General features: G+C 40.6%; 1 protein-coding gene across 3 annotated transcripts; it reads left to right on the forward strand.

Moving 5' to 3' along the window:
* Window positions 1-4,530: 4,530 nt before the first annotated feature.
* On the forward strand, window positions 4,531-32,601 carry IRS2 (insulin receptor substrate 2). Of its 3 annotated transcripts, none has more exons than XM_050333214.1 (2): window positions 4,531-8,404; window positions 10,449-21,155. In XM_050333214.1, the coding sequence occupies exons 1-2, from the start codon at window positions 4,900-4,902 to the stop codon at window positions 10,550-10,552; spliced, it is 3,609 nt and encodes a 1,202-aa protein (XP_050189171.1). In that variant the 5' UTR covers window positions 4,531-4,899; the 3' UTR covers window positions 10,553-21,155. The 3 variants fall into 3 exon arrangements, with proteins under 3 accessions (XP_050189171.1, XP_050189172.1, XP_050189173.1); XM_050333215.1 differs by having other exon boundaries at window positions 4,533-8,404; window positions 9,721-21,155; XM_050333216.1 differs by lacking the exon at window positions 10,449-21,155 and adding an exon at window positions 30,124-32,601 and having other exon boundaries at window positions 4,534-8,404.
* Window positions 32,602-72,089: the final 39,488 nt, after the last annotated feature.

Here is a 72,089-nt window from a genome sequence, read left to right on the forward strand (position 1 = left end):
TTATGTAGAAGCTCAAGGACATCAAAATATAAATCACTCTGTTTTGTTGGAACAGATAACTGTACTCTTGATAGTATAAGAAAGTGTTGCTGACGCACATAGTCTTTCTCTGCGCTTTTTTCCCATGGCTTCACTACCATCAGCTCTGTGATCCTGGCAACAGGTAGAAGGCAACAGCCAAGCCAAACATCAAACACATCCCTTTCAACTGTTACTTCTTATCCTGAAAGTGAAAGATATTTAAAAATGAGATTTAGACTAAGAACAAACAAAAACATATTTTTAAAGGATGTCACAAATTTTGAAATTCAACCTACTCATGCATCCAGTCTCTCAGAAAGTGTTTTTTGAGTAACTAGGTATCTTTGGGCAGTATTTAAATATAGCTACATATTTATAGGGCCTCGTGTTTCAATCCCCTAATGTAGAGGGCCATGTGTGGAACATACAACAAAAAACCCCAACTGGATCCTGTGTATGTTGGGCTTGTAGAATCAAGCTTCTACACGTAACTAAATCCAGCTGCATGCTCCTAGAAGTAATAAACTCAGTCATTTAACTATTATTCAAATAGCCTTCCCAAGCAAAATTCACTAATGGCTTGAGAAGTTCATTGTTTGAAAAACAGCATTGCAGGCCACTCTTTAGCATCCATCCATACAGTTCAGTAAGGAAAACATGAAGTTTGAATATATTTATACATAAATGCATAAATGTCATTATCACACTTCTTTTTTTTTTTTTTAATTATTATTATTTTTTTTAAAGTAGCTAAGGAACACCGAGTGCCTTGTGAAATGTGCAATCAGTAGGGCTCTGTGCCGGTAAAACTGTATTTGCTATATCTAAACTATGTCAAAACAAGGTTGATAATTTTCTAGGCATGCCTCTGCCAGTTTAGGGTGGACAGAAGTAACGTTTTATGACTGACATAGCTGATGCCCCTCACATAGATAGTATATTTTGATAAATCTGACCATTGCCCAGCACAGTTTATTTTTCTTGGAGGAAAAAGTAGATGGCTGAAGCATGGTATGCTGGCAAAGGCATAGTTTAGCAGGCAGGAAAGATGCTAATATTAGCACTATTTGGTTGGTCTACTTTCCGGATTAGCAAAGTATTCCCAGCTGAGACCTCAAACTAAAGGATAAATGTAGTGAAATAGATGGGGAAGGGTGGTATGACAAAAGAAAAGGAATGGGATGGTAAAACAGGATCATTTTTTCTTTCAATGTGATGGAATTATTCTAGAGGGTAAATTAAGCAAACATCCTCTGGCAGATCTGTTGCAGTTACTGGAGATGCTGCTGCCTCTATCTGTCCACCTCTGTGTTCTGCCTGAAGTTGCTTGGTGGAATAAGGATGCATATGTTATGCTCAACCATGCCAATTCACAGCCCTCTGTATCTCTGAAAAGCCACTTATTCAGAAAAATAAAGCTAACATCCTACACGACACTTACGAACAGCTGAATCATAAGACATGGCAGCTGTAGAACCTCTCACCTGTAGCTGAGAGCAGGGATGGACAAGTGGTGTTAATGCATTTCTTGTAATTAAATGCCCCTGTAATTACAATGAAATGACTGCAAAAATTTTTCAGAAGGGATATAGTGTTGAAGAGCATTTCAGAGGAGTTCAGAGAAAACTCTAAGACAGATCATCTATGTAAACTGGGGTCATTCATTCCAGAGTGTTGGTCATGAAGCAATAGGACTTTTTAACCTGAATTTTACATACACCTGAGTCACATTTCCTGTGTTCTGTACCCTGGTTATGCATTAAGAACCAAACTCCAAACATAATTATGGAAGAAATAATACTTGTTATGAATTGGCCACTGCTAAAAATGAGCTACTAAAGATGTTTCTTATATCAAAGCCAATACAGAAATAAGAAGTATAAACTGCAACCTTGGATTCTAGTCTATCCTAATGCCTTTGTCATATATATTGTTTGCAAACCTAGTTCTGCTGCTACAGCCAGTATATCAAATGTATATTGTACACATTGTCAAGAATAACAGATATAAAAATATCACATAGGTGAATTAATTTTTTTTTTTTTTTTTTTTTTACATTTCAGACCTAAGGATGCTTGCCCAAGGTCACCAATCATATTTCACAAATATCTGGGAAAATCCTTCCATATTCCCAAGGCGTTTACAGACAAAAGTTTGTGTTTATGGGCCCAGATCACTCAGAGTGACAAGAAATTGTTCAGATAACTAATTTCCTTATAACTTCAGTAGTGTGAGTACAGGAGATAGTCTGGACCGCTACAGCCACAGCCAGAAAATCAACTATTCCCCAGTTTTCATATGAAAGTGTCCTCACTGAGATCTGTTATGCAATCATTACACATAATCTAAATTTACAATTACTAATTTTATGCATTTGTCCAGACATGGAAATCAAAGAACATTACCAGGACAGTAAAGATTGTTAGCATCATTTTCTGTGATGAATCATACAGGTAGATAGAGGTCACAGGTATCTTACCCAAGGTTACACTCTTTTCTTGCTCCTGCGGAGAGGTCAATGCCTCAGATCTCAAATTACTTCTCTAACTCCGCCCCCATTCACTTAAAAAAAAAAAATTATAAACGCAGGTAACTGCTGCCTCGTATGTATGTAAATGTTTTCCCGTAAGAGGAAGGGAGAGGTCTATCTTCAAAAGCTGCTTTATTGCGACGTACTGGTATTTACAGTGAGGTGGTCTTTTCCAATCACACTCCTCCCTCCCAGTTAACAGATGTTGATTTCTAAATGGGTTATTCTGACCCAAACCGCGGAGAATTTCGGGCAGGAGGGAGCAGAGCGGCGGCAGCGGTGCGGGCTGGGGGCGGCCCCGCCGCCTGCTCCGCCGGGAGCACGGGGAGCGCTCGGCCGCGGCCCCGCACAACGACAGCCGCAGGCGCCGCATCACTTTCCTATTTTTTTTGCTTGTTTGTTTGTTTGAGTTGTTGTGTTGTTTGTTTTTTCCCTCGGCTTTACACGCAAACCCGGTTGCTTCAGCTTCGTCGCAGGACGACAAATGAAAGCGTGTCCCGACGGCACTGAGCGGGGGGACGGGAAATCGCGGATAGATGTTCGCGTGACCCCAGCCTCGGTTTTCCTCCTGGGCATGTGCAAAGAGACGCTTTCCCCCGCCGTTCCCGAGGCGGCCGGGGATGCGGCTGCGTTAGGAACCGGCTGGATGGTTTCAGTACAGCCTCTTCCCTTCATCCCCCGACTTTCCTATCGCTGCCCTCCCCGCATCACGCTGCGCGCTTCGTGAGGCGCCGCGAACGCCCTCCCCGTGGGGCGACAGGCCGGCATCCCCGCCCGCAGTCCCCCTCCCGGGCCCCTGCGCTCCCCCTTCCTTCCCCCGATCCCGCCGCACAGAGAAAAATGCGGACTAGGGAGACCCCCGCCCCTCCTGCCGCCCACCCCGGCCAGGGCCCCTCCGCCGTTCACCTCCCCCCCACATCGGGGAGAGAAAGGCTCCCATTGATGCCGGGGCGCGGCCCGCCTGGTGACGAGCGTGCGGGCCCGCGGTAAACAAGCGAGGCACCTCCGCCCCCCGCGGAGCCCCTGCGCGCCCGGTGAAGGCGCGGGAGCGGCGGCAGGGGGAGGAGGCAGGGGAAGCAGGGAGAGAAAGGAGGAGAGGGGAGCGGGGAAGAACGGGGAGCAAGGAAGAGGGGGGACCGGAGGCTGCTTTGCCCCCGCCGCCGCTCGCTCCGTGATCGCCGGTCCGCGCTCCCCCAGGGGGGCCGGGATCGTTTCCAGAGGAAACGCGGATGCTGCCCTTATTCACCGCTACGGCGAAACGCCCGGATAAATTAATGTTGTTTGATTAAAACCGGCTGAAGAGCGGCACACGCTGCCCGCGCCCTCCCTCGGTGGCATTTCCCCGCCGCGCGGGGCCCCGCGGGGAGCGCTGCGGGAGCGGGGGGGCGCGTGGGCGCGGGTGACACAGCGCGCGGGGGAGCGCGCGCGCGGAGCGGCCGTGCGTGTGCGGGGCGGGTGACGCACACGCGCGTGTGTGCGGGGGTGGGGGGTGGGTGTGCAGGGGGCGCCCGCCGCGCACACGCGCGCCCGGAAGCTCCAGCGGGCGGGTCCGCAGCACCTGACGGCCGCGGAGAGCCACGCCGGCGCCCCGCCGCGTCCCGGTGGGCGGCGATGGGCAGCACCCGGGCTTTGTCGGGTGTACCGGTGTCCCACCCGTGCCCGCGCCCCCCACACGCTCTGCGCTGTGTGCGCTGAGGGCACCGGCGGGAGGGGCGCGGGAGGCGGGACCTGCTGGCCCGGGGAGGACCGGGGTGTGGGCGGGAGCGCGGGGGGGCGGGCAGGGGGTGGGGGGCGAGGCTGCCGTCGACCAATGATGTTGCGTCGCCTCGCACCCGAGAGCCCGCCCTGCAGTCCCATTGGCGGGCCGAGCCGTCCCTCTTGCGGCGTGGCGGCCAATGCGGGTCCGTGCCGGCGCCGCTGTTGCCCCGCCCCGTCTCGGTGTGTGAGCGCTCGGTGAGGCGGCGGTCACGTGTTGTTTTGCTCTTTAGTTGGGGCACTCGCAGCGCGATGTGTTACTTACGGCGAAACTCCCGCCGGCGCCGGCAGCACCAGCGGCAGCGGCGGCCCGGGAGCGGCAGCGGCGCTGCCGGTACCCGAGCCGGGAAGGACGCCGGGCGGCCGTCGGCAACACCCGCTGCCTAGAGGCGACAGCGGAGGACCCCGCTGCGGCTCCGGGCAGCCGTGTTCTTCTACGGAGGAATAACTTTATTTTACCCGCTTCTCTCCATTCTTTCTTTATTTTTTCTTTTTCTTCTTTTTTGTCCCCGCGGCGCTCGGTTCCCGGATCCGTTCGGCGTCGGCGGCAGCAGCGAGAGGAGCCGGGCGGTGCTCCCGGCGCGGGGCTGGGGATGGCGAGCCCCGCCGTGCTGGGGCTGCTGCCCCCCCTGAGCTCCCCGCCCGGCCCCAACCTGAACAACAACAACAACAACAACCAGGGCGTGAGGAAGTGCGGGTACCTGCGCAAGCAGAAGCACGGCCACAAGCGCTTCTTCGTGCTGCGCGGCCCGGGCGGCGGCGGCGGGGAGGAGGCGGGGGGCGCCCGGCTGGAGTACTACGAGAGCGAGAAGAAATGGAGGAACAAGTCTGGGGCACCCAAGCGGGTGATCGCCCTGGACTCCTGCCTCAACATCAACAAGCGGGCGGACGCCAAGCACAAGTACCTCATCGCCCTCTACACCAAGGACGAGTACTTCGCCGTGGCTGCCGAGAACGAGCAGGAGCAGGAGGGCTGGTACCGGGCTCTCACCGATCTGCTCAACGAGGGCAAGGCGGCCTGCCAGGGGTCCCCCCACCGCCACCTCGCCTCCCCCTTCTCCGCCTCCTGCGGCGCGGCCGCCGCCTCTCTGGCCGCCGCCGGGGAAGACCTCAACTACGGGCTCATCGCGCCGGCAACCGCTGCCTACCGGGAGGTCTGGCAGGTGACGCTGAAGCCCAAGGGCTTAGGGCAGAGTAAAAACCTCACTGGCGTCCACCGGCTCTGCCTCTCGGCTCGCACCATTGGGTTCGTGCGTCTCAACTGCGAGCTGCCCTCGGTCACGCTGCAGCTGATGAACATCCGCCGCTGCGGCCACTCCGACAGCTTTTTCTTCATCGAGGTGGGGCGCTCAGCCGCCACCGGCCCCGGCGAGCTCTGGATGCAGGCGGACGACTCGGTGGTGGCCCAGAACATCCACGAGACCATCCTCGAGGCCATGAAGGCGCTGAAGGAGCTGTCCGAGTTCCGGCCTCGAAGCAAGAGCCAGTCGTCCTCCTCGTCTTCCTCCGGGGGGGCCGGCGGGCTCGGCGGCAGTAGCGCCTCCGCCACCCACCCCATCACCGTCCCCGGTCGCCGGCACCACCACCTGGTCAACCTGCCTCCCAGCCAGACCGGCCTCCTCCGCCGCTCTCGCACCGATAGCCTCGCCGCCGGCGCCGGCACCAAGTGCACGCCGTGCAGGGTGAGGACGGCCAGCGAGGGTGACGGCTGCCGGGTGGGTTCGGCAGCCGGTAGCCCTATGAGCCCGGGCCCCGTGCGGACTCCCCTGAGCCGCTCGCACACGCTCAGCAGCGGCGGAGGCCGGCAGGCGGGGAAGCTGCTGCCGGTGCTGGCCGGCGGCGGGCTGCAGAGCAGCCGCTCCATGTCCATGCCCGCCTCCCACTCGCCCCCCTCCGCCACCAGCCCCATCAGCCTGTCCTCCAGCAGCGGCCTCGGCTCCGAGACTGTCCACCCGCATCACCCTCAGCGCCCGTCCAGCGGCAGCGCCTCTGTCTCCGGCTCCCCCAGCGACGCCGGCTTCATGTCCTTCGACGAGTACGGCTCCAGCCCGGGCGGCGACCTGCGGCCCTTCTCCTCCTCCTCCACCGCCAGCAACCGCAGCAACACCCCCGAGTCGGTGGCCGAGACACCCCCGGTGCGGGACCCAGGGGGCGGCACCGATCTCTACGGCTACATGGCGATGGAGCGGCCCCCGAGCGGCCGCCTCTGCTACCGGCCCTGCCCCGACGCCGCCGGCGACAGGTGCCATCGAAAGCGGACCTATTCCTTGACCACGCCGTGCCGGCAGCGACCCGCCCCGCCGCAAGTCTCCTCGGCCTCCCTCGACGAGTACACGCTGATGCGCGCCACCTTCGCCGGCAGTGCCGGCCGCCTCTTCCCCTCCTGCCAAGCTGGGGCTTCCCCTAAAGTGACCTACACCCCGTACCCCGAGGACTATGGGGACATCGAGATCGGCTCCCACCGCAGCTCCGGCAGCAGCAGCACAAATCTGGGGCCGCCGCCAGCGGGTGGTGGTGGGGGAGATGATGATGGCTACATGCCCATGACCCCCGGTGTGGCCGCAGCCTTAGGGCAGGGAAGCCGGGGCAGTGATGATTACATGCCCATGAGCCCCACCAGCGTGTCTGCCCCCAAGCAGATCCTGCAGCCCCGGGCAGGGGTGGGGAGTGGGTCCCCTGGGAACGGGAGCAGCTACAAGACCAGCTCACCTGGGGAGAGTTCCCCTGATGATAGTGGGTACATGCGGATGTGGTGTGGCTCCAAGCTATCTGTGGAGAGCTCAGATGGAAGGCTGAGTAATGGTGACTATATCAATATGTCCCCTCGGGACCCCCAGCATGTGCCCCAGGTTCCCTCCCTTACCCCCCCAGACTTCTTTTTCACCCCATCAGGGCATGGGTCCAGCGAGCCCTCAAAGCCCGGCTGCTATTCATACAGCTCCTTACCCCGCTCCTACAAGAGCCAGGGATTGGCGAAGGACAGTGACCAGTATGTCTTCATGAACTCCCCAGGGAGGATGATCCCAGAGGAGGTGGGGTGCGGAGTGGGCCAGTCGCCTGCCAGCACCTTCACCCCATCCAGCCACACGGTGCCTTCACCTCTGCGGCACAGCCGGACCGAGAGCTTTCTGAGCCAGCGGTGCCAGCGGGCAGCCCGACCCAGCCGCCTCTCTTTGGAGACCTTGCGGACGGTGCTGCCCAGCATGAATGAGCACCCTCTGCCGCCTGAGCCCAAGAGCCCTGGCGAATACATCAACATTGACTTTGGGGATGCTGCTGTCTATTCTTCCCCCTCACTGCCTGCTGACAGCCCAGCCTCCTCCCTGGGCTCAGGCACAGGGCAGAGGCGCTCCCCGCTCTCTGACTACATGAACATGGACTTTGGGTTACAGTCGCCCTCCCAGTCAGGCGTGGTCTCAGTGGGCTCTTTGGAAGCTCTCTCACCCAGCTCTTCTTCCAGCACCAGCCAGCCCAACGGGCGCTACCTGAAGGCGGCTGTGGGGGTGGCTTGTTCATCCAGCCCGTCAGATGGTGGGGATTACACTGAGATGACCTTTGGCATGGCCACCACGCCACCCCAACCCATTTTTCAGAAGCCAGAAAGTGCCCGGGTCGCCAGCCCCACAGCTGGGGTGAAGAGGCTCACTCTCTCTGGGGTGGAGGCTTTCATTCTCTCCAGCCCTCCCCCAGACCCCAACCGGGGGGCCAAAGTCATCCGGGCAGATCCTCAGGGGCGGAGGAGACACAGCTCAGAAACTTTCTCCTCCACCACCACTGTGACCCCAGTGTCCCCTTCCTTCGCACACAACCCCAAACGACACAACTCGGCCTCAGTGGAGAATGTGTCCCTCAGGAAAAGCGAAGGCCTGGAGGAGGAGCAGGGTAGCAGTCCCATGTGCCGGGAGACCTCAGCTGGCTTCCAGAATGGCCTCAACTACATCGCCATTGATGTGGTGGACGGGTCCCTGGCAAACTGTGACAAATCCAGGTTGAAAGCCAGGCACCTCCTAAATGGGGGCATCAATGGAGTAGAGATGAGCGCCTATGCCAGCATAGACTTTCTGTCTCACAACCTGAAAGAAGCAAGTGCTGTGAAAGGTGAGTAGCTACGTCTGACAGTGCTTGCTATGTCTGTTTCTGCCTACTGTTTGCCATCACCGTGTTGTGTGTTTGTGGTGTACAGCACTATCCCTCCTTGCTTCCTTAAAAATCACTCTTATCCCCCTTGTACACATCCTGTAATAAGAAGTTTTGGAGGAATTTGGTAGCTCTTTGTATGAAAAAAAAGGTTTAATTTTGGGATATTTCTTCATGTTTCAGTTCTACTGTGCCATTATTATGAGTGTATACTTCTGGGTATCCCAAAAGAAGCTTATGTTTACACAGTTACTATGTTTGGTTTGTCCTTCAGTTTTCTTGCATAAAATTTTGGAAAGTGTTTGGAAAATGTGACCAAAATACTTCATGTTAATGCAGTTTCTAAATACTGCTTAAAAATGTGAAATTGTTGACTTAAAAACAGGATTGTTTGAGGACATCAGATTACAAAAACAATCCTTGGCTCTCTAGCTGAGAAGATCTATAATATGAAAATGAGAAAGATAAATTTAATATGGTTTTGAAGTACCTTATCTCTTGCAAAAGTTTAACAATAAATCATGGTAAGCATGGGATGTGAATTGAAAAAACTGTAATAATTCTTTCCAGAAGTCACTATATGCTTGAGATGTTACACGTTGTATCACATATTTCACTTAAGGGCCCACCCTGTGGGGGTGTGTAACTATGTTCCAGCTGACTGCTCAGTCCCAGCATGGATAACCAGTTGGTTGGCTTGCTTTTATATGGATTGTAAATGTTGGGTGTTCAAAGATAAAAGCAAATTGAAGAAATTTGAAATTTTATCTGAGAGAGAATTTAGGTTTTAAGTATGTAGCTGTTCCTTTATTGGGGTGCTAGTTATGCTGTTGAAAGAAAAAAATAAATAACGAAACAAATACCTTCCCTTCTCCCCAAAATAGCAACCCACCTCCCTCAGTGAGTGAGGGTTTGTACACAACTGGGGGGCTGGTTGAGGAGGGCACAAAATAGCCAATCTGTCAAGGAGAAGATATTAATGATAAGACACCATAAGGATTCCCTCGGCTCTTGAATTTGTGTAAGACATGGTAGCTTAAAGCTCTATGCATATATAGCTGTTATACATGTTTATGGGTCTAGCTGGTTGAAATGACGTATGAAAAAGTAGTTGCTTGGAGGGGGTAAGTATTGCTTCTCTATTCACGGTGCTATAGAGGCGTCAATAACAGGTGAACAACAACAGCTTGTAAAAGCCACTTGCAGGTTTTTTTTTTCCTTGTGTTTTCTTAGTAGCTAGTTGATTTTGAAGAAGAAAATATTTTCTCTTTTGATAGGAAGTACAGGAAGATGGAAAAGATGAGAGATCCACCGTTTGCAGAGCAAGCTTTGAACCTAATTAAGACGAGAGGATTGTTGAATGCAATGTCAGAGTTTGAAAGGATGAAGGCTTATTCTGAATGACTGGAAGGGTTGAGGGCAGAGCCTTATTTCTGTCTTGCTTTTAGTTTTCTGGGGTCGTTTTTAGGATCCCTGTGGCTTGCCCGAGCCCGGTGTGGATGCTGCAGCCCCCGCTCTCCTTGCCCGGCCTTGGGATGGCGTTCCCGGGCGCCAGCAGACGATCACGCCCCTTTGCTTTGCAAACGGATTTTTCACAAAAACGAGGAGCTTTTCTTGAGCCACCTACAGCCCCAACTGCAAACCAAGCCCGGTGTTGGGAAAGAGCTATTTCCACAGCATTCCCCAAACTGCTGACCCTAAGGCGGGAGGAGGGGGCGGGGGAGGGCGGGCACCGGTTACCGGGAAAACCCGGCGCGGGAGCGCGGCTGGCATCCCGGCGACACGCGGGAATGGGAGAGGCCGCCGGTCAGATAAGGAGGGGGGAACGACCGCTGTCCTTCCCATCCAGTAAACAAGAGGATAATGCAGCCGTGTTAATGTGGTACTCGGCGTACAGCGGAGAGGGCTCAGTGCTGCTGCGTGTGTTTGTCCAAGGATGGTTACAGGCTTGCCTTATTTTAATATTTAATCTGCATGCGTGTTTGTTTTTCCTCTTTCCCGTAAGCTTCTAAACGCAGGTCACCTGGAGAAGTGGTGCGGGGAGGCTCGTTGGGATTGACCGGCTCTGTAGGAGGTGGGCGGAGAATCTCCAGCACCTCGTTCCCCTGAGAGGGGTGCCAGCCTGAGGGGTGCACTCAGGGGTGCAGGGATAAATGAATGTAACAGAGTCAGGCTAAAGGTGGTAAGGAAGAACCAATGGTGTGCAGGGTTGGGTACCAAAATTGAGACATCAAGTTAATTGCACTTGTGGTAGTCGAACTGGGAAAGTCATAGCATGGGGAAAGAGAAATACATCACAAAGGACTTTATTGGTTTAACTTGAATCAAAGCATAAACTTTTGCAAATGTCCTAGTTTCCCTTTTGGTTTTCATTGGGATTTCACACCAGAGTTTGTTTAGAGAAGGACTCCTGCCACCGTTTAAAAAGGTCAACCAATATTGTGCTGATGTACTTGAATTTCAAACATTGTGATTTGGGAGGCTACTAAGAATTTCACGTTTTATAGAGAAACACATTCAATTTAAAGAAAACAGTATTTTGCATATAAGCAAGATTATTTTAACAGTAGTAATGCAGGTGAGAGTTAAGAAAATCTAATTCTGTAAAAATGGTTTGCAAAAGAGAGAGCTTATATAATCAGTGTTGTTTGTTTAGTTGTTTGCACTTTTCAGATTTTGTTTTTAACTGCATTAGAAAAGCGAGAAGCTTTACTTCTTTGAAAAACAAGTATAGTTCCTAGTAATTTTAAAACAATGAAGAATCTACATATTTTTAATATTTAGAACAGGAGACTCTGAGATACAGAGTATACAAACAAGCTCCTTAGTAAATTAATTAACATTTTGATTTGTGCAAAATACATGTAAAAAACCAGTTTGAATTGTTCCTTAAGGTTTGTAGCAGTAGTTGTGTTTTCATGTGGATAAATGTTTTGAGGGAAACTATATCATTTAAAGATGGCTGGCTTTCACGTGTAGCTTGTCTCTCTACAATCAGTAACTTGCCTCTGCTGCAGGGAGTGCTGTGCTTTTGGAAATCTCTGTCTATATTATCCTGTCGTGGTAGAAGCAAGGAGTGCATCCACAGCTGCTGTCAAAACAGAACAATTAAGAGGTTGCTTGAAATGATAGTTTCATTTAGTTTTACTGTGTTCTGAAAATGTGAAAATATTTAATAATTGGAGAAACAATTGCCTTCATCTGATATGTAAATAAAATAATACTGTTACTGGTTGATTAAAGCTTGTTACTTGCTAATAATTAGCCTTTGTTCTTGAATTATGACTGGTTTTTTGCTTAAAAACATATGAACAGTGTATGGATTTAATTATTTATGGAGATGTTTACACTCTTTTTTTCATATAGTGCAAATTATTTATTCCAGTATATTTATGACAGATTATACCCAATAATGATGTGACTTTTTATGGTGGATCTTAGTTCTCTTGAAGTCAAATGGTAGTTTTGTCTCTGTCTTAATGGGGATTTTACCCTTTGTGTGTAATCCTGAAATTCTTAAGTAAGATTCCCATTAAATTTAGTGGGTGTATAGTAGGGAATTTTGCTTAATTGAAACCACCAGAATTGGGTGGTTAATCTTTAGTTATGTTTTCTTTTCCATTCACAGAGTGCTCTGTAGCTTTAACTTGTAAATGTTTCTAGAAGTTGGTCAAGTTTTCTAAAAATGGGCAGATACTATGTGTAATGCTGCAAAAAAAGCTGAAGGTTCTTTTCCTCCCATGTTAGTTTCTTTTGTCTTGATTTGTTTAAAGAAGTCGTCATCTGTAATGCATCTACTTAAGATCGTAATAAGGTGATTTTGATAATCATGACCCCCACTCCTGCCTTGTCAATTAGCTTTCAGCTGTGTGAGGGTTTTATGGTTGCACCTAAACAATAAAAAGCCTATGTTAAGAAATCTCTTCTTGTGTCTTTCTAATGCCATTTTAGATTGTTAAAGAAATAACCTTTGCTTCCCTTTTCTTTGGGATTACTTTGCACAGTGGGTTATACTACTAAGTTGGTTTTTCTCTTCCTCTTCATATGCCAGCTGCCATAAAGTTTTGGTTCTCAGAGTGACATGAGAATGTTTGTCTCTTTAGCAAAACTAATATTAACTGTAAAATTACTTCTTCAAAATATTAAAATATATGCTGTGTTAGAAATCTATACAGCTTTTAAAGTCTTTTTTTTTATAATAAATCAGTTGTAGTAGTTTCTCTTAGTATTAAGTTCTGTGAAGACATCAAAACTAACAGCAGAAAGAAATGAACTGCTTTTAATAACTTACATAGTTTGATTTTTTAACTTACAGTAAGAATTAAAAATTTGAGGGGTTTTTTTTGCAACATCTCAAAATTCACTTAGTCTTTCAGATAGCATTTTACAGCTGACCAAACCAAAGTGCTTATGTCTGAACCTAGCAGTGCCACTTGTGAAACATGAAATATAAACTGAAATTATCTAACATTAAATAAAGCCTTTGGTATTTTAAATTATGTTGATTATAGGGATGTCAGCTTTTTACAAGCAGATAGAATATTAAAACGCGTGACGTCTATTAGACTTTTATTCTTTACACTTTATAGCTGTACTGCTTATAGAAAGAATGTCATGGTTATTTTGAGTCATTTAAGATAAATTGTTATAGACCAAGTTGAATGGTGGGTTTGTTCTAAACTGAACCAGTACAGTCATTGCTCAAGGCAGAGGAAATGCTTTAGGTTGATGATTGCTTCTGATTACTTGATTTCTTTCAAGATAGCTACAGAGACTAATGTTGGTTTGTAAGTAAAAAGAATAAAGGAGTGTTTGAACAGAAAGAGTATTAGGACATATTTTCTATGGTGGCATTCTTTATGTTTGGTGTGTTTTTTTTTTTAATAAGGAGAGAATAACGTGTTTTTTCACACTTGATTTACTATTATTTTTAAATAGCATTAAGTACACTGGGATGCTGAAGTAGTTTATAAGTTGAAACACAGCAAGCATCCATTGAAAAATTTAGTTAGTGTATGTAATCCAACTTCCATCCCTATTCAACAGTTAAATGGCAGTATAGTTACATCCAGATATTGTCTGTCTATATCAGTTTTTATCTAAAAGCACCATTAATATATTTCTTTTTAAAGTAATAAACACCTGTGACTTTTTTTGTTCTGATTTTGTTTAAGTATTGTATGCTTTTTGTACTATTTGTCCGTATGTTGTTTTCTTTGTGTTTGTTAGGTTAGTCATGATATAGTCCAGCAGTTTTGTGGAAGTTTTAACACTAGGTTGGTGCAGTATGTGTCATAGCAATTTAAAGTGAATATATTGACTGATATGATAAATTTGGACATGTAATTATGAGGGTTTCACAACTGTTTTTGTTGTAGTTCTGTAAAATGTTTCCTTGAAGGGATCTCTGTAAGCGTAGAAAACAGTACTATCCCTTAAGTTTTTAGAAGACCGGATAGTGACCCAAAAGTTCAGATATGTTTTCTTTGTGTGTTTGTTGTCTGGCATGTAGTTATTTTTAAAGTTTTTGTGCATGTGCATGTAGGGGGTCAAGAGTGGCAGCTTTGAAAAGCCAAGTTCAGCTGAGTAGTCCCCTTGCTGGTGGTTGTTGAAAAGGCTGGCTTTCCTACTGCAGACTTTTCAAAGGAAAATTTTTTGTGGTTTTTTTGGTGTGTGTTGTTTTGTTGTTGTTTGAGTTTTTCTACGCTTATGTTTGTGTCAACTGCCTTTAGCTATCCAGCATGTTGGCTTCTTGGATTAGTCAGTCTGCTAGGCACTCTGGAGAACATGTAGCAGTAAACAGAGCCAGCAAAGGTGACTGCTCCCACTGTCTTTTAAATGGAAGTTAAAAAGCAGCATGGATTTTTTCCCTGGCATCTCTGTCAGCTTTGGAGGAAATCAGGATTACTGGTTTAGATTGTATTTGCAGTTTACTCACTAATATAGGCTGAATGAATCCTTCAGTTGCAGGGTTGTAAATGTTCGTAGTTAAAACAAGCTTTTAAGACTTAGGTATTATAAGCCTCATCCAAACCACAGAGAAATCAGTGCAGAGATTGCTTACATTTTTACAGAGGATCACCTAAAAATACATTTCATGGAATGTTAAAGTGCTAACACATACAGTAGCATTTGAGGCTCACTCAAAGACAGCAGTAGTTTGTAATCTCTGGGTTGCCAGTCAAATGGTAATGAGTAACTTTCCTGAAGAATAGGTAAGTGCCTGAATATTTCCATGGAGTTGTGCTATTGCTTGGTACCTGAGGTGTCAAATTGGCCACTAAAGTAGGATTGTTTAGGAGAGTTGTTCAATGCAATGATAAGAAATCCCTTTAGAAATTGATTTAAAAGACCAAAGACAATAGTTGGAGTTCTGTTACTATTTTTGCCTTAAAAAATAATTTCCAAACAGATGTTCTGAATTTTTTATCAATGATAATAACCCCAAGTGGTGTAGGTGTATCAAAAATAGTAATTTAAAAAAATCCAGTTTTTGCTCTCAGTAAAGGGCTATATACTCTGGAAAGAGTTATGAGGTAACAGTGGGGAGATACTTCCCAGAATAAACATCTTTGATACTAGGGTGTTTTCTTTTCAAATCCAGAATTGCCTGTCTTAGTTAAATAAAAGTTATTTTAGAGTGTGTGTTTTTACCTCAGTAAATCAATCACAAAACTAGTTAGGAAAAAAAAACCAACCCAAGCCACAAACCTAAATCTGCACCTCTGATAGTAACATCTACAACTGCAGAAGGGTAATGCAATAGCTTTATTGCGTAGATTAGGAATGATTCAGTGTTTTGTTTACATTATTTGTCAATCTCTTCAGCATCCTAGAAGAGAACACTTCCTTCCTGGCAGATGGCAGCCCCAGGGCCATGCACCTGCCATTACAAGCACTCTGCAGTAGTAATCTAGCCCAGCATCGCTGTTGACAAGAGGCTAATGATTGGAGACTGTTTGCCTGACAGCCTAAACAAAATAGGAACCTATTTGCCCTTCAGCAAGAGGCTGAGAAATCTTAGGCAGGACAGTATGCTGAAAAATTATAATGGAATTTGGATTAGACCTCTTTGGTAGTGTTTTTAGTATGAGCCACTTTTAAGATAATGATGCTTCAAAAAGCAGTGTCTCAAAGAAGGGATTTTCTGTTTCTCCAGCGGAGTGATAACTGACTTTTCTTTAATAGCTCAGTGTTGATGGGAGGAAGGCTTGGCCTTGTGTGATTTAGCTGGCTGTACCAGCTATCCTCTGCGGCAGAGTCTGCTCTCGCTGCAAGCAGGGAGTTGGATGTGCTTGCGCTTGTGCTTCTAACACCATAAGTGGTGTTAGAATGACAGAATGTCTCTTTAATTGTTTGAATGGCGTGTTTGGTGCTTGCATAATGCATTCCCATTTCAGTAATTTGATTTGTAATTTGATATGTTTTTATTATGTCATTAGACGAGGATCTCTTACTTTTGTTGTTGTTGTTCATTTCTGTTATACGTATGTGTGTGTTTGTTTTTCTTTGAAACTAGTGTGGATGATGTTTCTAGGGGACACTACCCAAGGCAAGGGTATCTTTGAACTAGGCCAGGATGTTCTTTGCTAAATTTAAAAACTACCCAAATATTACCCAGAGTTTGTAGGGTATTAAGCAGGATTACATGACGCACGGATTAGACATTGTTGAGCAGCTTGTTTTTGTTGAAGGGGTCAGAAATGGAGGCACTGGGGCTTTAGTGTGATGCCAAAATAGCAAACTTGCTGGTAATCAGAAACAGCAGAAGCTTCTTAGAAACAGTAGAGCATTGTGGAGAGTTTTCCAGGCTTTCCCAAGTGATGCTTTAGTAAAGTTTGTTTGATATGTGGCATGATGATGAGTGTAAGGTATGAAACTTACTGTTCCATTGAGTTTCAAATTACAAAACTGTTTTACAGATACCTTAAAGTAGAATAAGAACACCACTTTAAGTGCAACGTGAGGCGCAGGACTTTGATTCTCTTCAAAGACAAATCAATAAATCATTTCATAACAGTGGAAAAATTGTGTCAATAAAATAAGATCAAAGCAGTTTTATATATGCATAGTTTCCTCTGAAGCAGTATATTATTTAAAAAACAGTGTTTAAGGCAGTCATAATGTCCAGTTTAACACCTCATTAAATTGATAAGGATTGTCAAATCAATGTATGGAATGAGAATTAGGAACAAGCTTTTGTTTTGGTTGATATGGATCTAGGCTTTTGCTCACCAGAAGTCACAAGATTGATCGAACAAGACATCTGACAATCTTTTGGGGCAGAGTTAGGCTTAACTCTTACATAGAAAACAGTGATGTTGAATAGATGCTCAAGAACAAGAAAACTGATAATTTTGGCTTAGTCTTACTTCATCGATGAAGATAATTGAGGCTATAGAAACTTATTTGCAATAACTGGTAATGTTACATTTCAGATTATTTAAAAGTATTAGAGTAAAATTGACAAACAGATGCAAACCTAATCAGTTTTCTAGTTAATACAAAACTCTTACATCACTGAGTCGACTGCTTTAACTACCATGATCTCTCCTGCGCTTGAATTACTGAGAAGTTCAGGTGCGAATTTTTTCTGTAGTCTTTTCAGTGGTTTCTCTGGTACTGATTTTTCAAAAACTTCAGGAATTGCTTTTTAGTTTACTTTAAAAGGCCAAAAGTTAGGTGATGTGTCTAACCAAAATTTTCACTTACACCTAAAAAAGACCTTTTGTGACAGAATTTTGAGATTTGGAATGGAAAGGTGGAGGTAAAGTTCTTCTATAAGGCAGTTGCACTCAGTTGTGCTCTAACATTATTCATTTTTACATCATAAAATTTTGGAAAAATTTATACGAGGGTGGGCTTGCATCTTTTACAAGAGGTTTCAGTCTCAAGCAATTAGTTCTGTCAAATTTAATGAAATATAACTGTAATAATACTGTCTCTTTAACGTAACCAAAAGTTAACGCTTTCATTGTAACAATCCTGTACAGACACAATGAAGATTTGTGTTGATGATTACTGTGAAAGTTGTTTGTGAACTACAATGAGGCACTTTATTATGAAATTATTTACAACTAATTAGTTTTGATCTAGCACAGAACTTTGAACATTTATGTCTGGATTTGGAATCAGTCTTGTATAACTTCATGCAAAGTTATCTAATTCCTTGAATGGTGAACTTACAGAATTAGTGCTCGTGATTTTAACAATAGTTATAGAAAATTAACCATTAGGAATAAACATATACATATATAAAGATATATATATATATATATATATATGATCCTGAGGCACACAATACTTGAAAGAATTGATTGTTAGTACTTACTGTTTTGTAATCCCAATAGGCTAGCAATTACTCTCACAAATACCAGAGAGAGACTTAACATACTCTAATGAGTGCTAGGATAATATTGCTTTCTTTTGGATATCTACAGAAAGGTGACTTATTATACTTTTATGTTTTAATCTTTAATTACCAAATGAAAATTCTGTCAAGATAAGCTTTTACCTTTAACCACTGTATTTTTAAATAAATGGTAGATTGTGTGAGTTTTAAATAAATAAATTGATGGTACTTGGTTGTTGAATGTTAGCCCTTAGGATGATTTCCAGATACAAATACACTGATGTACTTCAACAGTGTAAGTGATTTCTAGTCTGGGTCCTCTTCCCCTCCTCGCCCCCTATGTATGAGTATTCAAGGGACAATAAACTGAAAGATTTTTAAGATATGGTAACATGAGATAGTACACCTCTTATTTAAAAAAAAAAAAAAAAAACACAAACAACCAAACAAGTGACAACTTGATAGTAGTGAAATATAATTGATTTTTAGTAGAACTAGGATTCAGCTCTCAGGATATAAATTGATGGACTTGTGTTTTAGTAAATGTACACTTGACTGTACTAGGAAGTGTAAACAATAGCTTAGATCTTGCAGCTTGAGTGAACACAGTCAAACTGTTGTACCTGAATGCAGAGAGAGTGGGACTCTGCTGTGAATGAGCTATGTAGGATGTTTGTATACCAGGCTGCTGTTTGATGGAGTCATTGTTAGAGGTCATCTAGAGAGTCTTCTGAGTCTGAAATTAAATAATTCCTTAATTCTTGAGTCTGCTTCATCTGTCATGAATATGACAAACTTTAACTTGCCATACTGGCCACGTGGATGCTATGTTGTTATATTAAGAGAAAATGCTGCAGCATTTTCTATTCCTCTCACTCCTCAAGAGATGTTTTCAGTTTTCTTTATTCTCATAGTTTGGCTGTTGTTGCTTTTACAAGGTGACAACATTTCATCCATACTCTTCTTAAAAAACATACTGGGAGTTATTTACATGATATTTTGTGTCATGTAGGCTCAGGCATGTATTCTAGTTACTTTGCTAAAGAATAGTATTGATTTAGTGCAGCTTGCACTGCTTCTTTAATAAAGCATAGAAGAAACAGAATGAAGGTTTTATAATAAAAATGGTGCTGGGACTTAGAACATGTACATAGGAAATACTGGGCTCTATTGAGGAGTGATTGCATAGGAAACAATTTTAAACTCTCCACTTTAGTCAGGGGACTCTTTTATCAGGCACTTCTTTTTTTTTTTTTTTTTTTTTTTTTGCTTGTCTTTCTGAGGCATTTTCCTATATGTTTTGTATTAGGCTACCTGAGCAGCTGACTCTTCTTCATTCTACTCTGGAGGCAAAGTTCTCAAAGTTCTGCTGAAGATGGCAAAACAGTAGACAAGTCTTTTCTTGAAACTTTATGTTAAATTTCTTGTTTGCAATATATTTTTTTAACATGTAATCACATTCTTTTATTGGACTGTGAAGTGGCTTTAGCTATGTATAGCTATGTTTTTCTCTGTGTGTGTGCACACCTGAGTAAGATTTTACTTTTGATTCTGTAGTCAAACATTCCAATATGTCTCAAAATATATTAACTTATTATTTGCATTAGATACACTTTATTCCTCTAGGTAAGAAGTAGCCTTGTTTGTATTTGATACATAAAAGCCTGTTGTCTCATCAGTTCAGAAAAGCACCACGCTAAAAACAATTAGCTTTGGTAATTGCCAGTAGGAGGAGAAACTTGTCCAAATTCCATGATTTAGTTCAGGAAAAACATTGAAAATAAGTGGTACCATTCTGTACAGGATGTAGTATACCATGGCTATAACTGTTGGAATGAACAGCATTGCCATCTATCTTTTAAATCTGAAATTGTTAATTCTTCATTGTTAAATCTTCTTTGTTAATTTTTCTTGTTAAATCTTCATTGGATCAGATGGTTCAGGAAGTTTTTTCCTAGCAGCTGTGTTTGTCTTGCTGTATATGGTGACACCATCCTTAAACTTCTCTGTTTCTGTAACGTGATAACTTTTAATTTGACATGGGTTTCCAAGATTTTTCATAGCAGTGATGAGATATTAACAGGGGGGCTTGGAACCATTTCTCTTCTTTCTCATGGATTGTCTTAGGTTCTTTTTGGGGTCATTTGTGACCATATATTATCTTTCTGGAATAGTAATAATTAATTGATTCAATTAATTTTTTCAATGTACTTTAAAAATAGCTACTGGAAATAAGGACCTCTGATATGGTCCCCAGACTATTTTGTGCTGTAATTTGGAAATCTGTGATGTGAAGGAACTAGTCATTTACAGCCTGTTCATGTTGGGTTTATTTTATATGTGTTTTATGGACATGGTTAAGTCATTTTGCCCAAGTCTTATTCCTGCTGTATAGAAATGTGTATCTGTGATCTATTGTCTCAAACGTAGATTGAATCTGGCTTTTTTTTTACTTTTTATTGATAGTTGGAGAGGCCGAGGCATCAAAGTCAAAGACACTGTCAAAATTGTTTTGCCTTTTTTTAGTGCCTCAGGTTGCTTGCCTTTTTTTTTTTTTTTTTAACTCCTTGTAAACAGGTGTCTTGTGTTTGCTGCAGAAATGTTTTTGCAGGATTGTTTAGCGCAGATAGGATGGGATTATTTGCAAGCCGAGGGAGGATATTCCAGGGGAGGCCATTTATCTTTGTTTTTCCTAAAAGAGTCTGTGGAATGCAGCTGTGCTGGGTTCCTGTTTTGATCTGATGGACGTGACTGTAATTACAAGGCAGAGGCTAGAGGCTGACCAAGTCTTAAGGGACCTTCATGTAGGTGTCCTGAGTGAAGCTGCTTGATGTCTTTTTTGTTGCAGATTCCAGCTTGGGTGTCTGTAGTATGTCCTAAGGGTCCATGTTCCTGTTTTAGATTTCTACATATATGGTCGTTTTTTGGATCTAACCAGTGTTCTTGCACTTTATGCAGAACTGAGAGATTTGGCCCAGTCTGCAGTCACTTCATTTGCACCTTATTAGGAGCCTACTGAACGAGTCTTCCTAAAATAAGGATCTGGCTAGAATGGTACAGGTGTCTTATTGGAGAGGCTGATTGAATTGGGGATTGGCACAAAACTGTCTTCCCTGACCATAGAGAGCTTATATGCTTGGCATAAATGGAACACCAGAATTCCAGGGATCTGCAGCTTGCGAGATCAACCTTGCTGTGTGCAGTCTATTTTAAGCAGAAGGACTTGAAATGAGACTGATATTTGTATGTGGATCAGCTGGCTAGCTAAGTATTCCTGCCTGACCCAGACTGTACTTTAGTTAGTTGATGATGTATATTGTATTTGTTCAGTAAATGTGAAATTAAAAGGGATTTATGTTTTGTTTGTGTGGTTTTTTTCCTAGCTGTGCAGCTGCTACCCTGTTGGCTGAACACTTTTCAGTATATTTCCTGGTCACTTACAATATGTGAAATATGCAACAGTATCAGGGCTCTATCATTTGTAAGCAAATTTGGGCTTTAAAGGCGCAGATGCCTTGGGGGAAATGCTGGTGTTTTGCAAAGTATTTCTTTGTGTCACTGTCTGTAGTCTTTCTGTTCTTCACAGAAGCAAACTTCTAGAGCAGCATCATAGCTTTGTAAAGTTTCAACCACTGCATGATGTCCTATAGGAAGTCATAGTTCCTTGATGTGACATCAGGAGGTGTTCATCACACCTATTTGAGATGTCCTGAGCATCTTTAGAGAGCAGGGATGCTGGCAATGGGAGAAAATACATGCAGGTCTTGATGTACTGGAAAGCCTCCCTGAACTTTAGGGGAATTCTCTGCTGAGCATGGAGGGACTAGAGCCAAACTCTGAAGTGTTGCATCTTGAGTGACAAAGATGGGTTTTAATCTGCTTTATAGAAACAATTCTGGCAACATGATACAATCTCAAAAAGATGACAATGTCAGTTATGTAGGTGTGGGGTCAGACATATTGCTATAAGTAAAATGTGGGGTTTTTTAAATGCTGTATCAGTTACTGACAAGTAATGGTAATTTCCTTTTTAAGGAAATTTCCTTTTTAAGGAAATTAAGTGTAATTGGTTGCTTATAAATGTATTTAATGGCGAAAAATATAGGGAGTCATAAACCAAAACAAAGACACCTGTGTAAGAACACTTAGGAGAGAAGGAAAAAAATTGGTGAAACAGTAGAGTAGACCTCTTTATCTGTAAATATTTACTGAGAGCTCTTGTAATTACGGAAGAAAGCGCATCTTGCTCTGGAGCTGGTAATGTTGCATATAGCCAACACTAATTTTTTGCTCTTTTTAAAAAAAATCCATATGAATTTTTGAGAAAAGTGCTGTGAAAGCACATTGACAGCATAGTATCTTTCATACTTTAAGTTTTGTTTGTTTGTTTTTTTTTCTTGACAGTAACGTTTTGTACTGCAGGTCTCATGGCTGAAAAAAACCAAATAAGCGCTGTTTTCTAAACTGAGATTTGTTGCATGTCTCAGATGTTCTTGTTTCTTAGGTTAGGTAAAACTTGGTGCTTTGCATCACCTTTAGCATTTGTTTTGTCTTGCAGAGCAAATCAGTGTGGGCTTGCTTCACTTCTTTTCCCACAGTAAGCTATTAGATGGGGAGGATTCAGGGTGCATCCGGTGGAGCTGGGAACAATCTCATTCATTCAGTATAATGTGTTTCTTGCTTGCAAAAGAAAGTAAAATATGAGGAGGTAATTATATGCTTTCTGCTATCACAAATTATTTTATGACCAGCTTCGAGTTTTGAAACTGGTGTTCTCAGAAGATAAATTTTAACCACCAAAATTATTTTCCTGAACAGCTTACTATGCTTTTTGCCTCTGCTTTCCAGCAGAGTATCAGTTAGCCTCCAGGAGTGATAGACAGCTGATATTCATCATGACTATGTGACAAAAATACATCTTTTCCTTTCATGTCTTAATATAATGCTAACTTAAGTATGCAATAAAATCCATACCAGCTTCAGAAAGAAATGCTAATTCATCTTGAGATTAAAGTCAGAGTAGGAAGCTGCAGATGCCCCTGTTTGTTTTAAAAATGTAACATTAAAAAAGGTTTTATTTTTTTAGCAATTCTCAGAAATGTATTTGATGCAAGGGAGAATAGTTTACAATCTCTAAATAATAGGCCTACAAATACTGTTCCTTGAGACATCATTTTGGCTTGATAAGTGTTTGACTGTTTATTGAAGGAATAGTGGGAAATGTCTGCTGGGGGATTACGTTAGAGAAAGAGTGACTGTTTTCTAGAAGACTTAGTGGGCTTCTGTAGGGGATAACTATTAAGGTTCAAGCAAGTTGATTTCAGCAGGGTAGGGGCAACTCACTAAGTTTGTGAATATGGCTTTCAAACAGTATCCACTGTGCCAACGGTTGCTGTGGGTTGCAAGTCTACAGTACCAAGGAAGTTAACAAGAGCTTGACTCATGGTCGTTAACAATGTGGCTTGTCCTTGGTAGCTAAATCAGTAGAAACTAGACCAGAACTTTGGGAAGTATCTCCACATGCATGTCTTGGATTTTGTAGTCACGTTTTGTAGTACTTTTGACCCACTGTCAGAGAGAGGAAACTGGATTAGAGGAGAATATAACCTGCCTCAGTGCAGCTGTTTTGTGCTGCATTGCTTACTTCACTAAATGGTTTTAGGGGTGGTGGTGTCTTTTCATCAGAGAATGTGATGCAGCTTCTCTCCTAGCTTCATCTTTTCCTCACTTCTCTATCACTGACAGATGCCGATTGGCAGTGGAGAGAACACAAAAGACTTCTAGAAAAGCATTGATAGAAATGGAAAACCATCCTTTAAAATCATCTTCTATCCTACTACCAGATGCTCAGAGTTTTAAGTGAGGGTATGGCAACAAGAGAAAGTAGTAGGGAAAAGATTGCCCTCCTGTACCCAAGTCGTTCCTCTTAGCCCTTCCCTGCTCTGTTTTGCACTTCTTCCTCTCCCCATGTATCTCATCTGCAAGAAGTGCACCTCTCTGGACGTATGTTCTAACTTGAAAGTCCAAAACCTTCAAGCAACCAGCCTCACATTTTGTGTGTGACCATCCAGTATGTTTAGATGGCAGGTTGGATGTGTAAGTGAATGCCAGAGCTGTTTCAGTCTCCTTGGTAAGCTGTCTAAAAGTCAGTTTTCAAAACAGGAGAGTTGTTGACTGTGGAAGTTGAGGAGAGCCTCATGTTTTAAAACATGCTACTCTCTGGAAGACATCTGTCTTCCTCATGGAAGGAGGAATGCTCCAGTCTTCTCAAAGACTTTGTAAATCTGTAGCCTCTTTTGGTACTAGGTGCCTAAGCCCATTTGGCAGTGATGGAGGCAGGGATCAGTCTTTCAGAATGCCTGGATGAAGTGTTTCTGTTCCCCTCCCTACAATATTTACATGGTTAGAGCACTTACCCTGGACTGACCAGCGTCCTGTACTTTTCTGGCTGAAAAAAAGATCTCAGTCCTCTTTCACCCCTCTCCATTTTAAAGCACATCTTTGCCATATATTCTTTGTTAGAGTGCTCTCATTCTTTCTTACTGAAGCTGTTTTCATGATAGTAGGTATTCACTGTAATGGAAAGGGAGAGTGAACATGACTTCCCACAACTTACACGAGTCCTTATTCCTGTTCCTATTAATATTTAAATTTTTAAAATGAATAATTTTTCAATTTAGTCAGTGGAAAAGATTGCTTTTTATCCCAAGTGAGAGAGAGAAAAAGCATGCTTTTAAGCTCTTTGAGAGTACTCTAACGTTGTGTTCTCGGGCATGTGGGTGGAGGTAGCCTAGTGGCTCAGGAGCAGCTGTTGAACTTCAGTATTGTCCATTGATACTTAGAATGGCACTCAGATTCTCACTTATGGATCTAACCAGAAGTCTGCCAACACTGACAGCATTTCCGTTGGCAGTTGTTTGAGAATGTCAGGCTCTACTTTCAAGAGCTCTTCTTCCTTGTTGACCTTGTTAATGACTACTGATACAAATTAGAAGAGGGACAAATATGCCTTTGACATCCCAGCTGAACAAACTTCCCAGCAATTGTAAAGGTGTGTAAAAGGATATGATCTCTTTTTCTAAAACAAATACCAAGTTGTACACCTCACAGAGTTTGAGATCTTTCAGAACTCTTATTCATCAGAGCCCAATGTGAAATAGGACAGAAGAATTGTTGCTTAGAAGTGGCTGTTTCTTCCCACTGACTCCAAGGACTTAGAGTAACTGGCTCCTCATAGAGTGAGTAGGTCAGAGATGTAGAGGTACACACAGGGCTTTGTAGAATTTAGCTGAGTATTGCCTGGTCTATGCTGTTGGGGCAGGCGTGCTAATTCAGTTGTTATTCTTGTGTCTCCAAAGATGGGGTTGGGAGGTAGTTCAGTATGTTAATCACCAATCCCTTCCATCCTTGCCCTTCATCACTTGAAAGGTGAGCATGTTGTTTTGCAAAAATTCTGTGTCTTAAGAAACTTCCAGCCTCACTTTGTATGCAAATATTGCTGTCAGGCTGCACCTGGGAAGAGCTGTTCTCTCTTCTTGGTTTAGTGAAAGGAGTTGTAAAAATTAAGCTGGTCACCACACTGAGGCCACTTTTGCAGTGTTGGGTCTTGAATCTACACTAATATAGGAACCATGTGATGGTTTCAAGGTGGGAGGCAATTCCACGTGCATGATAATGGTCATCAACCAAGAATGTGACTTCTTGTTCCAGGATGGTTAAATCCTGTGCATCCTGTGTGTGTGAACTGTGGAGTGGCTCTTGGCTCTTTGGCTGGCTGCCACAGACTAATCTTTTCAGTGGCAAATTTCTATATAGCTTCTACATCTGCTTCTGTGTACATGTTTCTGTCTCTCTAACAAACTCCCAGTGGAAGGCCAGAAGGACTAAACATGTTTATTTTGTAGTATTTTGTTTGTACAGAGAAAGCAGCTTGATTTTGTTTAATTTCATGTAATGCTTTTGAACGGTTGTATACCCAACTTGCAAGGGAGAGGATAATTGAACACATTTCAGATAATACTATGTTGAGAGGTTGCTGTCTAATTTATTTTATTCCTAATCATGAGATTAAATCACATCTATACAAAGTTGTTTAATAGTACACAGTGGCTGTAGCTCTGAAATTAAGAGATATAATAGCAGCTGTATTAAATTAATCCTGGGAAAAATGAGAATGTCTAGCTTCTTAATTTTAAATTTGAAGTGCCCATATTTATTATAATTAATATGGAAAATGTATTTCTGGACCGGCACTATAAATTCATTATAATGACATTTGTAAGTTTAATCCTTTATTTTCCACGTAATTACATTTTAATGTTTAGTTATTAGTACTGCAAAATATATAAGAACCTTGACAAAATTATATGAAACACAAATTACATCAAATTCTGAAGTCAACTAAGCATAGCCAACATTCTTATCTGTACTTCTATTATATATTATACTTCAATTGCTTAAACTCCAGTGTAAGATTGCAGGTAAAATAAGTGTTAGTCATGTAAATATATGGCATCAAAATACATCAAAATTATTTTGGGTTTTAGTACCTTTGGTTAGAAGTCAGCACTGATCATAAATTCTGGGAAATTGTCCATGACATCAGATGAACATTTTAACCTCTTGTGTGTATGCTAGGCATAAAAAACCAAAAAACAAAAGATACTTGCAGGTACTGACATGCAGCATCATTTCCCAGATAATCTAGTGTTTTGTTTCCCACTTAAGAAGATAATCTTGCCCTATGGTTATCTTAATGCAAATGAAACTGATATGATTTTTAACCATTTGACACAAGCGTTAAAAACATGATAAAGCTCATTTTATTATAGATAAATGTAGCTGCAAAATCCCTACTTTACTACTTTAAAGAAATATAATGATGTTTGGGTTTGTTTTGTGTCTTTTTGGTTATTTGTCATGAAGAATCTATGTTGGCCAGATGCTTGCTTTTCTAAATTCATAAAACAAAAGAGACCTATCTAAATAACATTCTATACTGTTTCTTAGTGGAATAACGTATCAAAAGAGCCGAGTTACTTGGGGCAGCATATCTCCAATTATGATCAACCATGACTTTTTAAAAAATAAAGATAACATGGCTTTTTCATTTCATAGTTTAACTTGTTTTTCTGATCAAACATGAAAACATTTTACTTTGGATGGATATTATTCATGGGCTTTGTGAACTTTTAGAGCATACTACTTCATGTTTTCCTGTAAAGTGTTGGTAAAGCTAATATTCAAGCTCTGATTGAAATCTTGGACAGTGGCTGTACTTAGCTTTATATTGTAAGAGGAGTCCTACTGAGTGGAGCTCAGATTCCCTGGAATTACTTGTGAAGAGCCATAGCTTTAGCAGGGTTACCTGTAACGTGAAGTACACTATTCATTGTTTTGCTTTATGGGAATTGGAGCCAGGTCAGGATTTGGCTTCTACTGTGCACTTCCCCAGTAGCAGCCTGGGTAGCAGGCAGGCTGCATATGCATTTGGATGCTTGGCCAAGTTTACACCTTGTGATGTGTCTGCATCCTGTGATCCCTCCTACAAAGAAGCCCTTGGAGACTGCAGTTCAGACCACCTCTTGTTGCTGTCAGTGCCAGGTTGGCACAAGGTTGATAACTATTAGGATCCATGCTGTCCCTTCCCACCCTCAGCCCCTGCCTCTCTGCTCCACTTGCTTGCTGACAGACTGCTCTGGGCATGAAAAAGTGCTGCTGAGGCACAAGGCTACAACCCATGCAGACCCACCTGCTGTGGGGTACCTGGCCAGGTATGATGCATGGAGCTGGAGGAAGCTGGAGAGTCAGGAGGGTAGCCCTTTCTGGGTGGCCAGCTGCCTTGCCCAGTGCCATGCATCTCTTTCCAGGTGTCTGGGGTACCAAAGGCATCTCCCTGTGGGTGGGATTCAGTTCCTTGTGCTGTGCTAACAGCCTGGCCTGATGCCCATGAACTTATGTGCTGTTAAGCTCCATGTTCAGTTGTATTAATTGGAGTGTTTTTCTGGGAAAAGTTAGTTAACAGAACCACAGCCTTAATTGATTTGTCAGACAGCGAGGGGAGGGGAAACAGAGATAAAGTCACTGAGTGATTTGTCTGGAGTCAGGGCAGAAGCCTGCAGCAGTGCTGGGGGTTCTGCATCTGATGCCTGATCTGCTCTGGCAGTCACGCTGCCAGTGAATAAATTTGCTGGTTATGAATAACCAGCAACGTGTTTTGCCATGAGCCACATAAATAACTGTTCTTTCCTGTGTGCTTGTTAGCAGATGAGAATTATTTTTAGGAATTAAAATAATATTATTCATTGCTTACTGACTTTTAATAAGTCAGTAATTAAATTAATAAGCAGAGTAGGTCTTCCTTAATTAGGTAACCATTGTATTCTCTTCACAGTATATTTAACAAATCTATGAGTATTTGGTAGCTTCCTAGCAGTTTGTGTTGTGTGTTTATTCCCTGATTTATTTCCCAAGAACCACTGGTGGAATCAGATGACAAAAGTTGTTTTGGAAACTCGGCAACGATCATGGATGCTTTTCTTTATAAAGTCCAAAACTAAGAGGAAACCTCAGTATTGACATAGTGCCGGACTTTATATTTTGATTTGTGCATGTCCATGGAGAATGAAGTTACCAGAGAATATGTTCATGTCCTGTAGGAATTTTTAATTCCTGGATAAAGATGGTGTATACTGGTGTGACTTGCTGTGTGAGTGGAATGTTGACCTTCAGCTTGAAATAAATAAAATATACTAATCACTGAGGTAAAAATTAACAGTGATATTGATTTTTTTTTTTTGGTTGGGTTTTGTTTTTAGATTAGCATGGAACTTCCAAATTTTTTTCCTACACGTAGGCTTCCTCTGAAGCTGACATTGCTATTACATGGGTCAAGTGGTAGCAGTAGTTATTTTTCCTTTCTTGATTCGAAGCTTATTCAAAACCTGATTCAAAACTTATTAAAGTCAGGGAGATTGTTTCATTATTGAAGACTATTTGGGGTAGATTTTGAGTTATAAGACAGCATTATAGAGTCATTGAATGATGTGTTTGTTGCCCTCAGTTCTATAATTCCACCTGTAAAATCCTACAAACTACGTTTGAAAGTGCTTTGAAGCATCAGCCACTTCACCTACTCCAGTTTAATTCTGACTGGACAGTACCTGCTGTGCTGTAAGCACATCAGGTTTACTCAGTTGCTAATAATCTTCTCTCATGTCTGCCTTAGGCTGATATTCTTCTGGAAAGATACTTGTTTGTTCTCTATGCATTTTCCACTGATTTCTCTATCTGAAGATGAGATTTTTTTTTTTTTTTAAACTTTATTTGGCTTTCACTGTCATTTGTCCACTTTTGGGAATGTAAATTTAGTGGTCGTGTTGGTTTCCATTTGGAGGAGGAAAGCAGTAACGCAGAGTCAGCATGTACCTTTAAATGTTCACTTGTTTGCCTACATGATGCATTTATGCTACTTCCCTGAACAAAAATGGGAATGAAGTGGTTTGTAAGGCGTCTCTTCCTCAAATGAGGCATCTCTGCTGCTGTCTGAGAGCTGTCCATCCTGCCGCATGTTCACCCATGCGACCTTTTGGGATGATGATGGCAGATTTGGGCTGCTCTGATTGCATCATAAGCCAATTCAGGTTCTTAATTTGAAACACCCTTCCAGACCAAACAATAAAAGATTGTTCACTGAAGACTCAGTGGATAGATTTGACTTAGTTTTTGATGAGAAAAGTAGCAGCAAATAAATGGCAGTGGGTGGGGGCAGTGAGATGCTTTCCTTTTGGTCTTGGCAAACTAGTAATTAATCTCAAGCTGTGGCATGAAGTAAAGTATCAAGTAATATTCTAAGTATCTGATCATATAGTGGCTCAAATTGACTCCAGCAGGACTAATTCCTTAAGTAAACCATAGCTCTGAGAGATTCAGTAACAGTTTAGCAATTCTTACATGTATGTCAAGATATATCAGCCTTTGTTGTTGTGTAGACTTGAGGGAAAAGCCTTTGTAATTGTTTATCAGAGGCTTATGTGGATTGAAACTTGCACAGATAAGCACTGTGCTTACTCTGACATCCAGGTTTTGTATATAGTTTAGTTTGGTTTTATTGTCTCAAAAGAATTAAAAATACTGGGAGTGCTCCCTTTATTGCCTCTGCAATTCTTTATGGTGTATACAAATACGAAAGTAATTATTGCATAGCTTTTTTTTTCAATGTGAAAACTTATTCTGAATAATCTCTCTGTGGTATTTTTTGTGTTGTTTAAATCATATATATGAAAATTTTTTGCCTCTTTTATTGACTTTCTTTCATTTTTCTTTTCAGAGTGAAGCAGTTAGTTTTCTGACCATGACCTCAAACAACAGAGTACAACATTCAAAGAAGCTGCTCGGCATATACCTTTTTGTTTATTCGTTTTTGGATTTTTTTTGGATTTTTGTTTTGTTTGGTTTTGGGTTTGGTTTTTTTGTTTGTTTGGGTTTTTTTTGTTTTGTTTTGTTTGTTTGTTAACTGAAGCTGCTTAAGGTTTACTTTTTATTGTTGTTATTCTTGGTCCTAACAGTTACTTACCTGTTGTGGGCCAAACTGTGCAACAAACTTAGGAGGAAGGGAAAGCAACTTGCCTAACTCATTACCTGTTCATGGCATCTATGGTATCATTTTGCTGCTGTTTCGACAGAAGTTGGAGATGCTCTTTAAATTGTAGGAACTTTTCTGCTGGCCTCTTTAACTAATGGCCAATGCCTTCATTTTCTTTTTATTTGAAGACAACTATATTTATTCTTTGGCATATTAGGGGATTCTGTAACACCTGCTGAAGCAGCAAGATCTGGTATTTACTGGCATAATTTCAAGCCTACGACAGTACTACCTCAGTTCAAAGTAAAGCCGGATTTGCGGTGTTGGTGTACGACAGGAACTCCTTTATCTCTATGCCGAGTCTCTCAAGAACGGTTGCCAGCCTTACTGAACTTGCAGTGCGTGCAGTTGCTGCTGCTGCTGGGTCTTGAATCACTAGCCGCAGGGTTTACTTCTCAGACAAAGCCTAAGTAGGGCACTGAAAATTCTAAAATGGGATGAAACTCTGTGAATCAGACTTGGACAGAGGATTCAGAGTAGTTAAAAAGTATAAAATGTGTAACTGAAGAAACGTAAGTTAAAAACATCCAACTGTATTAGGGGTATTTCTCTGTACCTTTGACACACTTGTTTAATCCTCTCTATGTAGGTGTTTATGTAGGTACTTCAGATTGCAAAAGCCTTTTCTTCTATTTACAAGCTCACTTTTGTCAGCTAACCCTGTTCTTAGCTGCGTTTCTTGTAACCAAAAATCCACATAGGCATGCTAGGAATGCAGGGATGATAATGGGTATTGGGCAGATTCAAGCGCTAATATTAACACAGTATTCTCTTGCCATCTAGAAAGTCCTGATATTTGCCTTTTACCAGGAAAGCACCATTGTAGCTGCAGGCACTATTACAGGGAAGAACCATTGCAGTCACTTATCCTGAGTTCTTTTCAAGGCTACCTGTGCATCACATTTCCAGGGGCCTGAATATCCAAGTGATGTGGCAGCTACCCTCACAAAAGTCACGTATAACTCTTGCACCAGACTAGCAGAATGTCATGCCACCTTGCTTCTCCTTTGCTAAATTTGTTGAAGAGTTTGTATATGTTTTAAGGGTACCTCCCCAGTGCCTGCTCTGATAGACATGTAAGTATTACTAAGTTATGAGTTATGTGAGACTTTTTTTTGATCATTGTGCTAAGTGGAACCTGTACTTCACTATTAGCAATGCATTATCTTTGGGATTTTTTTTTTTTTCCTGAGGAAGACTAGAGTCAATGTCTTACAAATACAATGAATGGCAATGCGGTCTTCCTGCTTACATGCTGAGTTTTTAGAACTGAGGATTGTATTACAAGACAAAGATGAATGTAAACTAATTTTTTCTCTACCCTATGGCACACTTTATTTTTCAGTGTAATTTCTGGGGTCTTAAATCACAGCAATGCATAGGCTAATACAATATTATATCTAAAATCAATTTAAATATCTGATCTGAGTTTCTTTTTTAACAATAATGCTATAAATGGTTCTCAGAATTTCTAAAATGCTGCTTGTTCAAGTCTGGGATGAAAAATAACTACAAACATTTGACATTTTTTGTCTGAACCCCCCCTGACCTCTGCCCCCATCATCACTGAGTGTGGTACCTGCTGAATTCAGTGTTTTGAACGTCTCTATTTTGAAGTATCCCTCTGTATCAATTAAGAAACTGTGCCACTAAAACAAATGGCTAAAATGCATACAGCAACTTCAAAATGACTTGACAATATAGTCCATTATTCTCTATCCTGTATATTTCACAAAGGCATATGCAATACTTACATTCTTAATTTAGTTTACAGAACGGAACCAAAATGTATAAATGTTATGTTTGCTATAACTTCACAATGTATATTGGGTCTTTGTACATTTTGCCTGACTTACCTTAAATTTAAAATATTTTTTGCTATATAACCTTAACAGTTATTAAGCAGTGCTTTCTTTTTGGGTACGTATTGTTTCTGGATATCAAGATGTTAAATATATTTCTTGCTATTGTGATATGACAAGAGACTTAACTTATCTTGCTGTGTCTTCCAATGTACACGCTGTATATAAGGATAAATGTGATGCTGCTGGAGACCAGAATAAATGGAACTAGAGTAGTGTATTGTATTTAGTCTGTATTGATCATGGATGCTCTCCTTAATAGCCATATGCAATAAAATACGTTATTTATGAAAGGAGTAAAGTATTTGTGTGCCTATTTTCTCTGGCAGTGAAATGGATTTTTCTAGTGGTTTACATGAAATCAGTTTATTCTCTCTTTTAAATGGAAACACACTTTCTATGAATAAATCTTAACTGCTTTACACATACTTGCTTTCCTCTTAACACGTATAGGACTCCAGAAAAATTACAAAATCATTTAAAATATTTCTTAATACTAAAAAGATTAGTATTATAAAGGTGAAGTTTGTGTATTTGAGGAGATAACTAGGAGCAGAAATTGGTCTTAATTTTTAATTCCAGTTTTAAAAGTGAGTGGAAAACTACTCACTCACGTGAGTCCTTCTGGCAGCCTGTTTAGTGGGAACAGACTTGCCTTATACAAACTGTAAAGTAACGCTGGTACAAGGTGAGTGGGAACCTATTGCTCTCTGTAGTTATCTTCAGCTGCTAGTTTGCATACAGGGCACCTGAGCTGCAGTCACAGACACCATGGGGTCACCGTAGCCTGATTTGGGCAGTAGGAATGTCTCTTATACCTGACATTAGACCCTTTTATGGTGTCCCTTGCACTCAGGTAAATGACTTGTGATGGTCATGGACTCATGATAGGAAATGTGGTGATGAGGGGCAGGGGACAACAACAGTAGCTTCATAAAAAGCTTGATGTCTGTTTTGCAGCAGTTGTCTCAGTTTTCTTGCTGAGAACTCCTTTTGCTGAAGCTCAGGGGTGTCTGAGTGACATACCTTTAATCATGTGCAAGGCCTGTTGGTGCAAGGAGATACGATCACTCTGTCTACCATGTTTAAAGTAGTTTGAAAAGAGGTCCTGCATTGGGATATGTATGTTATGTTCTTCTGGCCACATCTGCCACTACATGGGCTATTAATTTCAAGGTTGCCTTATGTTTTAGGGATGGTTGAAGGACCATGCTTGTATGACTTGGCCTTTAAAGGACAAAATCTGGCTCGCTATGGTAAGACTTTTTTCTCCGAAAGTGACTTGAATGGAAAAGAGCAATTCTGTTTCTTGCTGCAGTAGGATCATCCTGTGCCTGCTGGAGTGTCTATGTAAGCCACAGACTATGTATATGAGACTGTAAGAGAGAACATTCAGTTCCTTCTCTTATCTGTCCTGACCTTCTTAGCTGTAGGCTTTGTTAGAGGAGAGAAAATGGGACATTTGGATCTCATGGTGCCTACATCCTTGAAAAGAAAGAGCAATTGCTGTAGTCTTTGAAATGCTCTGGAGAAATATGGCTATCCAGGAGAACGTCCTCCTTTTCTGCTGTCAACAGGTGAGTGGTGCCTTACAACACCATAGAAAATGTGTTTGATAAGACATCTGGAACTCCAGAGTCAGTTTCTCTCATATTAAGAGAATAAAGGAAACCTGGGGATGCTCAGCATCCCCACAGCAGTTTAGTGTGACGTAGGATGCTTTCAAACAGAGCAGCATTTGCACTGTTTTGAGAGTGGTGCTCTTGTAGTCCTTTTCCAGTGACTGTCCTTGTCAACAGTGAGAAGGAGTCCATGGCTTCTAGCCTCCTTGAGAGCCTTTTTTGTGGTACACGGTTCAGAGAAGGGTTGGTACGTGACCAGGTACCCCAGCTTGCTTTCCATTCTCAAAGACCATGGGAAGAGGAAAGGGTTCAGGTATTTGCTTTGCAAATTTTGAAGTAATTTGTGAGTATTCTGGAGTTTGCTGTTGGGGGAACTGTTATTGGATACTGTAGAGGGAAGAGATTTGTGTGGAGATCACCTGCCAGATTTTTCAGTATATTACTACACTTCAGTCTTTTTCAGATGGCTTTTGTCCCTTGAGGAACTTCAGCTTCAGCCAGCTCTTGCAGAGATATAAAGGTGCAGTGCAAGACTCACCTGACTTGCACCTGGCTTTTCCTGGGGGACAGGAGTTTCTGATACAGTCTACAAACTGATATTATGCTTAATAAATGGGATTTTTTTTTCTTTTTAGGAACTGTAATTATTTAACATACAATTGATAATAGATATTTCTTGTTTAAAGGTGTGATTTGTGACATTTAGTGGGAATCTGAGTTCTGAAAACAGGACTTCTCTGAAGCATCTTAATGGCCTACCAAAGTATTAGGGACAGAAAAATGTCACTATTCACTTTTGAAAATATAGACCCCACTTGTGGGGTTTTTTATGATTTTTTTAACTTTTTTTATTTATCATTGTGATGTGTCCAGTCTACATATCAGACTAAACACACATATTACAATGTTCAGTCTAGGGATGAGGAAACTAAGACCTGAAGGATAGATATGGTGCATAACATTTGCTTCATATGAGCTATGACTTCATATTTTTTTCATTTTATTAGGCAACATAGTGTCATGTGTTGAATGTGTGGCTGCCAAAAGGTTTTGAAAAGTCCACTTGACCCTCAACATTTCTTTGCAGGACCTCTTTGTCTCTTCTCATTTTCTCTTTTCCCCTTTGCTTAAAGTGAGTAATAAACACAATCATAAAAATGCATCAGTAAGTGCTAAACTAAATGTAGAAAGTATATCTAGAAGGTGAGGAACACTACTGCAAAAATACTAACTCTTACATAAGGAAGAGGATATAAACATCAGGCTATGTTTACATATTGTAAATGGAGGAGGCAGAAGATGGAATTATATTCACCTTGAAACATCCATTATTACGACTATGAGGAGGGACTAGACAAAGGAACAGGATCCCCTTAGTTGGAAACATACTTAGAGCTTCTAATATGACCTAGATTTCTCTCCAAAAAAAGTGAAGTGTACCATAATTCAAAATGTCAGATCAAATGATTAAACTTGTGTATAAGGGATTAATTTACTACCTCTCCACCAGAATATTTTTGTGTGATTGTCTGTCCTTAGAAATGGTAGATTTAATATATGCTCTTATGCTCTTAATTACTTTAAAATGTTTCCTTTCACTCAGGCATGATGGCTTTTTGAATGAATTTGTACACTAAATGACTGTGGAAAGGTCTCTCTGTATCTTTTATGATACACATAATCTAAATTTCTGGCTCTGCAATACATTGCAATCATATTTGACAGAGCAGCTACTCTTGGAAAAGAAGTTACGGTTTCTGTAACATTGGTCCTTTACTGGCAATTGACCTGATTTAGATGTAGATGTTGAAGAAAACCATCCTGCAAAAGGACCAGAAAATGCATGGGGCAGGGTGTGTATTATGCCATGACTTCAGCTGTGTAATAAACATAAGTGAAGGTGGTGTGGTTCATGTAAACATGTATATACTTAAGCAATGTAGATAAAGGAAAAATAAAGGACACAACAACAACGCCATATCTATAATTTTACAATCCGACCCAGAGGTAACTGTGAGGTGTTTACACCTTCCCTATGGAGCAGTGATTACATCAGATTATCTCACATTTGGGATCAGGGTATTGTGATAACACAGACACTGGGAAGTAAGTTCACACCGGTCACCCGGATCACCTACAACATGACCGCCAGTTGCCCTTTTACTGCTGCCAATTTGTAGTCTAAATATCACAAGCTGTTGCACAGAGATAAACTCTGGAGCCCCAGTCCCAGTGGCCACAGATTAGGAATATGCCACCATTGCATTCGTGGTGATTTACTGCAGCTGAAGCTCTGACTCAGAGTTATTTGGGAGGTTGTTTATGTATTTCTGATATTTTGTTTTTTAAACCTTATGTCCTCTGAAGGCTCTTCTGTGTTGTGGTATAAGACTGCCTTTGAGCAGTACTTCAAGAAATGTAGATTATAATCAGTTATTTATCATGTCTATCAAGCTGTTCCATATAAAAATCTTGGTTCCTGAATGGGATACATGAAGAATATTTTTTCTTTTAAGATGCCAGATCTTACAGTGACTGCCCATTTTCTTGAGGCTAAACTGCCTTTAAATTACCTTCTTTTTTTTTTTTTTAAATTTGTGTTCAATGTGTCAATGAAAACAGGAATTTTCACAGTAGTCTGTGCCTTTAGCCAATGATTCAATAAAGCAATTCATTTTTAATTTCAGCTACAGATAGATGTTTCTCTAAAAGTTTCAGAGCAGTAAAGGTTAAAAGTTAATCTTATTTATTTAAAGAACAATAATTAAAGTATTTCTAGTTTGAGTAGAGTCTTTTCTTAGTAACAGACTTGACCAAAGAGGAATAATGTTTTTCTTCAGGAAACACTTGGACAATATAAACATCTAAATTTTTTATTTACTATGTCTGTATTTCCTGGAAGGTAACAGACACCAGGATTTTTTCTGTTCCAAGGGAATAAAAACCATGAGATTTCTAACTGAACAGCTCTACTCCAATGCCTTCAAAGCCAGAGAAGCAGCACTGCAAAGAAGTTCAGGACATCATAATTTTCGTTTTGAAAACTTGATCTTTTGTTGTTGAACAAAAGATGACAAAGCGTAACAGATAACATAAAAAATCTTGTTATGTGATGTGCCTGGGGTACGCCATTGCCAGATTATATCTGTGATCTTTGCACTTCATTTACAGACGTGCAGGTTAGAAGATACATACAGGGGCCATGGGCAGAAGAACCTCGGTTATGTTTGGTCTTGCCTTTACACTTTCCAGCCATTGAATTCCCTGTCCTGTGACAAATTACGAGCTCAAGAACTCACTGTGATTGTCCTCCATTTGATGGGTAGAGCCCATATATATCCATATATATATATATACATATATATACCGTCTCAGTGTGAGCTGCATCAGTGTGAGCTGCATCATCGTTCTCATGCTGTTCAGTGAAATGTTTGGGTTCTCAGGCGGAAGCAGCACAAGGGTATAAATGGATACTCTGATAAAGGCCTCATTATACTTGTTACTACACAAGAAATCTCATGCTTTGTGTGCATTTAGATATAGTTTGTCAGATGTCAGTGTACCCATTGACATGCACTTGGACGGTGTTTGTCCTGTTTTGCTGATGATTGGGTGACTGTTTTACTTGTCCTCTAGCACAGAAGATCCACAAGGCAAAACCTCTGAATGTCCGCTGAATAATAATTCAAATGGCCCTCCAACTTTTGCTCACCACTAGACTTCATCTTTGTGCCTCAGAGCCTGAAACACTGGCTGTGCCCCCCTCTTAGTCTATTTAAATCATCACATTGATCTGTGTGACTGAGATGTAGTGAGGACAAGGGCTTTTTTTTTGTTTTGGAATCGCTATCTCACCACATTAATCTGCAAGTAGGCTCTGGAAGAATGTCTGACTTGAGTAAAAGAATTTTTTTGTTTCCTTTTGCATTTCAAGTTTTTCAGGAGCCTTACAAGGAAAGAAATAAAACCCTCCAGCTAAGCACAGAGCCATGTGCATCATTATACAGGAAACCTTTATGGTGGTGGGTACGGCAGCAGTGTAATACTGTATGCAACCTCCCCAGCCACTGGGACGGGGAGAGCTAATGGGATGGATGTATCATCTGCTGAGGTCCACTCAAGCTGCTCCTGCTCAAGCTGCTCCTGCTCCAACCAGCCACACCAGTGGGGAATGTCACAAAATATCTAACTCGGCCTTGGCTGATTCTGCCGTCATGCTCTCCCCACTGAGAAGACAAGAGCGCGGCCCTCAAAGTATCCTAACACCTTCCTCTAAGGCAGCTGCTGGAGGAAAGTGGCCCCTGGCAGCCTCCCCAGTGGCTGCATTCACAGCTTCCCCCTCGCCCCTGCACTGCGTGTGTGTGGTGCAGCCATCTCTCAGATTTTGTCTGCCTCATTGACAGCACTAAAGAGGCTTTGTCAGCTGCTTTGCTGTGCTTTCTGGGATCCCCTGCTTGATTTCCATGCATGCCTCCTTGGCAAGGAGCCAGCATTTTGTTTACCTCTTAAAAGAAGATTCATTAATATGCTTTTCCTGTTCAAGTTTATTTGTGTATCGTTTACTCTGCATAGGCAATTTTGCTTTCCTAGTCCTTTTTTTTCCTGTTGGCTGGAGAATAGGGTAAGTTTGTTTTTATCATTGATATATTGGTGAGTTAAGTAATTGTTTGCAAAATGAACCACATACTGTTTGTAGTTTAAGGATTTTTAAAATTTTCTTAATTTTTTGAGCCAAGTTTGGCTAGCAGTTATTTTTGTGCAGCCCAACTGAAGTCAATAGAATTGCTTAGTTGTAACTGAGCATCATAGCCTGCTGTAGTTTTCTCTAAAGCCTTGTATAAAGGGAGATTTATGTGATATTGCTAGCACCAATGGCCCCGCAAAAGGACTAGACGCAGTGTGAATGTTAGCAAATGAAGCCCCATATTTCTTAACTGCCAGGATAAGATAACCTGAGAAATTTAAAAGAAACATTGCTGAAGATCTTGACTTGCATTAATATTACACTGCTGCCAAAAGTGGTGGTGCTATTTTTGCAGAGAAATCAGATTCAGTTTTTTTCATGGTGTAGACAGGCTAATCAAACAAAGAGATGAGAAAGTAATGATTTCACAGCTTTCACTGCATTATTCTACACAGTGTGTAACTTTTTTTTGCATTTTTAAATGATGAGATAACAATGAAGTTAGCAGAGTCTCTTGCCTTCTTGTTACATGCACCAAATGGTTTTTTAAGCTCTCTGTGTCCAGTTTGTATATTCTTGATGGGCTGTGAAATGAGAAGATGCTAAAGAGTGACTGCTCACAGTGCAGGTGCTTTTAGGGAAGGGAGCAGTGCTTGGGTCTGTGAGACAGGCAGGGAGCAGTAAGGTGTGGCTGCCTGGGCTCGGAGGTCCCATCAGGTGGAGGGCAATCAGGGAGACCAGATGCCCAACCTATTGCAGGGGTTTATAATGGCCCTTATGTGATTATTTAAGTATAGGAGTTCATACAAAACAAGAAGCATAGCACAAACTTTTCCATTCTCCAGTCCTGGAGCTTAATTAAGTTTGTCCTACAGACTGTCATTTTGGGATTAAATTGTTTTAATCATTTAATCAAATGCATTCAAGGTCAGATTGAGAGAAGGAACTAATGAACACGTTCTGGAAGAAAGACACTTTCTGTTCAGTGCTCCTCTGTCAGGGCATGGCTGAGACCAATTTCCTCTTCCTATAAAGCCATATCACTAGGGCTTAAAAGATTTATGTTAAAAAAAAAAATCTTGTCCCTTCAGGATGGAAAAAAATGTGATTGATTGGCTCCCTCAAAGAATGGAAGTCCTTGTCTAATTAACATCCTAATTTTCTTTCTTTTAAGGTAAAGCATTAGGTGATGCTGCGTAATGATCTTTCGTTTCATAATCTGTTGCCGTTCTGCTAGCCCAGTGAGTCAGGGTCAGCAATGCAACATTTTCCACTGGCCTCGTGACCACAGCGAGGAGTATTTTGAAAGCCAACTTCCACATTCTCTCCTCAAAAGAGAGACACGTTCCAAAAAAGTGTAAGATCTCTTTGTCATCACGAATACCTGTGTTTCAAGTTTAAAAACCTGTTTCCTTGGTAACTAGACTTGTTAGGCTGGTCTGCTCACACCATGCATGCAGAGGCCACCACAGACTGCACAAAGCTTATTGAGCCATTTATCAAAAAAATTTAATGCATTAGAATTTTTGTACTAATTTTAAAGGGCTTCTGAGAGACAAAAGATAAACTTTGCTGCTTGCCTTGTCCTGTATAAAATTGTCTCCTGTGATGCTGAGAGGCATTGTGATGGGGAATGGCAACAGTCACTTTGTGAGACGAAAGTTGTTCTCTGGTTTCACCTCTCCATTGCAATTCCTTCCTGGATTCCTCCCAAGTGCAGTCAGCTGCGATACCCCTTTACTGTACTTTTTCTGTCTATGAATGCTGCTGTTATGGAAGACATTTTGAACTCAGCTATTCAAGGCATAACTCTGTGCTGTCGTCACATAGCCGTGTGATGGGCAGCAATTTGGATATTCCTGACTGGCAGTTTGACTCTCCACACCCAGACAATGTACATCTTGGTTGCCTGCCACTTAGCCCGTCTGTTGGATTGACTCTTTGCCCATTTAAAAGTCAGTCAGACAGGGGTGTAGGTGCCAAGAAAATGTGAATTGAGAAGGGGAGCCTGCATAACACTGCTGGCAGAGCATCTTCAGCAAGAGCGTCCTCCTTTGTGGCAGCCATCACTGCCAGATGCCTCCCTATAGTAGGTTACAACTGCTGACATTTGCGTACCAGCAGAGAAAAGGAGGGAAGAGTGTTCAGGGTAGCCTTGGCAACTTGCAAGGCAAGCTGTGCTGTTGCAGGTACTCGGCTCGCAGCACAACTAAGAGATATGTGGAGCTTGCAGGGTATTAAAAAGTTACTCAGTAGGAAAAGGAGCACGTCGTTAGTGTGCTAAGGTGAACCTGAGGTAGCCTGTTACACTTGAGGAGAGAACCAATGACCCAACAGAGATAGCTGCAGGAGGCCAGTAAAGGTATTTCTCCTCCTCTTCCATGTAGGAGACTTACATGTTGTGTTAGCCCTGCCTGGGGAGCGTTCCTGAATGCAGAATAGAGATTCAATGATAAAATCCCTTAAGATCATCTCTCTTAGCCACAACCATATTGTGCCATGAAGACAATTAACTCATCTGTATGTAACCTTTATAATTGAAATCAGGAGAGTGTCAGGCACGTGCATGCTTTCAGTAATGCCCATAAATGCATGTTTCACTTCAAGTTTGACTCACTAGAATTACTTTATCTGTGAGACTAACTTGTGTATCTGTCTTACCTGCTTGGACAGCCTTTTATTTCTGGTGGGTAGCCATTACAGCCGCTGCCCTTTACATCAGAGGCACAGGTAGCATCTTTCCATCGTTATTATTATACATAAATATATCACATAAATACCTCCAGGGTCTGTCAGCGGCTATGGTTCAGCAGTGCATTGCAACCTAAATAGTATTTAATGGATAAATTTTTTCTGCTCAAACTTAAATAATAAATAGATGTGTGAAACCAGTCTGAACTTCAGAATGTTTTAAGTAATTCTTTATAAACTTGAGGAAAGCAATCATCCCAAAACAGGTGAATAGCTCTGTGTAATTTCATTTACTTTCTTATATTTCCAGACTCTTTTGGTTTGTTGTTTGTTTGAGTTTTTTGTTTCTTTTTGTGTCAAACAAAGATGTGGCTTTCCCAGTTACCTCATTAAATACCCTATGGCACCAGGAGTCCATCACTTGTGCAGAGATGGTATCTGTCTTCCCATTAACCTAAGGAGGGAGTTTGTGGAAGGCACTGAAAGCAGAGTTGCCCAGTCCTTTTATTTGAGAGCTTGCTGAAGTGAAGAGTTGAGCTTTCAGGCACTGGACAAGATTGTTTTTGTGATCATCCAACTCCTTTTCCGTCATCTGTTATTTTCACTTTCTGATGTCTTTTGACCAATGTCTAATCCCAAGAAGAGAATCCCAGCTTTCACTAGCTTGGAGTAATGTACTGAAGAAGAATTGAACCAAAAGTGGTGTCTGATGCTGTGCTCTGCTTTCCCTGATGTCAGCAAGTAGCACTGAGAAATCTGGTGCTCAACATGTTGTCTCTGAGCCAAGAATTAGGGACCACTGCCTGAGGGGACAAGAAGCAGATTTAGTGTGCCTACTTGTCAGTTAATAGTCAGCCTTATGTTGTACAGTAACCACTCTATTTGCTCAGTACAAGGGAAGATAAAACCCAGTTAGAATACAGTAAAAATGCCAAACAAGAGCAACAATTCTCCCCCCTCCCCTATTTTCACAAGTGTTAGGCAGCTTGCTGCAATTCGAAACACACATGGTATCAAGTAGCACCAAAATTATTAGGTGCTGATGCATTCATAGCCTTTGTAACACCAGTCTGCTGCTCTGTGGTGTGCTAGCCATGTGGCCCACCTCCCTTGCCTCTTTCCCCACCCTTATCCCCTTTGATCTTACACCTTTGATTCTGTAAGATGTAGCCTGCACAGTCCTCTACCTGCATGAACTCTTTATTTGGGAGTAGTGAGGCACTGGAACATGTTGTCCAGATGAGTTGTGGGTGCCTCATCCCTGGAAATGTTCAATGCCAGGTTGGTTGGGGCTTTGAGCAACCTGTTCTAGTGGTAAGTGTCCCTTCTCACAGCAACCCAAACTATTCTATGATTCTAGGATTAATGAGGAGAAAGCATATCCTTGTTTTCAACTGGAGCCACATACAACATGGCATTTGGTAGTATCTGTATCATGAAAGGTTCAAATGGCAATGTGCAAATCCAAGTGTATGCCCAGATAATTGGTTGTGAACAGATCAGTCTGTCCTTTGAAGAGGAAGTACAGAAGAACAATTGGGATCACAGAGGAAATACTTAATATTCAGTCTGATTGGTACGAGGAAATTTCTAAGAATTGCAAAAAAAAAAATAAAATACCCTCCTGGTGTTAATGTGCTGCAGTCCAATGAATAAAGTTCAGTCAATGAAAGCAACCTTTTAAAATAGCACAGCTTAATTCCTCATTCTTCTTCAGTGTACTCTACAGGCACTCCTGCCGGCAGCTGAACTGCTCCTTTTTATGCCCAGAAAAATACTGTGTTTGGTTTTTTTTTTTCCCCTTAATAAGGACTTCCAGAACTCAGCTGAGAAAAACAAATATTTATTTAAACTGTTTTTTAAAATCAGAATAATTCTCTTGGCCTGTATTTTTCATTAGGTCTTTTTCAGCAGCAATTCTTCTGTACCTATTGGTAGCAACAGATCATGAGAGAACTATATGCTCAGTTCTAACCTAGGTTTCTTTCCCATTCTAGATCGTGCATTGTCATGCCAGTGTTTGTAAAATGCATCCTTTTGAATTCCAGATATGGATACTCAGCATCAATATAATTAAAAAACATTTATAAGCCCATGTAATATATGTGTGCTGCATACTCTTTGCATGTTCTGCATATTTTCTTTGCCCAAGCTTTATGCAGTCACTTTAATAAATGACCTATATAAGTAACATCCTCTTACACGTTTACAGGACATTGCTGTAGAGGATGTACTTTCAAAATAGCTCAGTGAATTTGGAGGCTACAGCAAGAGGGAATGACTCTGATGCCACAGTCACTCACAGCCAAGTTAAGTCAGCAGACATCACTGCCACTGGAATTAGCAGTCCAGCATTCTCCTTGCTCCTGTGCATATTTAAAATCACAGAATCATAGACTGTTTTGGGTTGGAAGGCACATCAAAGGTCATCTAGTTCCAAACCCCCTGCCAAGGGTGTCCCCCTTAAACCTGTGCTATCCTTGGTGCCACCTGAGATTTCATGTAACTGCACAGTGCGTGGGGCAGGGAAACCCACCCAGGAGAGAACTGGGTCAGGAAAAGGGGCTTGTCTAGCTCAGGCGTGGGTCTGGACCCCACGCTGGTCCACTACATCGACACACACACCCTTCTGAATGCCAGAACAAAGGAGAGGGCAATGTTGAGTCAGAAAAAAATGAAAATGGGATAGCTTCTTTTGGCCTCAGTACCCTACCAAAGTGTTTGTGGAAATAAAGCCTCTGAGTGCCAGGTCTGGAATTCTTGAATTAACATGGTTAAACCATTAATAAAATCTTTTTCTGGCTGAGAATTTTCTCTGGCCTACAGTAAGCAGCATCCATGTCTTATTCCTAGAACCTAGGAATAAGAAATCAGGTTCTTAGAATACAGGAAATAAATCTATTACATTTTTATTGTTTTTGTGAAAGTTTGTGTAATAATGCTTGACTGCAGCGAGTGTTCTCCAGTCTGAGTTTGGCTGCGCTCCCTTTGCTTGCACTCCAAACTGAGATATAAGGGACTCACACATACATTTTTGTGCCTTTCCAGGGACCTTCGTTGTCCCCATGATTCAACAGTGCCCTGCAGCAGTCAGTGATGCAGTCTTGAGTATTTCCTGGCATGAAACCTAGAGCGTGGTGTGTGTGTGTAGTAAGCAGGAGATAACCAGAGAGCAGCACAAGTGACTGCCCTTCAGAAAGGTGCTTTGACTGCTGCCCTTCTCTGCATGGTTCTTCCCAGAGTCTTCCAATCCAAAAGCAGAATGAGGTTAATGTAAAGGTCTTCAGTAAAAGACGCTTTTCCAAGTGCTTGTATGGTGATGATTCAGGCACTCGCTGCCTTCACCAGTGACATTTATCCATCTGTGAGCACAACTTTTGCCCCACACTGTTACACTACAGCAGTTTGCACAATGCAGTGAGGTAACCTCATATGGGGCAATGTCCAGCATGACCAGTCCTCAGTGAAAATATGTGCAATTCAGCACAAAAATGGAAGCCTTCCAAACATTGCACAATCTCTCATTCAGAAATCCCAAATAAAAACATCAGTCCCGTTGCCCTGCATGTAGGGATGGACTATGGGCTTCATGGGCTGCATAAGGACTTATGAAAGTAGCAAAGCGAATTCCCATTCACAAGAATGCCTAGGGTAGGTGGCAGACGGCCTCCAGTACAACCAGGCTGGGTGATAGGTAAGAGGGTAGCCTGGGTCAGCTCAGCTGAAGCTCAGGCATCTCGGGTGTGTGGAGGAGATATGGTTTGAAGGCATTGCAAATGGGATTCTGTAGACAGCTCTAGGTGGACTGTACAGCAATGGGAGGCTGATTTTGTCCTCTGTCCTTGTTTAATTAGACCAGTGTATGGATATCTGAGATTGGAGGAAAACACTTTTATTGATGTGCAAAAGTAGTGGCAGTAGGATGAAAATGCAAATTCTCTTACAAAACACACCGGTCAGTGTTAGGGTTGTGAAACACTGAGAATATAGATATGCCACTGAAAAATCAGAAAATAAAAGTGTTTTCCCATCTTTCCAGCCATTTCCACCCCTTTAAAAACCTCTTTCAATTTGTTTTCTTTTATAGAGTCATGCATTTCTCCCTCCCCCAACCTTTTGTTTTACTATATTTGAGTTGGGAAACATCTCCTTTTGTTGTCAGTGTTGCTTTCATTTGTAGTTCTACTTTGTTTTGCAAAATAATTCAGGAATTCTTGATACAAAGCCAATTGTTTGAAAGGATTTCAATAAAGTCTGTAAGGAGAAAGACATCTATTCTTCCTCTGTTCACTTTCTCTATAGTTTTTCTTCTCTCCTTGCCTTTACTGATGACCATTAAGTTGTCTATTTAGTATCCAAGGAAAAACTTGCTTTTATATTTTCTGAAAAAGCCAGAGTTATTTTCTGTCCTTCACAAGATGGCACATGTGCAATTTTCTTCCTGCCTGGAGGTCTGAAATCACTACAACAATGCCTTCTGCATCGAGGGCTCAGGGCCTCCTCTGCAGCAAAACACTTGAACAGATACTTAAAGTTAAGCCTCTGCACAGCCTCATTGGAGGAGGTGAAGAAGTATGAATGTACCTTGAAATGCACCAAGTTTTTGTATAAATATTCTGAAGATTTGCATTCAAAAGATAACTGATCAAATTTTTACCCTAAAAGTTGCTTTTCACTTGAAATGTCTTTTCAAGTGATAGCAAAATCATTTGGCATTCCACAGGAAGAAAACAAATAAACTCCAAAAAGCCAAGCTTCCAATGGGAATAATTTTTTAAAAAAAATTCTCACAAAACATAAAAAAAATTAAGTACATTGTAGCTGAATCCTTTTTTTACTCAGGAACAAAAAAAATACAAGACCATTGATCCTAGGTCTGAACTAAAAAATGGCATGAAAAATGAAGAGAGAAAAAAATATGTTGAGTTTTGTTTGTTTGTTTTTCCTGCTATATGATATATAAACCAACCTGAATTAGATTAGATATGGTGACTCCTGAGTCAGAGTCCACTTCCTCATGTTCAGCATGGTTGAATTTGACATTCAGGTTTGTTCAGACTGCTTTTCTTGGGAAGGAGAGTTTGCAGTCCCTGGTTTCTGGGGCCGAAAATGACTGCATAAGCTTTAAACCCACCTGAAAAATCTATTCCTTTAACTTAGCATAGCATATATGTCTCAGGGATTGCTGTACAGTCCTAGAGATGTCTCCAAGATCACCACGCAGACTAGGATATCTTGAAGTCAGTTAAGATGTCCAAGGAATGCAGCTGCTTAATGAAGAACTGTAAATATTTGCATCAGACAAATGCACGTGGAAATAAATGAGTAACCTGTTTCCGATGCAGGGAATTAATCATGCAGTCTTCACACAAAGAATCTGAAACATCAGGCCCCATGTCATTTGGATTAAGATGTCACTATGTTGTTATCTGGGATAAAGTGTGGGATTTATATAAACATCATCTTTCCCTTGCTGAGGATCAGCCAATTCAAACAACTTGAATAAGTGGTTTCCATGCTAAGAGGGCTGTGTTTACATCTTGAGCAGCTGTTGCTGTGGTTTGGTCCTGTGCAAAACCAAACCAAACCAAAACCCTATTTAATTTCACATTCCTTACCTTGTTTCCAGTCTTCTTGGACATACTGTTTTGTTCATCTGGCAATATAAAGTCCAGGCAACTTGGCCAGGGAAGGGATATTCCTGCCTAGTGGGACCACCAGGTTTTAGGAAGTACTGTTGTGTTTCCTCTGCCACCTTCTCCAGAACTGAGAAAGGAAGGAAGAGAGAAGGGGAAGTGACATTTTTTTCCTTCTAAGTGGCTTCATGGCAGCTGTATAGATACATCTTCTATTGACATCTAACTTAGTCATTGCAGCTCTTTTTCTGCCTCTTGTTTATTGTGGAAGGATCTGGCAGCCTCAGACAGCAGGGCTCTGGATTGATAATCACTCTCTTGATATTATATGCTGGAGTGACCATCACAGCTTCATTAGGAACCTCCAGAATGATAACTTGGAGAGTACCTTTGGGAGCGGGGAGCTGGGATTGGGGTTTCATAATCAATAATTTCAAACCAGTTTCTGGCCACCCTAATCAACTACACAGAGTTCCCTGAGAGAAGATCAGGGTCCTTATTTCTCCCTTAAGAATGAAACACTAAATTTCATTTTTCAGCGTTTTTTCCTTCTTTATACAAATCCCTCCTTGTATAACTCTGATAGCTTTAATACTTTAAACAAATATGAACATAAGGAAGAACACAATTCCTTATTGCTTACTCATTTTGCAATTCATATGGCCTTGACAAGAATTTTTTTGCTTTGAAATTTGGAACCTGCATATTAATGCACTTTATCTTGCCAAGCTAGTTCAAGCAAGGTCTGATGAAAGCCACCTTTGATTTGATTTTTTGTTTGCATTAAATGCCTTTTTGAACTTTGGTGGGGGTGGCTGACCTTTAGAATAAGAAGCTATACTGGTGCAATGCAGCTAGAAACATTAAACAAGTGTACTGACAGTTAAATGAAAAGTGGCTGACTGGGCTAGGTACACCTGTCATGCTAATGCTGCCAGGGGAACTTGGTGCTCACATGATAAGTTTTGTTTTTTGTTTTTGTTTGTTTGTTTGTTTGTTTTCTCCTATAAATCTCAGTTGTATAAATTTGCAAGGGGGGTTTACATCTACAGCTAACTCTGGCTTCAGAGGCACCTAACATGATATTTAAAGGAACTCTAGTTCCTTCTCTCTGGAATGCAGGATCAAGAGAGGGCTTACACATTAAAAATTAAAAACTAAATCAAACAGCAGTAGCTTATTCTTTAAGGTAAGCAGAGCAAAGGCTATTGGTGTCAGCCACAGCAGCAGTCAGGTATGTGCTGACAAAAGAGACTGAAGAAATTTTTTCTAATAGAGGAAATTATTGGGGTTTGTTACTTTTTCCAAGGAGGAAATGATCTTTTTAAAGGATGTAGGATGATGATAATAATAATAATCATCATCATCAACCAGAAGGCAGGTTTTTTTCAGCAAAGTCATTGAAATTATCCAGCTTACAGGACTTTTCAGAAAACTACTGATCACCCCAAGTTCAAAGAGGTCAGTTGAAAATTAGGTAATGCTCTCAGAATACAGCCCCATGGCAGGACGAGACAGTGCTTTAGGGAATGAATTCCTGATTTATCATTAATAAGGTATAGGTGAGGAACTCCAGACTCATGAACAATTTTGCCAATAGGTAAAGCTTTTTGTGCACAGTCATGTTGAAGGACACAGTGATTTGCTGGCACTGTTGCTGTTTACCTTGCTTCTTTGTGAAAACAAATTTCTGTTTCATTTCTTAGACTGCCTAGATTCTGTCATCTATTTTGGGTTTCTTAACCCCATACTAAATTACTGTGTTCTCGATTACAGTTTGCTCCATCAAGGGTTAACTCCAGTGCAGTGAAGTACAAAAATGGAGCATGCCAATGAAAACCAAAGTCTCAGCTGTGAAAATGGAAAAAAATCAGAAAGAACCTTAGTTTCATATAATGGCAAGTATCAGACAGGGATTTTAGTAACTTATCAATGCTAACATCGTCTTACCACTGAGAAGTTGTTGATTTCAGGGTTCTTACTCCTTTTTCCTTTGCAAGTCTGTTACTATTGAAAAGAGAATGATCTATCCTTATTTTGAATCCTCTAGGCAATGCAAAGAAGACAAAACCTGTCTTAACAGCATCATTGCAGTGATTTCTGGCAATGCATCCTGCTATTTGTTCTTGCTTTGGAGTCATGTGCAACAAATACTGTTGACTTAAATGTTAAGAGGAGTTGAACAAAATGCAGGTTATATGCTGGCAAGTTCTGGAAGGAAGATGAGTCCCTGAAAGATGGTTCAATGTCATAAAGTTGCCTCACAGAGTTTTAAAAATTATGTCAATAAATGGATGCATGTACAGCTTTGTTGCATTCCCTGCTCTAAAGTGCAGCCTGGTAAGGTTGGGGTGCAGCCACTTGTTTCCACCCGTTGAAGTGCCAGAAGAACAGACACACACATCTGTGAAAATAGCATCACACAGAGGAGTTTTTCTTAGTAACAATGATCCATTTTTCTCTTATATACAAAAAGCCTGACTGCAAGAGAATAATTATTACTGGTTGCAATGTATATCTTCTTATTAATGCTATTTTTTCAAAAAGTAATGACAAATTTTCCTGACACAGATGAGCCAAATAAATAACTGTTCTGTAATAGACCACCTTTTTCTCCTCCACTTTTCTTTTCTTGCTCTGTTTCTTCCACACATCTCATTTCTTCTCCCACTCTTTAAGCTAAGACCCTCGTTTGGGGAAAAAAAACCCAAAAAACAAAAAACAAAACGAGCAACAACCCTGTGCTTTTTGTTCCACATAATGTTAGTATAATTTTAATGAACTGAATTCATTAAACTTCTTGTTTGTCCCTCTGTGCTGCCAGACAACCAGCACAGCTGGCACAAGGTAAGCAAGGGTCTAGACATGGCAAAGGCAAGCAGGCTTTCTCTTTTCCTGCAGGAAAACAGTTTGCTCATGCTGCTGAACAAAGACATACTCCAAAACCTTCATCCCAGTGACATTTTCCCAGTAATATTTTTCTTATCAGCAAAAGCAGTTTAAGAGGTTCTGATTTTTCCTATTCCTCTCCCCGTTCCCACTGTCCGCAATGTTTCTCCTACTAGTTTGTTAGCTGTGCTGATACAACTATTTGTAGAGATGTCTTGCAAACTGGCATCACTGAAATTATCAGATTCCCTTTTCAAAAGGAGTTTTAAAGAAACGGCTCCCCCCCCACCCCCCGATCTTTCTGGTGATTGCCATCAGAGCACAGCCCAAAGAAGCCAAAGTCAGCCCTGCAGCCTTTTCAGCTGGCAGAGCTAGGAGGGCACTGAGCTGCAGTTGTGACCCAGGTGGGTTTGCAAAGAAGGGAACCAAGTGTGCAGGAACAGGGAAGCGAGAAACTGTTTTACACTGCTTTGCTGTTAGAGAAAACAAATGTCTAGATTTAAGTTTTGTTTTGCAGATTTAGGTTTTGTTTTCAGTAAAGGCTGCAGGAAACACAACCAGGTAATGTTCAGCCACAGATGAAGCAGAACTTCTAACCACTGATGTAAGTATAAAGTGTAACCAGCATTTTTCTAAGCACTGATGTAAGTATAAATTTTTACAGTGACAACAAAAGGCTAAGGACATCAAGATGACAGCTGTGTTTTCAGCTTTGATCATATAAATTGAGAACTGTTGCCAGCTGGGAACAGTTCAGCCTTTCCTGGGATCAAGCTTTAACAAAGGAACGATTTTGCTGTGGGAGCTTGTGGGCCTTATTTGTTACACCTGACTGACTCATACTTAGAAAATATATAATAAAGAACATTTTCTAGGTTTGGAATGAAAGAAATGCTCATCATCATAGCTGTGGTTGCTTGGCATAGAAGAATGTGAAGTACAGTATGATATTCTGCTAAATCCAAACTAAGGAAACCTTCAAACTTCCTGTTTCCTGATAGATCTTTGTCTAGCATGACATCCAACCTCAATCAAAAGTACATAATGACCACCTCATTAGTGCTCATGAGCTGTAATTTATATGCTTGTATTATTATACTTATTATTATTATAAAATACAACTGTTAGATTAGATGTTTACACGAGATACAGATTTTTATTGGTAAAGAATATATACATTGAGAGCTGAATTCTTTGAATACCAGGCATGAGGAAAGGTTGTCTCCCCAGGGTCTTAATGATTTGTTTATATTGAATATAGAAATATTCCCTAGCAAACTTCTGTTTATGGGGAGATGACTTCACCTGAAAGGCACCTTAGTAAGTCGCAAAGTTAAATGAGGAGAGCAAATAACCCCTCAGGAGAAGTGTCAAAATTGTCACTCTGATTAAATTGCAGATCACAGGTGTCTGTGGTAGGTTAAAGTTTTGATCTTGAATATGAGCTCGATAGGAATCTACCTTCAATAAGATTTTCTTCTGAGAGAGAAAGACAATAGTTTCATCCCAAGAATAGTGTGCATGGGAACATTTTAGCAGCATTTGAAATGAAGAAAAATGTCTTTGGATCTGAAGTATGGACACATGTAATCATTTTTTCCTATTTTATTTCTTTAAATATGAATTTAAACCAAGTAATCAGTCTGTAACTATTTGAATCACAGTAAATGGTTGTTTTCCATAACTGTTTCTGCATCTACTTCTGTATCCATTTCCTAATGTCTTGGGATAAAGTTGATTTGAGGGTAATGCAAACACCAATGTGGTTTTTCCTCTGGATGTGAAGCAAATAAAGAGCAATGCAGCACAGGCCAGCTGTTATTAGCATGTATTACAGTAATATGGAACATATCAGATCTATAATTGTGTGAATAATAAACAAAAAGGAACAATATGTATTCTAGAAATTGCTGCAGGTGTATGACGTTTAGGACTCATTCTACCTAATTTGCAATTGCTGCTCATGCTTTGCTAAGCAGGTACTGATGTCTCAGACTATTTCTAATGCTCTGATTCTATGATTCTGTCTTGCACTATTCAATATACTAAGTCCTATTACAAGAGTCAAGATTAAATTTTTGATCTGTACCTGAACCTCAGCAAGATCCTTTACAAAATCTTCTGTGGAGGTTAGAATTCAGCTTCTTGCTGTTTGAACAGGTCTGTATAGGTCTTTCTTGAAGAAACCAAGAGCTTCCAAGAAGTCAAAATGAGGTTTGTAATTTTTATGAATGATAGAACCACTGTAGTGACATTATAGAGGCTGAAAAAGATGAAAGATGCATACCCTAATGCTTTAGGGTCAGTTTTACACAGGTAGAATTCAGAAAAAACACTGAGCGCTAGGTTATTTGATCTTAGTTGGTTCTTGGAAGACTTTCTTTGGCTATTTCCAGAGATGTGTATAGTTTGCCACTTCAAACCACTGTAGGCATTCTGGGACTATGAAGATTTATTTTTCAAGCCTCAAGAAACATGCAAGTCATCACCAAAAGCTACCTAAGATATAAAGTATGTGCTATCAAAGCTTCAAAGCAAGGAGAAAAAAAAAAGTAGGTGCAACTGTGGGGTTCACAGGAGATTTATTTTCCTAATGTGACTGATTTGACAAGGAGAGGGCATAAAACACTAAGGCTGTTGTTGCTGATGGGGGGTGTGTTTTTGCTACAGAGTTACCAGGTCACATTAGCCAGTTCTGTGCAGAAATGTAATTGCATCAACATTTTCTTGTAGGTCAGGTGAGATATTAACCAAGTGGATACACATGGCTATCAGCTGGTTTCTTTGGGTAATACCTAATTTACTAGAGAATTTGGGTGATACCTAATTTACTACAGGATTTTAGGAAGGTCGGTAACTGGAGGTAATTTTGCAGAAGAGGAGGTGCTAGAATGCAGTTCCAGTGGTGACTGGGAGAGACGTTTTGCTGTTGACTGGTCAAAACCGGTTCTACTGCAGTTTATAAATATTCCATGTTAGACACCTTGTTAAGGGGAAAGCTTTTGAGTTTGTGAATGTAAATCCCCAGACAAGATAAGGATAAAAAGATTTAAGAAATGGAGATAAGACCAAACATTCAGGAAACATGAGAAGATGATGATGTGAGAGTAGGAATGCAGAAAACTTGTAGTCCATTTGGACGTCTTCTTGAAGATGTCAGGAGAGAGAAGGAAATTGCAATATTACTGGGTAATAAAGTAAAAAAAAACTATGGATTTTGGAATTGTGTTCTGTGTGATTTTGAATTAACATCTATAGAGTACTGCTGGCTTTACTCAGGAATGTAAACAATGAAATTGATCCATTGTATTCCTCCTTTAAATATAGAACATGATTTCACAGTTTGTGTACTATCTTTTTGTTGTTGTTCTCACAAGGTCTAAAGACCATGTTTGAAACAGTTTTCTATCTGTTACTAGGACTTTGTCCTTTTTCCCTTTCCCATAACTCATAATCGACCCTGAGTCAGGTTCCAAGAACAATTTGGACTGTTTTACTAAATCAATAGGAATGTTTTATTGCTTGTTTTCCTTTCTTCTTTATTTCCTTGTTCCTTACCGTGCTGCTGTCCTGTAACTTTTATTTTTATTCTGTTTTTAATTGGAAGACTAGTAACCAACAGTTAAATTTTCTCGTTGATTCCTTTTCCACTTAGTCAAAGGAAAACTAAAAATATAGGTTCTAAGGAAAATTCAGCATACAGGTTCTTAGGAAAATTTCTTTTTGGAGGTAGAAAAAAGGACTTTTTTCATTGCTCCTGGGTAGGAGAAATGAGTGCAGGGGATTTTTCTTTGAAGCTTTTTTCCACTCTCTGGATACCTAAACAGTACCCTGATAAGGAAAACAGGTTTTACTGCCAGTTTATCAAGGACCTGTTTCCATATGTATAGAGCATCTCCTCTCTTACAGGGTATGAAGAAACATTTCAGATATGCCAGATCTGAAACTAAGTCATAACTCTGTCAGTCACTGTGAATAGTCATTACTTCTCTATGTTCATCATCTTACAAATTTGGACTCAAAACCACATATGATGAGATAAGGGAAAATCTTGGCCTTTAAAAGTATTAGGGAGTTTTGCTGTTGACTGAACTGGAGTCAGGATTTCACCTTGAATATATTTAGCCTGTTGAATGTTCTAAATTCCGCTATAGGGTAGACGCTTTCCCATCTTTCTCAAGTGGCTAATGTCCCAAGAACTTGTAAATCCCTCCGAAAAAGAAACTAGAATTGCCTTAGAATCTTTTCCTTCTATTCTTGACTCTGTACTCATGTGTTGAAATGCAAGAGATTAATCTGACAGGTGAATGTCCTCAGTTCAGGTCATATGGTATACATCTATCTATGCAGCAATTCTGCAAATGGATCCTTCCTAGATAATTAACAGATTTCAAGGCAGGGACACAGAGATAATAATTCATTCTAGAGTTCAGATACATACTTGATTGCATTTAAATATGTTAAGATAATAATAATAATAAATTCTATAATTCTGATATTTTAAGAGCTTAAAGGCAAGTGTCAGTTGGTTCCACACCTCCTAGGAGATTAGTTTTCTAATATATCTCTTTTCCAATGAAGTTGCAATGGCAAGGCTGTAATTTGGGTTATCTGCCAAATATTCTTATGCCTATTTACATTCCAAGCTTCAGCTGTAAGTGACACCTATTAGGTATTTCCAAAATACATGCCAGATTTATACAGCACACAGAGAGAATGAGATACTTTTAATTTGAATTGGACACTCCGGCTCATCATAGGTTTTTCTATGTCATTTCATCACAAACTTCTTTTAATAAGTATGAATAACTATATTGTTTAGGTAGAATCTGGAAATACCAAATCTCCTACCACAAGGTGGGATGGTCTAATTGCTTGGCTATTAAAAAGAAAATACACAAACATAATTTTTAATTCTAAATAGTCAAGGAGAGGCATGTGGGCATGGGTTGGACTGGGTCCCAGAAAACTTTGGTGCTGAGTCAAGTGATCTCTAAACAGTCTTTGAGAGGGTGCCAATCACCACCACAATGGTGGCCCCTCTAGACATGTGGAACAGCAACATTTTGGACATCTGAGAAAGATTTTACCAGCAAATGTGGATGTTCCTAACACTTGTCTTTGGTACACGATGTGTCACTATATTGACCATCAAAATGCAATTTTCTTACTTGCTTTTTAGGCTTACTCAGCAATTTTTTGCTCCATCTCATCTGCAATATAACTGGCAACAGGCTCCTCTTCTGCATGTGTGTATTTTGCTGTTTTTGTCATCTTGAAATCTGCCTTTCAGATGCAACAGAAAAGAAAGGGGTGCTTTCTGGTGTGCCTAATTCTGGTGGCAATAGTGTGGAGGTTGGAACTGTGGCACTGACTGGTGCTGAGCACAGTGTTGCTATTTACCACAGCTAGGATTCCCAGAGCCGGCTTTCCCTTTGGATGCCGGGACACCTTCATGAAATGAAACAGGCTCTACCTTACTCCTTCTGTCTCTTTACCATGTACCCACTACTCCTTACTAGTCCCAGAGCATTTTACCAAGTGTGCATTGTTCTACATCCATGTAGTTGGCAGCCTTTGATAAATGGGAGGACTCATGAGCAAGTGCCCTTTGGAAAGTATTTATATTGACAAGACTAAAGGGAGGAGAGACAGCTGAAGTGGGCAAAATCTTTGGAATATAACTTATGAAAAGAACCACATGTTATGAGAAGAATTTTTGATAAAGGGAAGGAAATGTGTCAAAATTCAGTGCATGCTTTTTTCAGACTTGATGCATTTAGGCAATCTTGAGTCTGAATAGTCAAAATCTTAAAACAAACCAAAATAATCCTAATAATTATTCACATTCATAACAGGAAATTATGTGATTCTTGTATATGATTCTAGGTCTGGAAACTTAGTGAGCATTGTTGTCCTCAGAGTGTCTTAAGGTTTTACTTTGCACCTCCCTGTTTGACCCTTAGTATTTCATGAGAGAAGTTTGGTCACAAAAACACTAGTTTAAAAAAATTCTACCATTACAAAAAGCCATATATTTTCCTCAGAATGGTGAATAAACGAGTCTACTCCTTTTTTACTCCATTTTACTGATGCTGAGGTAAATGTGGAGAAACCTTAGTGAGGCCATAGAATGACATTCTCAGGAGAGATCAGAATCAATAATATTATATTTTCTGTTTTAGAAAAGATTGCCAATATTGTCAATATTTATTGCAGTCGTAGTTCTTAAGGAACTGTGCCTTGATCTCCTACTTTAGTGATTAGTACAATGGTCTCAATTAAAGAAAGAATGTTTTTTAGCATTAGGTTTGCTAAAAATAGATTTGATTCTTATGGCCTCAAACAGGTTAAACTGTGCTTGAGGTTGTGAAAGGACAGACTTCTCAGGCATGATGTATTATTGAGTTATTTCTCCCTGAAACTAAACTTACATGGGGGGGGGGGGAGCAGAAATAGATATTTATTATATGCTGCTCAGGACCTTAAAAGAAATCTCTCATGTCACCTACCTGTGTTTTCCATGTTTTTTTTGTCTACCTTCCTATTTCCCTGCAACATGGAAAGGATTAGCATGAAATATTCTTTAATTCCCAAAATTATTAATAGATGATAAAGTTTTGTTCTGTCTGCATTTCTTCTGAGTGCATGTCAGCAAATGATTGCCGTTGTTTCTGTCTGTTTTCGCACAGATAGACCTTGTAGTCAAATTAGGCAACTTCCCTGTATCATTTTATTCTTGGTTTATATTTTTAAAAATCCTTTTCCTAAGCTTTGCTGAAAAACATGAGTGTCTATAATGCCAGAGCTAAAAGCATTATCTTTCTCACTGTAGTAATTATAGCTGCTCTGTGTTTAGCAGCAGGTTATGCAGTGGAAGATAGGACATTGCATCTTCTGTTTTGCTTTTTCTCTAAGGCCTGATAAAGTAACCTTTTATACCATCAAGGTCAGGAAGACCTTAGCACCTAGCAACAAATATAGATTTTTGGTCCTAAGGATAATACAACTGCCATAAATACAATTTTTTGCACTAACTAATGTGTACATAATTTATTCCTCAGTCCAAAGATTTTGGAAATTAAAATCTTTTCCAATGCAAATCATTTTTTGATAGCTCCTGTATATAAATACCTATTCTTAATGTGCTACCAGTGCAGTGAAACAAAATAAACAATCAGGAACTGGATGAAGCATAATTAGGAGAAAACAGTAGAGCACTGTTACATTTATAATATTAGTGAATTGGAGCTCAAGCACTTAAAGACATTTAAGTGCTTAACTCCTACTGGTTTCAGTAGGAATCAGGCATTCAAATACATTTTTAGATTGTGAGACTGTTCAGGTACTTTAGTGAGTACAAGAGAGAAGCAAGAAATTAATATTTAACACAAAATTGTTACTTTGACACAATTATTTCTTCAGTACATGTTTATTAGGCACCAGCCTAGATGCATTCCTATCAATAGTTCTTACTTTTTGAGGGTTTTCATAACTTTATTGTCCAACATTTCTTTGGTCTAAGACTTGGGAAAAGTAAACCTCAGTCTAAGAACTACATTTAATTTTTAAAATATGTTCTTAAGTAGACTCTCAAGGAGACCTCTAAGATCATTGACTCAAAATCCTAACCCACCATTGCCAAGTCCACCACTGGACCATGTCCCCAAGTGCATCATCTACGTGGCTTTTGAATACCTGGATGTCCCCTTTCTTTTAGATCAAGGGGTGACCAGGGGATATCAATGATATCACTCTGCTAACAACAGAGCAAAATCTCTCCAGCTGTGTTACTTTCTCTTCTTACTCTGACATGCCCTCCTCCTCCTCCTGCTCCTCACTCCACCCCCTGATTTGTCCCTCTGGCTAAATATTTGCAGGTTAGGCAAGGAATGAGGTAGCATTTGCTCTCTAACACTCCATGATCTGATTCCACAAATAGTTTCCCAGGCACAGAGTCCAGCTAAGATCAATGAGATCGTCCACATAAGCAAATAAAAATTTGTAGGATCAGATCTTTGATCATCTCCTCTTTTATCTTGGGACTAATGTCCTTTCCCAGCACCACCACAACAACACTCTTCAGCATCTCTTTCTATTACTGTTTTCCTGCCAGTCTGCCTGTTCAATTTTTTTATTTCATCCCTTAACTTTCTTGAAAACCCCATCTGTCCTTTTTCCAAATTCTCCAAAGGTGGGGCATTTTTAAACCAGGAAAACTATGATAAAACTATTTAAAATGGTTGGTTTCTCTTATGATTAATTTTTGGAACATGATCTCTTCTCTGAAGCTTGATGTGTTAGTACATGGTTTCTCCAGAGGCTTTCTATCCTGCAATAATTTGGCTCCCGTGATTGCTGTGCCACAGAGAAATGTCATTATCACTGAAAAATCACTTCTCCATTTCTGAACATCTATGCACATCAAGAGAATAGTTTTTACAGCAGGTTGCATCATGTGATTTTGCAACTTTAAAGAAAACAAATTCTTAGTGGGAAATACAGAGAAAACACCAAAGAGCGTGGAGCTTCTTCATTTGAAATCAATAGAGAGTTGGCCACTGACTTCAGTGGGAACAGAACTGGGTCCCAAGACTATAACTACATGACCCCAGAGGGGCTAATTTGCACAAGCACTTCTTATTAAAAGAAATAATAAATTCCCCAAAGCATTAGGGAGAAGAGCATACGGATACTTGTATGCTTCTGCCTGTGCCACCAGGATCTTCATGCTTTGTTGGACTCCGTCCTTTTCATGGTGAGCTGGGCAAAGGAGAGACTTTCCACCCCAGGAAAACTCTCTTTCTGATAAGAGAGGAGTTTACAGATCAGAATCCTGGGAGATCAGTAGCAAGTGGTTCAAAAGGAGAGGTATGCTGGGGAATTTGAAGGAAAAAGTATGGAGTCAGAGGCTGTGGGGAGGTTTATAGAGGAAAAGTGCTTCCATGCTTCCTTTCTATTCTGAGAATTAGAAGCTGAGCCTGGTTATATTTTTGTTCCTTTGGAAAAGTCTGCAAATGATACTCAACTGTCATGTAGGTATTCTGGAAATATACAGAATTTCTAGCAAAGGACCTGTGAGGACCCTGAAGGCCTCCCATACTTGCTCTAGAAGTTCTTTTGCAAGGATCAGGTGTTTTGTGGAGAATGAGGGCTGTGAGCAGATTGCCTTCACATCATACCATGGCTGAGCCCAGGCTGTGTATAAGGCCTGTTGAGAGCCAAGGTGGGATTCTGCATGCAAACTATCAGCTGCCATGTCAGGTGTCTTAATTGGGCTGTGTAGTCAACAGACAACCAGCTAGACTCAATATACCTTCAGTTAGAAAAATCCAGCAAGTGCTTCTATAGACCTGACTACAGGTATTTTCATAGACAGGCCGTAGAGGTGTCATATTCGACCTGACATCTTTTTATGGGAAAATAAGAAGAACTGCCTTCCTGAACAGCCCAGCACACTTTCAGCCTAGTACCCCATCCTTGCCTTTGTTATTGTCTTGGAAGGTGTCCTTTCCCCTTGTGAATGGAGATGGGATTGGATTCTATGAATGCCAATCCAGTGGTGCTAAATACCATAACAGATATATAGAAATACATCAGATATAAGCCACAAGCTTTGGAAACCTACTTAAATCTAGTCCTGCCATTTACTGTAATGTATTTTATTTCATTCTGTTGCATTATCCCTGAATAGCTAAGTAAGCCTGCATGATGGCATTATTTGTTACAGGGAAAATATCGTCTACATGGGTTGTGTTTCAGTATGGTGAAGTAAAAAAAAAAACGTGTAAAAACTGTGAACTAGCTGTTCCTGGGCTTACAACCATTATATTCCCAACGGACATATTGACAAAGATCTTAATGATTGTGAACCAGCTATTTCTGTGCTCATGGCTATTAGAAAGGCTCCACTGAGAAGCCAAAGGAGTTTATAATGGTCATGAAGCAGCTATTTCTGAGTTCATAGCTATTACAGATTCCAAAGAAATGCCAGTGAAGTTTATCATGTTCATGAGCTGCGTGTTTCTGTCTCACAGTACCTATAAACTCTGCTGAGAAAGTGAAAGAGTTGGTAATGGTCACACATGAGCTATTTCTAGGCTCAGTACTATTACTAACTCAGTTAGGAAGCCAAAAGTTCACAAGTGGTATTTCTTTTGCCCCTGGCAAACTCCATGTAGAAACTGATAAAAGCTACTAATGTTTCTCAGAAAACTACACTCCAGTTCACAATAACACCTCTCAGAGTACTACAGTGGTGCAAAGTCTCCGCTCTGCTCAGAGCCACTGTGGCAACTTGCCAGGACCCTGAGGGCTGCAACTCATTTATATATACATTTACATAAATTTACATGAATTTTGTGTCAATTTGTATTCCATCAATGTTGCGATGAAACCTGTACTGAAGAGAATAAATAACATATAGCTGACTAACACCAGTACTGTTTCTCTGTTTTTCATTGCACTTATTTCACTTTCATTTTCTTTGCATCTTTCTAATACTTGTCCCACAGCTGGATTGACTTCTAGTCTAAGAGAGAGTCTGTTTTGTAGGTAGAATAAAATCCTGTTTCATCTACACTCAATAGCAGGGAAGCAGAGAGTTGTGGCTTTGGCAAATTGCTTATGCTGTACACTTAGCAATCTCCCCAACTACCAGTGGCTAATATACATATTAAAGAGGGCAGTGCTAGCACAGTTCCTTGCTGACCTCCATATGTGAAGCCCTCAGAATACTTGTGAGATTTTAAATACACACGTTCAAAAAATCCTGAAAATCAGAAGTAATAGGTCTTTTTTTTTTTTTTTTTAGTATGAAAATGACTGATAAGGCAGAATTTTAGAGCTAAAAATAACTTAGTAGTCTGAATTAGTTATTAAATAGTAAAACTCCCCTTTTTGACAGGATCTATTAGTAATTAATGGAATTTGATGCTATTTTGATCCTTTGCCTTTTCTTAAGGAAACAGTTTATATAATACTTCTTTATTCTTAACTGCAGCTTTCAACAAAGGTCACTATGACTTCAGATAATCATCTGTATGAACCACAACCTCATATTCCACTTTCTGCCATCCTCATGAAACCACTAGCTTTGACATGAATAGAGTCCTTCACTTGTTGCTTCAGGGTATGACAATATTTTAAAGAGGAGGCAGATTTAAATCTTGTGTGGTTTTGCCAAGGTCAGGAATCAATAAATAGCTTTAAAGACTCAAGATCACCCTGCAATTACCTACCACTGAAATGGCTCGTAACACTTACTTGAGAAGCCTTGATAGAGTAGGAGAAAGCAGCAGAAGAGCTACAGCTAACCACAACCAGTTTGTGTGTTTGTAGGTGCTGCAAGTGCAGTTTATGTTGGCTGTTTAAAATCTATTTTTAGAAAGTTTTCAGCTTTCTGCTGGTATAGTTCAGTTAGAAGAAGGCTTGTGTAGGTGGTCAGCTACAGCGATGAAAACATTTTTTAATAGGACTGCTCATTGGAATGACCAGGCATTCACATCTGGGCCTGTATCACTGGATTACTTGTAATATACTGCTGCTCTCATCAGAACTGGAAGCTCTAAAACTTATGTTTTAAATTGCAGAGAAAAAACATTAAATATACCAGGCAAGAATTTACTGGGTAGAACAAAAACTTCTTTGGTCCAGGACCTTGTGTGGAAGTCTATCAGATCTATTCTTCTTCACTGTAAGCCAACAACAATGGTGACCAGGCACAAGGGAAAAAAAGCAGTGTGATTATCATATTGGGAGGTTTCCCGTGTTTGTCATGCCATTGTCTGGCAACCTCTGGAATAAGGACTACCTGGTATGAAGTAATGGCGTCAGCATGTTGACAGATTTTTTTTTTTCCCATGACTTTGTTTAATTTCTTTTTGAACCCATTCACAGCTTTGTCCTCCTAATTTATAAGGAATAGTGAAGAAACATTTGTTTCTTTTATCTGCAGAATCTGCGGGAGTGAAACACAAAGCAGGATATGGGCAGGGAGCCTTTAAGCCAACTGAACATATATGAGTCCATGGGACTATACAGGAAGCACCTGAGAGTGCTCATGGAGCTGTTTGGTGTCATCGTGAAGTCTTTGTAATCTTTGAGTGATCATGACAGATGAGGGAGGTTCCTGGACTGGAAAGTCTGTCCTTGGAGACTATCAAAACTCAGGAGTTTGGATTGGATGACCTGCAGAAATCCCTTCCTCCATCTGTAATTCTGTAATTGTGTGTCTGTACAGAGGTGTGCTTATGGGAGTCAGTCAGGTTTTTCAAAACACTTCACAATGTACCTCTGATTCATCACCTTGGTGAAAGAAATTCCACAAACAGACAAACTGAGTTTTTTAATTATAAATTACATGAACACTAGTATTAAATAGAAAATCTACATAAGTCAATATGGAGTGTTGATATCTGTTTTGTGTAGATATATTGTTATGCTTAAACTATACCTTGCTCCTCATGAACTCAAAATGATTTGCAGACATTAAATGAATCTCACACACATTCTGTGGGAATTCCTCTTTGCGGTGACTGGTAAAGAGAAGCTCCACATGACTGCATGGCTGAGAACAGGGCTGCAGAAGTAGGTAGATTAGGCTAGGTCAGTGGGGAAACAGCAGCATAGACAGGACAGGAGAAGGCAAATGCTTGTCTTCCATGCAGTTTGCAAGCCATGATAGAGTCTTTTGCTACAGTAGGTGCTAGCATCTTTGAGAGAAGAATGAGAAAGCAGGGTAACAGGTCTCTCCTTCATTTTTTCCTCCCAGCTACCAGGAGTAGTTTGTAGGCTGCCAAGGAACAGAGACAGCACATCTTCCATGCTACTGCTGGAGCTGCTGCTTGTGGCATGGGGGACATTGTACCTTCTTCATGTGTGATACCCTCCAGAGCTCCACCTGGGTCACTTAGGTGGCTGCCAGTCCTGCATGTTAGGAGACTGGCCTTTTCTCCTAAACTGGGCCCCTCAGGCAGCTAGCTTTCCCCTATTTTAAAAGAAGTCCCTCATTTCAGTGTTGCACAGGGAAAGAGAAGATTAAATTAGTCAGTCAAATGATCAGACATTCACAGTGCAACGCTAAGCAATATAAGTGTTGATTAAATGATGCTACAAGTGCAAAATTCAGCCCAGATAAATCCTTTAACAAAAGGTAACTGCCAAGCCCAGAAGAAATAAGGCTCTCCTTTTCATGTTTTCTGAAGATTACACTTAATTGACTGCTTTGAAAAAAATAATCGTGGATCTGGCTTCCTGTTTGAGATTGCTGCTTAAAATGCAATATTGCTTCACTATTCTGCCTTGAAATCCATACAAGAAATTTCAAGCAAACAAGGAAACTTCTGGAAAAAAAAGAGTTGATGGCTATAGAAAGAGCAAATATTTGACATCCCTAGGTTACTGAGGGTCAGTGAGTACTGTGTGTAAAGTACAGTTTTGACATGCGGGGTCCAGACAGCTTGTTCTGTCAGAGCTGGGATGTTTTAAGAAAGGTTTTTTGCTGGAGCTCTCTGGAAATCTCCACTTGGCTCTGTATCTTACTGCTAGAGCAGAACTGCAGATATTTGCTGGATCCGGAGCTCTGGGTGCAGCTGGAGAGAGAAATGGGCTCCCCTGCAGCTCCAGGCAATGTCATGGGGAGAGTGACATAGGACAGGGGTAAAACATTCCTTGTAAAAATTATGTAGTTGGAGTCTCCCACTTTCCAGGCTGACATGCTGCTCAAAGGCTGAAGGATCTGGCTACTGCGAGATGGGGAATGGAGGATCAGCCAGGGAGATACCAGGACTACTCACTCACTCAGAGCAACATTTGAGTAATTTGATCTAAGTTACCTTTGCTGAATGCCATTTCATTTATCAAAGCCACATTATGGCTTGAAATCAAGGTCTATATACTTGATAAGACTCAACAGCAGTTTAGATTTTATGTAACTTTTTAAAACCAAAACCCGTTACATTTCTTTGCAGAATTTATACAGAAATGATCAAATCATTGCTGAAATATGAAAAGCTAAACTAGAAATATACTGCCCAGGAGGACTGTAACTATATTCCCCTATGCTCAACTTCTGGTACATGGAGTTTTCCACTTTTCCTTTTTTCTAACACAGACTGAAAATTTATTATATGGGAACAATACTCACTTTAACAATACTGTATATGTAGTGTCTGGTCCTGTGCAATGCAGAACAGACAGAAGTGCCAGGGATCTGAGGCTGGACTGAGGCACAATTTGTTTATTTTCACTTGGCTGACTTCTCACTGTCTATTGTTGACTATGGTTGACCACTGATTCAGTGGCCCCACATGATGAGAGGCAAAGAAATACACACCAAAAGGCAGAAACTGGCATTTTGTGGAAGAAGGAGAGAAATGATTTTGCATGGATCAGATAGCAGTGATTACCACAAGACATATCACAATGTATACAGAAGTGCCTCTGTTAGTTATAGCAGCCTGTCAATTGGAGGCCTGCATACAAATGGAGCAGATGATAAAAATAAGTCTAATGGGACTCCAAAAAAAAAGAGATGAGGAAAAAATTTATAGTAAGAAATATGAAAATACAATAAATAACATTTTTTCTCCCACAGAGACAACAAAAATATTTTCATCCACTGTCATGCCAATAGATCACTTGACTGTGATGGGAAATGAGAAGAACTAGCTTTCCAGTTTTGTGTATAGCCAGAATGATGCATCTTTTTGGGATGAGGCTTTATGTACTGCAAACACTATATTTTTTTTTTCTGTTTCTCTCCTGTAGCCATGAATGCCTCAAGCCATGGAAATACAGGACTGTTATTAGTAGTTCTTGTCCATATGCTACTGATGTAACTGCAGCACCATGTCATCACAGAAGAGGTCATGTAGACACAACCAGGGAAATAATGACCTTTAGTTCACAAAATGCTCAAAGTTATTATGTTATAACTTCAAAGTGAAACAGTGTGCTTTGCATATGCCCAAGTCTATGAGACAAAATATAAGTTTAAATAGTCATTGATCAATTATTTTGTAAGAATGGTTGCACTTATATGAAGAAGTCTTGACAAAGCAGAACAAATGGGAAGGGATTTCCCTCCTATGCATATATTAGCACACCAGTTCCTGATTTCACATTTAATTACAGCAAAAGTTATGTTATTCTGTCTTGCCTATGCCCCTTGAAAGGTTTTTTAAGCAACCACAAGCATTACTGAAGGATTAGAAAATGAGTTGGTATGGATTTCTGGATTTTGGGATAAATGTTTACACTGACAAATTCTGCAAACTATGGTAAGCACTTCAGAAGGCAGGCCAAAATTCTGCCTTCAAATTCTCTTCACTTAATTTTTTGAAATGGCTGAAATGTTTATTCCAACTTCTGCATCAAAAGAAGTTTTTCTTGAGATACTTAGTGTCAGACCTACTGAAAATGAGCCCAATCTAGAGCAAATTTTTTCACACAGGAAGAGTTTTTGTGAATCCGTTAAAGTGAGATGTTGAAATGTGTTCATACTGTCCATAAATCCCCTTTGAAGTAACATGATGAAACTAAGGGTAATTGCATTGCATATATGAAGGCAACTGAAAGCTACACTAAAGAGAAGTGTTTTATAAAATAACACACTGTTTATGTGGTGGATTTTCAATTCATTTGTTTGCTCTTTAGTTATCATTCCAAAGTAAGAATACGTAAGTAATTAATTTTGAAGGGTTTTTTTGTGTGTTTTGTTTATTTGGTTGGTTGTGGGTTTTTTATTATTATTATTGCAGAGTTGTTTCTCTTTTCCCCCCTTTCTCTCTAGCAAGAATTTATAGTGTTTGTTATTTTGCAGGATAGAACCCTATTGACAGGGTACAACAACCAGGATAGTCTCTGCAGCTCATTACTGATAGTGCACTGGAGCACTCTGTTTATTTTAGACCTCACATCACACTTGTCTCTAAAGTATCTCGGCAGCTCAATTTTTCAACTTAACTCCCTGGAAAAGTGAGACTGTTTCTTCTTACGCATGTACTATTGCTTTATCCAGGTAGCTTGAGATGTGTTAAGATGAAATTTCCATTGCTTCCCTTCGGAGACTGTTTTACCCTTGCTGATCTCCCTGGCAAGCAGTTATTGCCTGAGATGCAGGCTAACTGATTTCAAGCTGATAGTCCGAATTTTTCCTTCACTATTTGAAAGCTTTCTGGAAACCTCTTGTATGCAGCCTGAATGCAAAAATTCATTTATTGGGATGAAAAAGCATCTTAAGCAGCATCTTCTATTGAATGCCCCAACAACATTACTAGGTCAGGAGAGTATGGAAATTCAATGAGTGGTGACTGATGTGCCCTTGAGCTCCCATTCTGTCAGCAGTTTCCATTCTTCTGCTTAGCTGATGTAAACAACAAGGAATTTATGCTGGTTTACCAAAGGATAAAAAGGATAATTTGGCACTGCAGTGTTTTTATCTTCCGAGATTTATTATTGATTTTTGTTTGGTGCCTTCCCTTTTTGTTACATTTTTTGTTGTGGTTAAGACCTAGGATGAAGATACCCATCAGTAAACTTGAGGTAGGATAGCGGCTGAATTTACTTATTCTGAGCACATATAAGCACAGGAAATACAAACACAGAGGATTAGGGAATCAGAGATTGCTTCCCACATCCTGGATCCAAGAGCAGTATCACAGTTCTATACCAAGGGAAGGCATGAGTGAGTAGGATCTCCCATTCACTGTTAGGAAAGGAAATATGGGCAGCTGAGGATCAGAGACTTAGGGAGCTCTGAGTCCCTTCTCCCCTTGCCCCAGGTAACTCTGGAGCAGCCTCACTGTCTGCCTTGCCCCTGTGGAAAGTCAGAGCAGGAAATACTGTCTTCTAGACTCACCTGTGGTTCTGGACATAGAGAAATAAAAATAAAAAACTGGTAAGCATGCTGTGCTGCTCCTATGACTGCATGTTTGAGCATATTCAAATGACAGTATCATTGCCCTGGCATCACTGCTAAGAAGATATCAGAGGGGATCACAAAGTATTTTGACATAACAATAGCTAATCAGCTGGCAGACTCAGACTGACCTGATCAGTAGAAAAGGTAATGGAGTTGTTATTAAAATAAATAAATAAATAAATAAAGGAAGGAAGCTACTCACAGTGCCCACAAAAGAAGACATCAGGCCTTAGGAATATATGATAACACTGCTCACACAGATTATTTTCTTAGTTAATTCACCAACTATTTCCCTGTAAAATCTGAGGAATGTGAAGATCAAAGCTGGGAAGTTTTTGGGAATTGATTAACAGACAAATCCAGTGATGAGAAAGCATTGTGCAGCAAACTTTTTTCAGTTTGTCCTCTTAGTGCTTGAGCAAAGCAGGAGGTACAAGTGTTAAATATTTGGTATTGATCACTAGGACTCAATCTGCTGAAAGTAATCTGAGCGATCAGTCACAGTGCTGGCTAGATTGGTTGTCACTCTGCAGCGCTGCTGGCAGATGTTATTGATTGTAGTTCATGTTGTTTATATGTTTCTCTGAAACAGTTAATTTTAGCACAGTGGGAAAGAATGTCTTGCTACACATGGGACAGTCAGAATGAATGGCTTCATGGAATTTTTAATTACTTTCTTTTATAATATCATCAATAAATGCAGGAGCAGTTTTGCTACTGTCAGAAGACACTTTCAGGATTGTTTGAGGATGATGACTACAAAAAAAAAGGCAATTAAAATGAATATTTTTGTGAAGAAGGTTCTCTTCATAACAATGTAGACTTTTTTTTCCTCCTTGCTCTTCCCTAGGAAATGAAATCTCTTTAGAGATGCACTGCATGGGGTATTCCTTTTGTGATCTGAATGCACTTTAGCTTCTTAGAGATGCATTCCTGCATCCTCATACAAGTTAAAACATGTTGATGTTTTTTACTATACTACCAAGCAACTTTGAGCTGACAATATTGCTATTCTCAATTACTTTTACTATGCATAGTGCATCTATTGTCAATATGGAAAAAGTGTCTTATTTTTTCGGTATCTACATGCCAGTGCCACTTCTTCCCATTAATATTGTAGTTGAGCACCTTATGATCTTCAAAATTTGGAGGTTCAAAATGTTCCAGTGAAGTGCCACTATCCCTGACAGAGAACTGAAGCGCAAGCTGAGAGCAACCGAAGTCCGTGTCTTTATTAGTATGCCTGTCCTGCTGAATTGCTAGGGTGCTTCCTGCCCTGGTTCTGGACTAAATTAGTTGGCACTCTCCCAGTCTCTGGGAACAGCTTGGAATCTTTATGAACATAATCAGTTATAGCCCGTTGATCTGGATGTCAGAGTACAGCTCATAGAATGTTTAATTCTTTACTGCAGACATGATGATCTGTTGAATCCCTCAGACCTCTGCTCACACAAGGGTTCAAGTTGCTACTGATTTAAAGAGTGCTTGGGTGAATCAAAACTAATTTAAAGGTAAAACTACTGACATAAATTGTGAGATAGCTATTGACACTTGTGACAATGACAATAATGATGTCTACAGAATATAAAAATAATGTAATAATATTACTAATATAAATCACCAAGGTTACGAAACCTTGTTACTAAACTTCTTGCCCCGAGGAAATGCAAATAAATGGTCTTGCACTTACTGAGTTACCTAAAGACAATGCAGGCTGTGGCAATAGAGATGAATAGCAGATGCATTTCAATAATGTCTCTGTTCATGCATATGATCCCACCAAATAAGAGTGGAGACAAATACCTTCTAAAGCAAATAAGAAACTAAGAGGGTTAGGTTGCTGTGATTTAGAATGTTTTCTCCAGAACAAAGAGACTTTCTGAAGCATCAGTGGAATATCATTTAGACTCCTAAGCTCTCTGGTGGCAATTTGCAGTAGGGACTTGGCTTGTATTCGTAAAAGTGATTAAGTGGAATGGAAGATATCAGCAGTATAGTATAAACCTCTTGTGAATAAGATCCAATAAAGCATTTTAGTCCTACTGTGCTGACTTAGTTATGAAGTCCAATATTATTCACAGGGTTTAGTCTTCATAAACTCCTGGTCCTTAGTACAAAGGTTCATTAAAGAGGGATAGCACTAACACTCTGTTTTGCAGCTGATACACATAAATAAAATGTAAACAAAGTAATACTATCCAGAGCTTATTTTCTCAGCTGTATTCTGGTGCTTTTTAATTTTGGAGAAAATTGAGCTGAATAGGGAGATTACTAAGTTATTTTTTATGTGAAATCTATTAAAGTATTTATTAGGACAAAATAAAGTACATACTCCTTCCAAAGTTCTGAACTCTCTTCTTTCTTAGTTATTTTACAGTTGCATGAAGCTTCTTTCAGTGCTGATAAACACAATAAATTTCAAAATTATTTAAAACAGATAGGAATATCAAAGTGAGGTATAATTCAGTTTTGAAGATGGGATAATTTATGAAGATAGGTGTTAAGTGGACTTAAATTAGTTTTGTTGATAAATTCCATACTCTCAGGATTTGGTCCTGTTTTCCTAGTGATAGTAATATCAGTACTGATTGAAAATATACTAATTCAACCAACTGAACTCTCCAGCTCACAAAGAGGGAGTGGTTAATGAAATTATTTACAAGCTCCAAGCTCTATCTCCTCCCACTGCAAACTCTCATGGAACATCTCTGAGATTAGCTCAGTTGGTTAGAGCATGGTGCTAATTACACCAAAGTCATGGATTTGGTCCCTGTATGAGCCATTCACTTAAGAGCTGGACTTGATGATCCTTGTGGGTCCCTTCCAACTCAGAATATTCTGTGATTCTGTGATCTGCTCTGCTCTAAATGGAGTTCTATAGCTCCTACACATACCCTTTCCCTTGCTTTGCTGGGACTGCTTCATGTACTGTCTTCTCATTCTCGGTGCTCACTTAGATGATCTAGCTTGCCTTAATGAACTAGAGGTGTCAGTGCTTGGCATGGAGAAACACACACACATTGGCTGTTGGTCGAAGGTGTAGAACTGGTATGAATGTATACTGAACAAGTGTTTCTCAATACTGGAAATTTTTGATGCTATGGGAACCAAAGAAGTGGCTTTTTAAATATAACCCTGCTTCTTGGTCATTAACTGTGCAAGCAACAGACAGTTTTTACAGATAGAGGTTCCTGCTGGGTCTGAGCTCATGCATTATAAATATAGCTTGTGTAAGACTTAAAAAACAAGTTGTACTCAGACAGGCCATAGGCTCCCTATCCTATCTCTGACATGGTCCAGTAACTGATGATGAGGGGAGAGTATAGGAACAAGCAGAGTAGGATGAATGCTCCTTAGCTTTATGCCTTTTAACAGCAGTGGGCTAGGTAGGGTGCTCGCTTGCCTCTTGGTAGATCACAATAGATTTTTCTTCTGCAAGTCTGTAAAGTTAGCTTTGCCAGAAGTCCCACAGTTTAATTGCGTGCCACTTAGAAAAACAACAACCAAACAAAACCTCACTTCTTTTGAAGAAAAAGTAGATTTTGTCCTACAAAATTTAACAACTCTTCAATCCTCTCTGCCATTCTTATCTCTTAAGACTCCTGTCATACACTTCTGCCCCCTTCCCAGACTGAAAGGTTACAGACAACTTAATTTCCTTTTCAGAGCAGCATTTCTACACCCTTGCCAATCTGTGTCTTCATTCTGCCAGCCTTTCCTGGGCCACCTCACCATTTCTTAGAGAGATGGCCTGAAATTGCGTGGAGCTTCCAAAATGCAGTGATGTCATGGATTTGTGCAATTGAGATCTGGAGAATGCAGGGATTTTTTATAGGTGGAAATCGATCTTCAGGTGCAGATTTACCTGAGGGCATGTCTGCAACCTCTTTCTATTCACTTATTGCACATCCCTCTGCTGTAGCACTTCCTGATAGGACGTTGCTTTGTTGTGTCAAATAATATGGATAGTGAATCAAAGCCACAGCCATCTGAATCTGGTCCCAGTAGGGTTTATTTTATAGTTTATGTAGACATTTCCTAAAGGAGGACAAATTACTCCTGCTGTTGATCCTGGTCAAATATTTCTGGTAAAATAGCATGACCTCAGCAGAGATAGCAATTCACTACATCTTTTCCCTTTCAACGGGGTGGGTTTTTTCTCCCTTATGCTCTCAAAAACAAAGACAAACGAGTAGATTGTAAAAAACAACTAAGGGAAAAGAGACTTCAGGCTACCTGATCTTGATCTAACAAAGTCTGCTCTGTGCTGAGAAGTAATCCATGCAAGGAAGCTGCATGTAAAGTAATTCTATCCAGTGCAGTCACAGGTGATACCCTTGCACAGAATTCATATGCCTCCCAGCTTTTTGGAAAACCTGGCAGAATTGGGTTTTTTGTTCCATATCAAATCAGTTGACATTATTAGACTGTGCTGTGTTTCTAAACATGTGTCTGTGAAATCTCTGAGTTTCACAAATTCATCAGTTTTTGAAGGAGTTTTTTTATTTTGCTTCTAGGAATGACTTCTTGTAGTGCATCAAGTATGAAACACTGAAAAGGCAGAAAGAAATATGCTATTGCAGATCACATTATTGCTTTAATTCTCTGTGAAAGTACTCTAATGCAACGGTGTAGTATTTTTACTGATACATATTTCATTATTCTAAAGGCTTTAATAATATGAATAGAATATTCTGTGACTGAGGAATCAAGAGGTGAAATATATGAGAGAAACACAAAAGCTGCCAAAAATACTGTACAAATTGCTTTTTTTCTTTTTTGTGATTTGCAAAGCTAGTGTATAAGTTGCTTTACTACAGGAGCTGAGCACCTTCATTCAGCACTTTGATGTGTTCAGACTAATATGTTATTCTGCTCTACACGCTTGATGTTATTTCAGAAGCAGACTTTACTCTCAGTTAATTAATGTAAGTGGATATGAATAGCTTTTTTCTTTTTTTCTGCACTGGGCGATGTTACTGAAAATAGGTGTCTCTGCGGGTTGAAGGAAAATAGTACAAGCCTGAAAAAAACAGACTAAAGGTAAAAATGCGGCCAGGAGCTAAATCTCTCAGTAGGGTGTTTTTGGGTTATCTACCATTCTTACTTCCTCCTTGATGGAGCTTTGAAATTCTTAGCAATCTCCAGCTCTCAATATAAGTAGCATAAGCTATTAATGTACACTCTGATAAGAGGACCAAAACAATTGTACCAGCGGAATAGCACAGCATGCCTTCTGGAGTGCAGCGTAAGTGCAACTTTCACATGTTGGATTTATCAGGACACAGTGACGTATCTAATAGCAACACATTCCTGCTCTTTGTCTCTCTCATTCTCATGTTC

The sequence above is a fragment of the Myiozetetes cayanensis genome, unplaced genomic scaffold (assembly GCF_022539395.1).
Source record: "Myiozetetes cayanensis isolate MyiCay16 unplaced genomic scaffold, myiCay2020 scf5-8, whole genome shotgun sequence".
NCBI classification, from domain to species: Eukaryota; Metazoa; Chordata; class Aves; order Passeriformes; family Tyrannidae; genus Myiozetetes; species Myiozetetes cayanensis.

Excerpts from the sequence above, each read along its gene's own strand:
- IRS2 (XM_050333214.1), top strand. The coding sequence starts at position 4,900 with ATGGCGAGCCCCGCCGTGCTGGGGCTGCTGCCCCCCCTGAGCTCCCCG. Across the intron at positions 8,405-10,448 it reads AGAAGCAAGTGCTGTGAAAG|CTTCTAAACGCAGGTCACCT; the intron begins GTGAGTAGCTAC and ends CTTTCCCGTAAG.